We start from the raw sequence: 60948 nt of genomic DNA on the forward strand, positions 1-60948 counted from the left end.
TAGTTAAGCACTTACCTCTGCTCTTCCTCCAGCTCCTCTCTGGTCATCATCTTCTCCAGCGGACTGGTCCGCAGCGTTCCGGGGGCATATTTAAGGGATTGACTGCTTGGACCTACATCTTCCACATCTTCTTAGAAAGGGGAGAGGAAAAAAATCAAATAGTGGGAATTTACTTCCTCTTTGTGGAGACAAAGTGAAAATAAACCACATTTATTTTGTTGGTTCAGGTTTGGATCAATTGTCATGAGGAAATCAATTAACACACTATCAGCAATCTCCCTTGCCAATACTCCTGAAACTTGTCCAAGACAATAGCACCTTCTTCTGATTAATCTAAAAACAGCTGCTCTTCTCTTCTGGGCATAAAGATGGAAACGAATGTAACTTAACACTCACGTTTCAACCATAGACTAGATTTTCGAATTGATATTTCTTTCTGGGGTAGATTAAATGCTGTAAACAACACTTTGACAAAAAACACTGGTTCAAAATAGAAACAAGTGATAGTAAGAAATCCAATATTTGCAACTGAAAGGTGGTATGATGTTGAGGATCTCTCCCCTTCAGTTGATGGTCCAGAGCCTTATCAGTTATAGCTGTTGGCATCAGACTCAGCCAGTCTGTCGACTAAGACAGTGGTATCTGGGACTGCATTTTCTTCCAAGTGCAAACATTTAATACGTCCTAATGCCACCTCCACACAAACTCTGACCCATGCGTAAGCCTACGCACATTTTGGAGACAGTGGAAATTGGCGACGCAGATGACCGTTCTGTAGTCAGACTGCAGAAAGTAAATGTGGGAATAATGATTACTCGTAATTAGGGGTGGAACGGTACACTGAAGTCACGGTTCGGTTCATACTGCGGTTCAGACATCACGGTTCGGTACGAGTTCGGTACAACGGAGGGAAAAGCAAAACAAACCAGGTTCCTCTACGAGTGAATACGGGCGCAATGAAGATGACATGTAAATTCCGATTGCGTCAGTGATTTTTTTTGCCTTATTTGTATGTGTATCTAATGGCTGGTTAAGCACTGTAGGGAGGAGAAGTTGGACAGGTTTTTTTGTCTCGTTTCAGTGATTGGCACACCTGGGTGATGGCGTCCAATATTTTTTGTCATTTAGCACACGCCAGATGCGTTATATGCGTTAGCATGTTAGATGTATTTCCACTCACATACCCCACAACCAGTGACATGCGGTGATGTCAGTAAGAGCAGTGGCGGCTGGGAAGCCCCCGCAGCCCCCGCCCCCACGCCCTAAGGGCCCCGCCCTGCATATCAAAAAACAGACTAGGCCTATATAAAAAAAAAAATATAAAAAAAAAACAAGGAAAACACTTTGAGGGCGCTCATTTAGAGCCCCAAGTTTCAACTGCCAGGTAAAGGAATTCCGTAATGTAGGCAACGTAACAGATCTAAATAGGCTAAATAGTCTAAATCCATGAATCTGGCAACAATGGCTTTTGCGTATCTTACGTGCCTTTTGGGCCATTACGCCTATTGAACGCGCACATTTAAAAAATGCTAATCATTAGGCTACGTTCTGCTAGATGACGGTAGAGACATGAGTAAAAGAAAATATGCACGCGGTGCTCAAAGCGCAGCAATAAACTGTTGTCTGAATAAGCTCGAGCAAAACACCCGAAGATTACACACTTATTTAGACCAGCCAGAGAGGAATATTATCAACATCTCCAGACGAAACACTACCGCAGCCGCAGGTAGCTAGCAGCAGCACGTCTTCACCAGCAACCAACAATAAATATACTTGCTTAGCCTACTTATTGGCAAGAATAAATGTTTTCCTTTCCTCCATTGATTGTGTGTTATTTCGACGATGCTATCCTTGGTGCTGAACTATCAGAAGGCTAGTGCTGTCTTTGGTTTTGAACAATGACAAATGTGTGGCGGCCTGCGGAAACTCTTCACATCGTGAACATTTGGGTCTTTCTGGGTATTATACATATTTGGAAACTACAAACTATCCTGAATACAAATATGTTTAAATCACTCAGATATCTTTATCACAACTGAAGTTACATAATTTTAAAGTTGACCTGTGTCAATAAAGTGATAACCGAGAAAATTGCATTCCACTCCACTTTCATTCTAATTCTGTGGCGAATATGGAAAGTAAATCCTTTTGTTCGTAATCACGTTGTGAATGTAAATGTCAGTTTAAGTATAGGCTACATTAATAACTTCTCAGCAAGTTATTTTTAAGTTTAACAGCCTGACTTCATTGATCAGTTGTTTGAGGCTGCTGCAGCACTCAAAAGAGCAAGCAAACTGAGCATTTGATTTGAAATGGCTTGGAAATCTTGCTAGCTGACATGTCCAAAACACTTTGAAATTAACAGTTTTTCAGAAGCTATACTTTTTGTACATTACAATGAAGTTTAGGGTGTTAACTATAGAAAACATCAAAAATCTAAATTTTGACAAAAAACAATTTTCGATCTTTTATGGCTTATAGCCAGCAATGACCGCGCGGCCGCGACATCCGACGGTTTCCGCAGAATGCCACACAAATAGGCTGCTATTGTGCTTTTGTTTTTTTTTTACTCTTTTATTTCTCTCACATTGGTGAATATAGGCTATATTTAAAGGTAGACAGCAATGTATAAGATAGGATGGAGATACATTTTGAGTGGATTTAGGGGAGGGGCCTCGAGCTCCAACTTTGCGGGGGGGGCCTCTGCAAAGTCCCGGCCGCCACTGAGTAAGAGGCTAGGCACTGAGTTATGAAAGCCAGATTACCTAATTTATTGTTAGGCTAATATGTCAAAACAGTAAACGCAGTAAACAGTACAAGCAGTAGCCTAACGCTACATCCGCTGACTGTTAGCACAGCCACTTAGCCAATCTTTTCTTCCATACTGTACCAGTCTGTTTAAAATGATCGAAAACATGTTGTCCCTTTTGCTGCAGTAGTCCATCAAAGTCTGGCGTAGACCTATCTCTTGCTATTAACTTATTTTTTGAATAAAATCGAGCTTGGAGAAATTCCTCAATTCTGTGATATCGGCAGACACCGCTGCTGTCATTTTGACTTGAATTTTGCGGGGATTACACTTACAACGTAGCTGGTGTAATGACGTTAGCTGCACAAATGTCCAGTAATATCTAAATTTTAATTGGTCCATGTTTGATACGTAATGTAGGTGATTACTGGCGTAACATATTTGCATGCAAAGGCACAGCAGAGTTGTGCTTTTCAACTTACATGTTGAAGAATACAGGATCGAAGTGCGCAAGTGAGTTTTTCGCTTGTCATCCGAAGTGAACGGACAGTAAAAGCACTGCTTATTCTACTTTTTGTTGTTGTATTTGATTATGCGTAACTGCTACATTTGTCATCGTAACATCTAAACAATTGGAATAACACACATATTGCATATATAAAGTTTATTCAATAAAATGATTTAATAAACATTTTTACGTTTGAATTTTGGCCTACCCTGCCAGAGCATGTCAAGCCTACTTCCTTTTATAAGTGTACTTCTTGTTACGCGGGGGGTATCTGGAGCATTCTTTCAAATCGACACTCCACCAAGAGACCCGCCCTCCTCTGACTCTGATTGGCCATGAACCTGACACAAACCGATCAAACCAACAATGGCAGCGAGTATTACCCAATCAGGGGTAGAATAGGACGAGTCTTCACAGAATGCGGGTGGGATGATTTGCATGGGATGCTGCGTTGAAGAAAACTCTGAAAATACGGGACAAACCTCGTCCCGTATTGATTCAAAACGGGACGCGCCATTTTATTCTCAAATATGGGACAAATCCGTATTTTAAAAGGCAGCATGGAATTGATTAGCTGGTCTCTCAACACAATTGACACCATCTTCTCGAAGAGAAGCTCGGGTTTGGGGGAACCTAACTGTCCTGACGGGACGTTCGCAGCTGGGTACTCGATGGACGTGTGGGATAAGTGGCGTGTCGTGTGCCTAGCGGCGCTTTCCGTGAAGGACGTTGAAGACATCGTTCTATTCGGAACCATGATTACAGGCTTTCTACTGATTGGATTGGGCGCTGGCCTGGTATATCGGAAAATTAAAGAAACGGCTGCAGCTGTCAAAAGCCCCGTAAGGCTGCCCGACATGATTGACGCGGTGGGCAGAGCTGGTGGCACTCAGACTGTGACATTACAACGCGTTGAACGCAATTTAGATAACATCATGGAGAAGCTAGCGGCTCTGCAAAGGAAAGTGAACCGACTTGGAGGCCATAATGATGAGTAGACGTGGAATTGAAGGCGCCTAGTCGACCAAACAACTACCCCAATCTTATCTGCTTTCGGCCCCGTAACCAGCTCAGGCCTTGGACAAGGCCGTTGCTGGAACAACAACTCCCCTGGAGAGCGCTGCAGTGAGACTCTCTGTAGTCTCTTCCCTTCCCCCTCCCACAGACACCTGTGGATTGCGTCACTGTCTTGGGTCATGACCAAGGATGTCTCCATGGCAATACTATCTGCGAACTGAGAATATGACTGATTGTGGCCTAGGCGAAGGCGCCAACCGAGGCACACTCATACACTAACTTTCATCTACTACAGATATGCTATCACACCCCTTCCCCCATCCAACGCCTTCGCCTGCTTGTTCCCCCAGGGTGGCTGGCGGGTCTGTGACCAGCGCCTACTATGGCTGCAGGTCCAGATGCTGCTGTCCTTGTCTGTGCAAACTTTCATGGCGAATAAAAACCCATTCTGATTCTGATTAAGGGACGGGTGGCAACCCTATGTAACTGAATGGGAAACCAAAGTTTTCCCAAACTTGCAATCTTAAAGAGGCCGGCGGGTCCTCTATCTCTCATGGGTCACCAACACTCGCCATACTCGTCGTCCTTAGTGCTGCTAGCTATCTCTGACTCACGGCGGTGCCATAGAGTTATATTACTAGAGGCATCTACTTTTGTCTTCCAAGATAAGAGTCCCCATTAATTTCTATGAAAAGTAGTGATGTGTCGTTCATGACCAATTCGTTCATTTTGAACGAATCCTTACAAGGACTGGGGAGTAACGAGTCCTCTCAAAGAGAGATTTGTTCATTTTCTTGTGACCGCGCATCGGGAGAGGTAACTGTTTCCTCTACTAAACCAATGCAGGTCACGTGAAAAAGGATCCAAAGACTCGTACAAAGACCCAGTCGGGAAATGAACGAATCATTTCTGTTTCCTCTAGCTACCAGTATTGAGACTATGCAAGTCACGTGAAAAAGGATCCAAAGACTCGTACCCGGCAGAGGAACGAAACACTGATCCGAGGACTCGGTAGGCAGAGGAACGAAACATTGATCCGAGGACTCGGTCGGGAGGTGAACGATTCGTTCATCTGCCGGGTACGAGTCTTTGGATCCTTTTTCACGTGACCTGCATAGGCTCAGTACTGTAGCTAGATAAAAGAGAAATTATTCGTTCATTTTGACTGGGTCTTCGGATACGGATCTTTGGATCATTTTTCACGTGACCTGCATAGGCTCAGAAGAGAAACAGAAATTGATTTGTTTGCCTCGTTCACTTTCACGGGAAATGAACGAATAATTTCTGTTTCCTCTAGCTACCAGTACTGAGCCTATGCAAGTCACGTGAAAAAAAGATCCAAAGACGGATCCAAACACGTCTCACGTCTTAGTAAGACGTGAATGATATTTGTTCACAAGTAATAATTACAGGTTTCGTTATTTTAACTTTTTTGTACTTTACTTACAGTTCAGTGCAGCGTAATTGTTTGCCGTGATAATTGGTAAATGTTAGCGTGATAATAAATGACCATTTCAAATCATACAAACTGTCATGATACATAATTTTAATGCAGGAATTTATTTTTAAATAGTGTCTGCTGGTTTACATGCACTAACCTACATGAGAATATGATATACGTTAAATGTTGAGCACCCCCCCCCCCCCCCCTTTCCTAGCTCCGAGACTCGTGCACGCTTGCCGTTAGCTGTACACGTCATACTTTGCGACAACCAGTCGCAAGCTTGTGAGCTGGAGCTAAGGCATTGCAGAAAACTGTCAGAATGTGGTAGTCCGATCAAGAAGCACATGTGAACTTCACGAAAATCAATACTATTGGTACTGTAGTATTATACTTGCAGGGCCTATACGGAGTTCTTTTTGCTTCGTGTTTTTAGTTTGACTGCTTAATGGGTAACACTTTATAATAAGTCAACACTTTTTGGCATTTACAAAGTGTTAACTAATAGTCAGACGCGGCCTTACCTATGTTTCACCCGTTTCAATTGAAACGGGCCCCACCCTCCAAGGGGGCCCCCAACCAGCAAAAATCGAGCTACGAGGTTGTGAAACGAAGGTTTCTGCTCCTATAAAAGCCACAAGTCCGTATGAAATCAACCCTGTTATTTGCGATCTTCTGTTATACTACATTACCCACAATCCTAAGCAAAACAACACTGACTGACGTCTCTCTGATTGGTTGAACTCACGGTTACCATGGCGAAGTTTACTGCGACCGGCTTAAGCGATCTGAAGCCTTTAGACTATATATATTCATGATCTGAAGTAGCCGTAGGCTCGTTTATACCTTTGCGTTTTTTGCCGTTAGGTTAAAATGTTAGTTTGAGAGGAAATGAAACGTACATATGCCAGTGGTGCTGAAAAAAGAAAGATATTGGACAAAAAAAAGAAAGTTTTAGTCAGTCTACCAAAAGTGACCTCTTTCTTTGGTCCAGCATCAGTAGCTCTAACCCTACCAGCGACAGCAGCGGCTGAACCCCGTCGCAAGATGCTAGCCAAAGTACAGATACGTCTTCAACTCAAACTGCTGGCAATAATGATGACCAAATATTGTTACAAGAACATGACGATGAAGTTCCTACCACTGAGACAGATGAGGGAGATGCCAGGGAGAAAGCCCCATTTACAGAGACAGACCCGGGGTGCTGGCCAGAGCATATTGCCGATGACCAACGAATTGATGTTGTTAGGAGCGGTCCCGTTCAAATAGAGGAATTTAACTTCCCACAAAGCCAATCACACCGCCGTTTTACGAAGGACAGATATTTCATGAAGATGAAAAATGGAGAAAAGATACGCAGGTCATGGTTAGTGTACTCAAAATCATCCGATTCAGTCTTCTGTTTCTGCTGTACCTTATTTGGCAAGCGGACGAGTAGTCTCACTCACAAAGGTTTCAGAATGTGGGAACGACTCCCTCTCAAACTCCAAGATCATGAAAAATCTAATACACACCGTGCCAATATGGACAGCTGGCGCGAGCTGGAGAAGTGCGTAAAAACGCACAGTACCATTGATAATACCTACCAAGAAATGCAAATGTTGAAGAAAAGGCAGTGGAACAACGTTATGAAAAGGTTAATTGCCATAGTCTGTCACCTTGCAGAACGAAACCTTGCTTTCCGTGGCCACAATTCCAACCTACATGAAGCAAACAATGGAAACTTTCTAGGTGTGGTGGAGCTGCTTGCAGAGTTTTACCCAGTGATGAGCGAGCATGTCAGACGAGCGGAGACAAAAGAGATTGCTGACCATTATCTGGGGAAAACGATACAAAATGAGCTGATCACTCTTATTGGAGACAAGACAGTGGAAGCAATAATACAAAGAGTAAAACAATCCCATTACTACTCTGTGATAATGGACTGCACCCCGGACGCTGCACACATAGAGCAGCTCTCTGTGACACTGCGCTTTGTCAAGTGCCAAATCGGTGCCGGGGCTACTGTTGAAGAGCATTTTGTCGGTTTCCTACCAGTGCTTGACACATCAGGCGCAGGGCTAACAGGTGTCTTCTTGAAGCATTTGGAGAAGTTAGGCCTGGATGTCGAAAAATGCAGGGGACAGGCGTATGATAACGGTAGCAACATGAGGGGAAAAAATAGCGGTGTGCAGAAAAGGTTGCTTGACATCAACAAAAAAGCACTGTTCATGCCATGCGCCAGCCACAGTCTAAACCTCGTCATTGTAGATGCTGCGAAGTCAACAGTGGAGTCTGTGAGCTTCTTTGGGGTGTTGCAACGTCTGTACACCATTTTCAGCTCCTCCACACAGAGATGGGAGATTTTCAAAACATATGTACCACAGATGACCCTAAAGGCCATATCCAACACGCGATGGGAATGCCGCATGGAAAGTGTGAAAGTGCTGCGGTATCAGCTTCCTGCTGTCGGCGAAGCTCTTCTCTCACTAGTCGATCATGCAACAAAAAAAGGTATGTATACGAGTCAAGTGTGTTATTTTGCTTTGTGATAGACAGTGTATGATTGTTGTGTGTTAGGCTACTTATTATGGTGTTTTTAACCTTTTAAAAACAACATTATTGTTATTATCAGGTGACCTCGAGTGAGACCTCGTCTGCTGCCAGAGGCCTTGAACAGGAGATAACAAGCTGGAAATTCCTGCTGACTGTCATCATCTGGTACAACATTCTACATGAGGTTAATCGTGTCAGCAAGCTGCTCCAGAGCCCACAAGTTGGGATTGATGTGCTACAGTACGAGGTGGGATATGTTCTTAAATTCCTAAAGGAATACAGAGAGAACGGCCTTTCATCCGCCCAGACAGATGCTAGAGAATCCGCGGAAGAGATGGAGATGCCAATGGTCTTCCCCACTACATGAGGCCGAAAACCCAAACGCCAGTTTCCGTACGGGCCCCAAAATCCAGATCCTTCCTTGACAGTGACACCCGAGGAAAAGTTCAGGAGATGTTTTCCTCCCACTAGTGGACTCGTGAGCGCTTCAAGTTGATGGAGACATTTCATGGTCTGTTTGGGTTCATGTATAGAAGAGAGGAAATGAAAAGGGCCGTGGAAAGTCACACCCTCAAAGAAAGCTGCGCAAATGTAGAAAAAACCCTCGGCGATGTGGACGCTGAGGACCTTGTGCGCGAGGTGTCGGCTGCTGTCACTGCAGTGCCAGCAAAAAAAAACACTGGCCTGCAGATTCTGAGCTACATTTACAGAAACAACTTAGTTGAACTGTATCCAAACCTCAGCATTGCTCTCCGACTCATGATGACAGTGCCTGTGACTGTAGCGAGCGGAGAGAGGAGTTTCTCTCTCTTGAAGTTAATAAAAACACACCTGAGGTCAACAATACTCCAGGAGCGGCTGTCAGCTCTCGCTCAGATATCAATTGAGCACTAGGTGACAAAATCGTTGGACAAAGATGAACTTATTAGGGCATTGTCAGCAATCAAACACAGAAGGGTGGATTTCTAAAAAGGGCTCAGCTGAAATCTACGCCCGCCGCCCGGTGAGCTGCATCCATGATGGTGCTGAAGTAACGCGGAGCCTCGAGCATCGTTGTATATAGTTCGGTTCAGTCAGACACTTTTTTTGTGCTTTTGTTAAATACTTCAAGTTGAGGGGATGTTTGAGCAGGGTTTTTTTTTAAGTCAGCTGAGCCCAGACAGTTGAAAATATACTGCGCTAATACTGCTAAGTGCGTGAAAGGGCGAGGCTTATTCAAACGTAAAACGCTGTATAATTGTATATAACTTAGTTTTAATCAAATAAGGTTGGATTATTTATATGTTGAGCTGTCTGTTAGCTGAAAGTGCACGCAATAAAATAATATTGATGCAAACAACAGGAATCCTTACTTTTTCTGCTCTATTATGTTTATGTTTTATGTGGGTAGGGCCCCATATTAGTTATTGAAACAAGCCCCCAGATGCTTAAGGCCGCCCCTGCTAATAGTTAGTTAATCCTTTATAAAACATTTTGAAACATTAACAATACATTATTAAATAGTTAATAAGCTTATTATTAAACACTATGTTGACTGTTAATAAACACTTAAATATTATGGAATTTATTCATAATACAATTCATAGGGTGTTTGATAACTGCATTATCATACTTTATAGACAGCTTGTTAATATAGTTGCAAACCAGTAGTTTAAAAGGTGTTAGTGGTACATGAGCTGGTATAGAAAGCATTAGCAAATGGTGAACAAACCATTTACATTACCGTTACAAAGCATGAGTAAATAACTAACATATTTACTTATGTCTTTAATTAATGTACGCCAAGTCGAATACATTATGTACACTAATACTTAGATATCTTAACTATTTTATAAAGACTTACTAATGATGCAACTTCTGATTAGTAATGCAAGTTATAAAGCATTTACTAACTGTTAAGGCTTTTGCGTGACCTAATCTAAAGTGCCAACTATCTATGCCTTATTTAACATTTATAAGTTATTAAGGTATTCTTGTCCATTCTCGAACCTCACATTCACAAACGCTGAACATACGTTTCTCAAAAGGAAGCAGACACAACACAATGTGATACACAAAATTACTATTTTATTGAAGTAACGACAGGCATGTGTCTTACTAACTACTTAGCTCTACTAACCGAGTGTGACAGCGGTCGATACGTTAAAACCTCAGTTTGATATTTCCCGGCATGACCGAACGGTCGAGGTTAGTAAGTTGTTTATTATATGGCATTTTTAGCTCTTTTCATTTAAAACATGTCGTTTTGTTCAGCTCTACTCAAGTCTTCTCACGGTGTGTTTCAGGTGTTAGCACCTAGCAACAAATCTGAAATCTGAGCAACCAAACCTAGCAATAACCGTAACGGTTATTGCTGGTTACGGGGCCGAAAGCAGATAAGATTGGGGTAGTTGTTTGGTCGAGTAGGCGCCTTCAATTCGGTTCACTTTCCTTTGCAGAGCCGCTAGCTTCTCCATGATGTTATCCAAATTGCATTCAACGCGTTGTAATGTAATCATGGTTCCGAATAGAAAGATGTCTTCAACGTCCTCCACGGAAAGCGCCGCTAGGCACACGACACGCCACTTATCCCACGCGTCCATCGAGTAACCCAGCTGCGAACGTCCCGTCAGGACAGTTAGGTTCCCCCAAACCCGAGCTTCTCTTCGAGAAGATGGTGTCAATTGCGTTGAGAGACCAGCTAATCAATTCCATGCTTCTTGCTTCGGAGAGTGATGCGGAGAGAGTCTCTCGAGTATATACACAAGACAAGACAATACGATAGAAGCCAAGCAGGGAAGGTCAGGGGAGGGGAGCGAGAAAAAAAAGTGCGACGCCTTCGTCGAAATTATATTATTACATATTACAATCTGGTCTAAACTGAAAAGTATAACAAATGACCCATTTGTAAAGTGTGAATCATCAAATACATTATATTTCTCTAAGTATTTATCCTGTATCAGAACATTCGAGAAGTGTAATGTCTCCATGTAGAGTGCAAGGTGCAATTGCTATTTTAGCTATAATTTTGACCCAACGTTAAAATTACAACAAAGACAAAACAAGCTGAAAATCTAATTTGATGCATGAATTCCACAATAACTTAGTATTTACATGAACTACATATTCTAACAATCACCCAAAAAAAAAAATCATGGAATTTACTTGAATGTTGATATATCCAGACCAATTAAACAAGGAGATTCGCTTCCAGGAAAGTTGGCTGGTGGAATGAGTTCATGGCCTTATAGCCAGATGTATGTACACATTTAGTATCCAATGGCATTGCAAGGCAATACAATAAGACCCAATGTCTATGAAAATGTGGTCTTTAAAAAAAAAAAAAAAGTTTTTTGGACAACTAAAGGTGACGTTGTAATATTACAACAAGGGGTCTTACAGGGTTAAGTATTGTGTCGGATTAAAGAAACTGTAAACTTGAATATCTGGCTCCGTCGATGTTCTAGCTCGGCAAAGAAAGCTTAATTAAGCCTATAGGCTACCTATGTTACTATTATAATGATGATGAGTAATAGTAAGCAATGATGTTGCTTACTATTACTACGGGTACATTTACATTGAGTCATTTAGCAGACGCTCTTATCCAGAGCGACTTACAGTAAGTACAGACATTCTCCCCGAGGCAAGTAGGGTGAAGTGCCTTGCCCAAGGACACAATGTCATTTTTGCACGGCCGGGAATCGAACCAACAACCTTCTGATTAATAGCCCGACTCCCTAACCGCTCAGCCATCTGACTCACATGCCACGATATTATAACTAATTATATTGGGCTATAATTACGTTTGTCATGCCATGAGCATAATATGCGTTCATTACAAAATGGTTAAATCTGCTTTAAAATAATGGAAATAAACTCTACAAACAACCGTAATGTATGTGTGCAACCATTTGTAAAACTTGCTACAATAAAGGCAGGCAACTGTACATTATCAAGTCCTTTCTCATGTTCTCATTTAGCTCAGGTAAATCAGCGATTTGCTGATGTTCCCTTTTGTGCTCGTCCCCGAGCGGATACAACCAGGGTTCTAAATTAACTTTTTTGATCACCAGCCAATCAGAATTTCCACTAGCCAAATTCTTTCCTGTGAAAATAGGAACAATTATGAGTTTCACTGAATGCATTTGATCATTTTATTAACATTGTTGGCATGAAAAACACAGAAAATGAAGTAAAATGAAGCACAGAAGTATGATGCAAGGGTATGTGAAATCACCAACACTGACTAAGTAAGGACACGATTTATTGTAAATGGCTAAAACGTCCATTCGCTTTGTTTGTCCTAACCACCGCCGCATTAAGTTAACTTTTTACTTTACTTTACTACTCTAGCTAGCTCTTATTACCTCCTATGATCCGCTATGCTTCGTTTTACTTCCTTGTGTTTTCTGGTGGAAGCTCTGTTCGTTTCCACGGTTTCTCGCGCCGGTTTCACTTCAACTGCGCGCAGCCAATGGGCGTATAAAATGTTATCACATAGCATTACGGCACAGTGTTCATGGGAAACTTAGGAAGTACTGCCAGGGGGATAAATGACCAAGAACCATGCAGAGAACAGAGCCTTATGTATCATTCATCGAATGCCTCATGTATCACCGGCCAAACTGGCTAGTGAATTTTTATTAACACCCGCCAAAATGAATTTTAACCTGCATTTGGCGGGTTGGCGGGTGTTAATTTAGAACCCTGGATACAACATGCTTGTATCCGCGAGCAAGTTTCCACACAACTTCTTGACGTAAGCAAATAAATGGGGTGCTAGTTTACCCATTTCGGATTGGTTTCAAACTTAGCAAAAATCAGGAAAAATTATTCTATGAAAAAGCTAGTAGTATGAGCCAGGTTTGAGAATCGAACAAACATTATTGGGGGAGATAGTTTTGTAAATGTTGACTGGAGTTAATAGAATAAAAACGAACGGAAGAGCCGGGTGCCTAACCGTAAATGCAATACCACCATCCACCGGGGCCGTTGCTTCAAGCCGAGGGGCGAGGGGTGGGGGTCTGGGCAGTGCCAATCAGAGCTTCAGATTAGATGTCCCTAAAGAACACGAGTATCTAACAGTAGTTACTAGCAGGTAGGTAGTAGGTACTAGCTAGCCCATCTCAGGAGAGTACTTCAGACAGCACCCTCCCTAGGATATGTCAGAACGCCTTGAAAAGGCTCTTGTACATCAAATTTCTTTAAAGGCTTTTATCCTGCAGGGGCAAAAAGAACTAAGATTTACCACCAAATAAAAAATTACCCATTGGATCGGATGTTGGATCGGCGCCGTCAGTCCGATCTCCGACGAGTGAATTACGTTAGAATTGGCATCCGATACGATATTAGATCGGATTTGTCCCATTTCTAGACCAAAATTCTTCTTAACTTACCCCAGTCATCTAGGCTCTCTGTGGTTTTTGTTTGAGGGTAGCTGGGAGTGCCCAGCCGAGACACTGAGCTGGGGAACCCCATCATTCCATGTTCGCTTCCTGGACTTGAAGTCGGGTCATTCATCTCTTCAGTAACAGCTGTTCCCAAAACGTCCTTGCAAAATAAGACCAAATAATGACAATGTATACATACATTCTTAAAGATACCTAACAAATAGACGCCTATCATACTCTACATCAGTTGTTCTCAAAGTGTGGTCCGCGGACCACTGGTGGTCCGCCAGAGCCCCCTAGTGGTCCACGACGCCACAAGTAAATTATTGAGACATTTCTAACATACAACTCGGAACGAAGAGAACACAGTAAGTAGTAGCCTGATCTATTAAAGATTACTATACGGCTCTTCACAATGTTCCAAAAAGTTCTGTTGATTTGAATGGGCCACCCCAACGTTCACAGATCTGTAATTTCTTGATATTCACAGATGCGAAAATATATTGACCGCTGTCATTGACAACGGGTTTTGTGCTTCACTTTCATATAACTCTGCAAGTAGTCCGGTCATTTAACGTAACAGAATGTTGTGGTAATTTGTATCTAACTGTAACTGTCATTGATAACTGTAGCAATTTGGTAACACCTTGCGGGGGAAAAGATTATCAATAACATGGAAGATTTTACCGTAAATTTTAATGTTTATGGAGAGTACGAGACATTTGAGTGCTGGTGGCAGGCCCAGTTATCAGAAAATAAACGAAAACGTTCCAAAACGTTCCGTTGATTTGAAGTCATCAAGTAATGGGTTGCTACGCAACACCTGAAAATGTATGTATGAAAAGTTGTATGTATGAAAAGTTCTATGTGTGAAGAAAAAAAAAAATCTTGGCGGAAATCATAATTAGCGGAATACATTATGCCTTACGTAGCCTAATCTATTAACAAGGTAATGGATCGGTGGCTTAAGACAGGGACAATGAAGAGAAAATTAAATGACACAGACAAGGAGAAGGTGCCACGGCGAGATGGTTCAGCCGCAGTGGCGATCGTGGAGCCCTTGGATGCTAATAGTGCTAGTTTGCCTTGGCCTGAACATGAAAAATCAACTGTTAAGGTGAAACTAACACAGGGAGTACATACAATTTGGATTTTTTGGACTGGGGACGAAGAGGATCCTAAACCACATTGTGTTTTGTGCTATGAATCGTTAGCAAACGAATGTATGAAACCTGCTAAACCTTTGAGAGTAAGCACAAGGAGTAGGCTACATGGGGAAACCTATAGGATTGTTTGAGAGAAAACGTGATGAACTAAAGAAACGGATGACGAAGGAGCCCTCACAGTTTTTTTTAGCCGGGGAAAATGCGATGACTACAGAGACTTCATACGACGTATCCCTGATGATCACGAAACTAGGGAAATCTCATTCGATTGGTGAAAAATTAGTTAAACCAGCGGATTTGGCCAACTAGAATCTCGTCATATCTATAACTAGCCTACCGGTATGTAAAATAAGAGTTCCCACCCGTGAAAATCATGTGCCGCTAATAACTGTATGGCGCCAGGTCTGGGTAGGAGGCCTGTTTTTCCGGGGATATACTATTTAGTTACATGGTCCGCAAGTTTTTTTTTATTGGGTAAGTGGTCCTTGGTCTGAAAAAGTTTGAGAAACACTGCTCTACATGAAGCATACATGAAAAAAGTAATGCCTTTCAGCTACATAAAGATGATGTTAAACCAAGGTAAGATGCTGTAGCACAAGAAGTTCTCAACTACAGCACGTACAAGTGAAGCCTGCAGAGGAAGTAGATCTTCTGCTGAACCAGTAACCAGTCAGTAACCAGTCAAGCAAACACTGTCAATGGAATGAGTCCATGTTACTGTTGGTACGGCAGCAACAGCCAACCCACAGTGGACAGTTCTCATCCCTGTGGTGGTCAAGCTTGTTTGGCCTATTGTTTCTTTGATCAAAGCATTTCAGATAAATTAAGCAGATGATAAATGTTTGTGTCCAAGCTAACCCCCATTCTACATGAAATCAACAATATGTGGAAAATAATACAAAATGGCTATTGACATGGTACAGTGGCAGTCAAAAAAAAAAAAATCCCCTTTGCAGCGTTAAACATGCCTGCCATACTTGGAGCATTAGCACCTCTCTTAATAACCCCAAGCAACATGTAAAAGCCATGGGTATGATTGGGGAAATGTATGAATTATGACATTCTTATCCACCTTTCATGAATCAGCCCAAAATGTTTACGAAGGACATGCTAATCCTTATGTTGTCACAAAAAAACTTTTTAGCAAGTCTTTATCAACCGCCTGAGTTTATACTCCCTGATAGGGTATCAAGGCATATTCACTTTGCTCCAAGTGATGCCCCTCACATCATTAAGTTGTGGGTACCCCAGCCCCAGAGGAGTGAAGGGCTATAAAAGCTAGTTGAGGTAATTGCCACACGTCCGTATTAAAATAGTTTGGTTTCAAGTTCACTGAGTCCCATTTCTTGGCTGGTGTTACTCTGTCCCTACTTAGCTCACTGATAAATGTATATAACAGGCATGCAAACTCCTCACCTTTAGGTGAGACTCACCTTTTTGAAAAGATAAGAAAAATGTAACACGTTGAAGCATTTTTGTTGTTTTGCGATTTAAGATGGACCCGACAATTCACCGAGCTAAGAATAAGAAACAAACTTTAACCTCGGTGAACTAATCGCCTACTGTAATGCAGTATGTGGGCGCAGGGCTCCTACCGTAAAACCCGATGACACACTCTCTTCTTTTCTTTCAATTTCAACTCCGGTGGCGGTACGCTTTTTCTCCGAAACTGCACCAATATCCGCAGCAACATCACAACTCATCCTTTCAATGGATTCATGTTCCATGCATTTAGTTTGATCGGCATCTGGTAAGCCTTTGTTGGTCTTTACCAGTTTTTCCGTCACATTTAGCAACCGTCCCGATTCCTCTAATCCCGCTTTAACCTCTCCTTTTACCAACTGTGCTTTATCCGCTTTGGGTTCAGTCGATGAGCTGTTGTTACGAAATAACTTTGAAGCCAAAATAATAGCGAGAAGCGTGAACAGAATGGCTGGCAATAGAAAAGTTAGATCCATGATTGTGGATAGTGTTAACTCAATACTTCTAATTATGTTGTCCTCGACCTTCGTTTTTCTGTTGCAAGCTAAGAACGGGAATCATTTAATATAGCATAATTGAAGAAAAACTGCAGATAATAATAATCCACGTTCACAATTCCTGGTACGAGTTAAAACATGCATCGGTGCAACATTTACACTCTGATCCTGTGAAAAATCGCAAATCGTTTTCCTCGACGCTGACCATAAACTCAATCAACCTTAAGTCACGCCTCAAAACGGATGCGTCACTTCCTACTCTAAACTCTCTGTTAACTCTTGCGTTTTGTCAGAGAGGCAGGTGGCTAAAGGGTAAATCAATGCCAAAAGTAGCGTGTATTTGCATAAGCAATACAGTACACATCTTGTTGGCTGGATGTTTGCAGTTAGGCCTAATATTTTGAGTAAAGCGACTGCCAAAGCAGTAATGTACTTGATCAGTGTCAGGCAAGTGTTGCTAGTAAGGCAATGGTAATCAACCCCTCATTACACGGGTTACATCAACTATGATTTTTTTAAAAATGATTTTTAATTGTATGAAATACAGGAGCAAGAAATGTATTGTTTCTGCTGCACTGTCATTTTAACCTCAATTTAACACAAATCAGGATTCAATTTAAATCTTTAATCTTTCTCTAGTTACCAACCAAATTCGATTTACTTGAATCATGTTACTCTTACATTTAATAAAAATGTAATCTTCAATTTGGTTCATATGCAGTGGTTTAAGTTAGTAAGCGTGGCAACATTTTTGGGGTGGCATGGATGCACTGATGTGTGCTTCTAGATGAGGTGATGGTATCTAGGGGGATAGCAAGCCTGAAGATGTTGATGTATTTAATAGATTCCCAACAATAAGGGAAACCTCAGCTGGTTTCTAAAGGAAGCAGCATTTTCTGAATTTTCTGAATTTTTAGCAACTCACTGCACACACATTTACATTCAGAACCCTGTGTATATAATGAAAAACAATGTTGCATGGTATTTTTCTATCCCATTTTCTTGCTAACTGTGCAAGTTGTATGCGATGACAAGAAACATATCCCAAATATATTGCCGGGATGGCCAGAATCTATACATGACTGCAACAAGTTGACAACGGCCAGCTAGGAGCTTCGTCTGAGGGAAGCACAGAAGGCCACCTGCTGGGAGAGGACACACATCCCTGTCATGCCTTCTGAAAAACCCACTCTTCAAAGCAAAGAGCTGATGCTTTTCTAAAGGACTACAAATGCACCCTTCTAGTGGTGCCAAGGAGTAGTGCATACTAATTTAACTAATCTAATTATGATCTTAACAATATTGCATATAATAAATTGATTATGTAATGCCGCAACAACAGCATCATATTTCCGGGATTTTCACACCATTGTCACACAGAGAGACAAGTCCTCCCGGGTGCTTTCAGCACCAAGGACAGCGGCCCCAGCCGCCTCATGGCCAGGCTCTGGACGCCTCTTCCTGCTCCCACTCAGCACGGCAGCACACAAAAGCAGGACTGACAGGGTTTAAAGGAGAGGCAACACCTCATGCTACAGAATGGGTGTGGGACGATTTCCAGCACCAGTACTGTGAGCATGGGCGGCGCTAAGGAGGGGCTAACAGGTGCTTCAGCACCCCCAAGAAAGACCAAAGCAACCTGATAGCACCCAAAATAATAATTTCTGGAAAAACCGATTGGAGAATCGGATGTTAATTGTACGGAGTCTGACACGGAGCAGTCCGCTGATGCGTTTGCCGCGGATGCAGAGACGGCAGCTAGCACAACTGCAGTTCCATTCAAATTAGCATCACGAGTGGACAAGTTTGGATCATTTATTAATAGTAGTTATATATATAATTGTGCATCTCCCCCTGTCAATGATCTAGCACCCCCCTCAGCACCTGCATTAAAAATTATCTGGCACCGTCCCTGACTGTGAGGTGGGTGTGACGATCTCCAGCACCAGTACTGTGAGGCGGGTGTGTGACGATCTCCAGCACCAGTACTGTGAGGTGGGTGTGACGATCTCCAGCACCAGTACTGTGAGGCGGGTGTGACGATCTCCAGCACCAGTACTGTGAGGTGGGTGTGACGATCTCCAGCACCAGTACTGTGAGGCGGGTGTGTGACGATCTCCAGCACCAGTACTGTGAGGTGGGTGTGACGATCTCCAGCACCAGTACTGTGAGGTGGGTGTGACGATCTCCAGCACCAGTACTGTGAGGCGGGTGTGTGACGATCTCCAGCACCAGTACTGTGAGGTGGGTGTGACGATCTCCAGCACCAGTACTGTGAGGTGGGTGTGACGATCTCCAGCACCAGTACTGTGAGGCGGGTGTGTGACGATCTCCAGCACCAGTACTGTGAGGTGGGTGTGACGATCTCCAGCACCAGTACTGTGAAGTGGATGTGACGATCTCCAGCACCAGTACTGTGAGGTGGATGTGACGATCTCCAGCACCAGTACTGTGAGGCGGGTGTGTGACAATCTCCAGTACTGTGAGGCAGGTGTGTGATGATCTCCAGCACCAGTACTGTGAGGTGGGTGTGATGTCCTCCAGCACCAGTACTGTGAGGTGGATGTGACGATCTCCAGCACCAGTACTGTGAGGCGGGTGTGTGACGATCTCCAGTACTGTGAGGTAGGTGTGACGATCTCCAGCACCAGTACTGTGAGGTGGGTGTGTAAGGAATGTAAGGAAAACAGGGAAAATCTGTTTCGTTATTTCGAAGCAAATTTGCGTTTACAAACGATATTCAGCTGGCTAGCTAACTGAACAACAATATAAAGTGGATATACTTTCAGTATGAATGTAGGCTACCACAGAATTGTTAATTTGACTAGAAAAGATGTGGAGGTTGAACAAGTGCTCTGGTGAGGGTGGTAAATTACCTCCTAAGGTCGTCAGACTCTGGCTCCCCCAGTCTACTGGATCTAAGTGCCGCTTTTGATACAGTGGATCATGGTATCCTGTATCGGCGCCTCCAGGAGGTGGAAATTACAGGCACTGCCCTGGAATTCTTTTATTCCTATTTCACAGGAAGACAGGAATATGTCGCCCTTGGCAATCTCACCTCCAGCACTAGATGCGTTACCTCTGGTGTTCCCCAGGGGTCAGTCCTGGGGCCCCTGCTCTTCTTAAATTACATGCTGCCCCTGAGAAAAATACTTTGGAGTTATAACATCCAATTGAACCTCACCTGACAAACACCTGGCACTATCGCAGACTACCAAATGCCTGGATGACATCCAGCACTGGATGAGCAACAACTCCCTACAGCTAAATGGCAGCAAGTCAGAAACCATTCTTATTGGCACCCCCCATCAAACAAAAAAGGTTGGTATCACCAACATCCCCATAAATGGTCACCCCACCCCTCTCTCCTCACTCGTCACAAACCTGGGTGTCAAGCTGGACTCATCATTGTCCTTTGATGCACACATTAAATCCATCTGCCAAACTTCTTTTCACCACCTGAGAAACATCTCAAGGCTGAGACCCTCTCTCTAACGCTCTCAACGAAGGCAGTCGCATTTTCTTTCCCTCTCCTCCCCCTGACCTTCCCTGCTTGCTTCCCTGCTTGGCTTCTATCGTATTGTCTAGTTATTCACGGAGAAATGCTCTGAAAGTTTCAATCATTTGGATAGTTTTTGAAGATATTACTCAAAATCAAATACTACAAAAAGGAACAACCTGAGAGGACTGAAGCCCAAGGAGAACAGAAGTATTTTGGGCTGCCCTCCAAGACTGACCACAGGCAAGCAAGCTAAATCTTGTTCCCTGTAGAACTATGGCTTGTAATGACTGCAAACAACTTACTCAGAGGATAGTCGAACTGGAGCTAAGAGTCAGAACCCTCTTAGATATCAGAGAGACCGAAGATTCCATGCTACCTAGCCCGGAGGCTAAGCTACCTGCCAATGAGCCACCCTTGGAACCAGCTTTCTCTCCACCGGCCGTTGGACCGGATGAGTCATGGCCTGCTCTCGGCGCTAAACCAAAGAGGCCTAGTGCCGCTTCTACCTTCATCGGAGATGGGACTGTCACCAAGGATAAACAGCAAAAAAAGCGAGGCAGAAACTCTTCCCGCATCACCTCTCCTCCTGTCACACTCAGAAACAGTTTTGAACCACTGGGAACTTTCTCTCCCTTGTGTGTGGAATCCAAGGCGAAGAGGCACAGGAGTGCTAGCCACGCAGCTAACAAACATGAAGGGCCCAGATCGCCGACACACCATGATGGTAGCTACTACACACATGCAAATCCAACAAATCATCGTCTGCTGGGTGACTCCCGGTCTGCGACCGGGAGTCACCCATTTCACTCCAAGCCCCTCTCGGACCACTCGGGGCGCTGTTCGACCCCCTATCAAGCCTAATCAGACAACAATATCACAGGATTATCAAGATCCAAGGTATGCTAAGACTACCCACAGCCCATCAACACTTAGAGGAGCTAACACTGCTAGCACTATAGAATCTACTGCTAGCACTAACGCAGTGGCTAACCTTGGTCTAGCACAAGGTCCTATCATTGCTAACCCAAATAAGATAAGAACTGGCCCCGCAGCTACTGATAAGGCAAATGTTAGAAATGCAAACACAACACCACATATGGCCACTATCTTGATTGGAGATGCCATGACAGCACATGTTAAACTGGCAAAGACAGAAAATATTTGTCTTAGCAACACATCTGTCGAGGAACTGTCGTCAGAGGTACAAACAATCCTCAACAATAAACCAAACAACCCTAAGATTATCATCCACACTGGCTCGTTTGATATCCTACACAAGAAAACTGGCACTGAGATACTTAAAAAACATTTCACCCAGCTACTGAACACACTCAACAGATATCAAGATGTATTCATCAGTGGACCGATTGCATGCTTTCGCAGAGGAAAAGAAGCCTTCAGTCGACTACTATCTTTCAACACATGGTTGGCATCTGTCTGTCTGACACACAAACTGAGATTTATCGATAATTTCAATGTGTTCTGGAACTGTGAAGACTGTTTTCAAGCTGACGGACTCCACCCAAACCGTAGAGGATCTCGACTACTAACAGCAAACATCAGTCACGTGCTCCTGACCAGAAATCAAGCTTCTCTCCCTATCCCTGTTGTGTCTAAGCTGACTGACGCACCCCAAACAAACTCCCATGGAACAGAACAGAACATTCAAACAGCCTCCTGCAAGGACATGGGCCCTGCACAGATCTGCACCCCCCGGATGAATTCCCTTGTGATGGAACAGCTCAGTGACATAGACCTTCCCAAAGAAAAGCTACGCTAGGACAGCCACCATGCTATTTCATTAGACATACCAGTCATCATCACAAACAGAAAATGGCATGGTAAAATGCATGGTTACAAACCTGAAACTAGTGTTAGAAGTCACAGAACTATCCATATTCTTCCAACAGATTTATCTACCCCTGTTTTATCTGTTAATAGCCCACAGATGAAACTGGCCCTTCTAAATGTTAGATCACTAAATAACAAAACATTTCTAGTTAATGATCTAGTCAAAGAAAACAACTTAGACTGCATCTGTCTAACAGAAACCTGGCTAAACAATGACACGGCAACAGCAACTTTGATAGAAGCGTGTCCGCCCGATTACAGCAAGTTTCTAGGAAATCAAAAAAAGGTGGAGGAGTTGCAGCTATTTTCTGCTCTAAACTGTTGTTCAAAATCACTGAGCTAGGTGAATTCACATCATATGAATATCTTGCTATAGAGCTCAAAACCGAATCAATACTTTTTGTTATTATATATCGGCCACCCAAGCACTCGCCAATATTCATACAAGAATTCTCTGAACTATTATCACTATGTGTCACTAGATATGACAAAGTAGTTTTAAACAGAGATTTAAACATCCAAGTAAATAAAAAAGCAGACCCAAGAACTATTGAGCTCTTAAATCTCCTCGACAGTTTCAATCTAACTCAACACATAACAGACCCAACACACCGGCACGGAAACACACTAGATCTAGTGATAACAACTGGACTAAATATCAATAATATTTCAATAACTGATCTACCCCTCTCAGACCATCATTATATATTTTTTTATGTGGAAATTATCCTAACAAAAAACAAAAAAGAATTCTTAGTCCATAGAAGATATTTAGACGATACAGCTGTGATGACATTTCCTGAACAATTTGCTCTATATGAGCCGACTAATCATGATTGCTCTCTGAATGAAATGGTAGAGAACTTCAATGATCAGAATCAGAATCAGAAAGGGATTTATTCGCCATGAAAGTTTGCACAGACAAGGAATTTGCTTTGGCAGGTAGGTGCATACAATAAACATATACCTAAAATGTAAATATGTGGACTAACTATACTAAGTGTACATAAACTAGCAGTACTAAGTGGGATTAGAATATAATTAAATATACAATAAAATATAAGTTGCCGTAAATTACAATATAAATATACAAAAATACAAATATTACAAAAAATACAAATGTACAAGATACCATGTTGTGGTGCAGTGCAAAAGCAGAGTGTTTTAAGCAATAAGTCATTTGAGTCAGTGTGGTCCCTTGGCCTTGTTGAAGAGGCCAACAGCGGAAGGGAAGAAACTGTTTTTGTGGCGTGAGGTATTGGTCCTGATAGACCGCAGCCTTCTGCCGGAGGGGAGTGACTGAAACAGGGAGTGTCCAGGGTGGGAGGAGTCGGCCACAATCTTCCTCGCTCGCCTCAGGGTCCTCGAGGTGTGCAGGTCCTCGAGGGTAGGCAGATTGCAGCCAATCACCTTCTCAGCAGTACGGATGATACGCTGCAGTCTGCTCTTGTCCTTGGCAGTGGCAGCAGCGTACCAGACGGTGATGGAGGAGGTGAGGATGGACTCAATGATGGCTGAGTAGAAGTGCACCATCATTGTCTTTGGCAGGTTGAACTTCTTCAGCTGCCGAAGGAAGTACATCCTCTGTTGTGCTTTCTTGATGAGGGAGCTGATGTTCAGTTCCCACTTGAGGTCCTGGGAGAGGATAGTGCCCAGGAAGCGGAAGGACTCCACAGTGTTGACTGGGGAGTCACACAGGGTGATGGGGGTGAGTGGGGCTGTGTTCCTCCTGAAGTCCACAACCATCTCCACTGTCTTAAGAGCATTGAGCTCTAAGTTGTTCTGGCTGCACCAGGTCACCAGGTTGGCCGCTTCCCACCTATAATCAGACTCGTCTCCACCAGAGATGAGCCCAATAAGGGTGGTGTCGTCCGCAAACTTCAGGAGTTTGACGGACGGATGACTGGAGGTGCAACTGTTGGTGTACAGGGAGAAGAGCAGAGGAGAAAGGACGCAGCCCTGAGGTGATCCGGTGCTGATGGACCGGGAGTCAGAGACTTGTGTTCCCAGCTTAACGCACTGCTTCCTGTCAGACAGGAAGTCTGTGATCCACCTGCAGGTGGAATCAGGCACGTTCAGCTGGGAGAGCTTGTCCTGAAGCAGGGCGGGGATGATGGTATTGAAGGCAGAGCTGAAGTCCACAAACAGGATCCTGGCATAGGATGCTGGGGAGTCCAGGTGCTGTAGGGTGAAGTGGAGGGCCATGTTAACTGCATCGTCCACAGACCTGTTGGCTCTGTAGGCAAACTGCAGGGGGTCCAGTAGAGAGTCAGTGATGGATTTAAGGTGTGCCAGCACCAGGCGCTCGAAAGACTTCATTACCACAGAGGTCAGGGCGACGGGTCTGTAGTCATTATGTCCTGTTGGCCTTGGCTTTTTGGGCACAGGGATGCACTATTATCTGTGTAAAGGCCGCAATATGCTTCTGCGTCTCCGTTTACGGATGGGCGGGCGCACGGATACGCACGGATAGACTGCGTTTATGGTTCTCCGTAGGCTGTGGGTGCTGAAAACAATTCACCGCCAGAAGAGTAGGTGGTGCAACGGTTTTTTGTAAATCGTCGTGGAGTGTTTATTTACCTAGGTTATCGAGAAGTCTGAGAAAATTTACAAATTAGCCGTTTCATCAATAAAATACGCACATTTTCAGCAACTAAATTGCCCATTTATCGTCACATTTTAATTCAGATGCTGATTTACATGTACTGTTTAGCTGAAATATGAATTGTGAATTGTGAAAACTTACAGCAATGGCGGTCAAAGGATTTTGTTCGTCCTGTTTATCCTGGCAACCCCGCCCCCGCCCCTGATGCAAGCGATTCTTAATACTGACCAATCACAGCCAAGGGGGTCTCCGTAGCTCTCCGTCGCTCACGACGGATAGTTAGAAAATTCAGGAGGTGCACGTCGAGCTCTCCGGGGCTCTCCGAGGGCTGATGGAGAGCTCGTAGAGGGCGTTCCTCGGAGAAGAGGGCGTTCCCATGTGTCCGTTTTTCGAAAAACGCAGAAGCATATATAAGCCTTTAGACTCTGTTGCGCCACTGAAAACCAAAAAGAAGTACACAAGCAGAACCTCCCCATGGCTGAGAAATCAAAATGTTAGTGAAACGAAAAGAAAATGCAGTGCAGCAGAGAGAGAGAAAATGAAGGAAAACAAAGATCACTATCCACTACAATATCTACAAAGATACACTAACCACCTATAACAAAACCATCCGTCTAGCAAGGAGAGAATATTTCTCCAACATTATTACAGAAAATGCCAGAAATTCCAGAGTTCTTTTCTCCACCATTGACCAGATGCTAAACACTGTCCCTGCCCCACCTCCATCCTCAGCAGTTAAATGTGAAGAGCTTCCTTTGTTCTTCAAGAACAAAATAACTTTGATCAGAGCTAGTATTATTAATAGTGGGGTTGAAACTGACATCAGTAGATTCTGCAACATAACCATGAGCACATTTACCTGTATCACACTTAGTGAACTTTCCAAAATTGTCAACGAATCTAACTCCACAACCTCAGATATTTATCCTATACCCACAACATTCTTTAAGCGAGTGTTTGATAGTGTCTCAGGTCCGATGCTAGAGATTATAAACACATCCCTTAGAACTGGTGTCTTCCCAGATGCCTTCCAAACAGCTGTTGTAAAGCCCCTATTAAAGAAACCCAAATTGGATACCAGTCTACTTGCAAATTACAGACCAATATCAAACCTTCCATTTATTAGTAAAGTACTGGAAAAGATAGTTTTAGTCCAATTAAAAAAAATTCTTGAAGAAAATAACATCCTGGAAGTCTCGCAGTCAGGTTTCAGGAAATATCACAGTACTGAAACTGCTCTCACCAAAATAATTAGCAACCTCAGACTAAACTGATGCAAATAAAGTCTCTATCCTTATCCTGTTAGATCTCAGTGCAGCATTTGATACAATTGATCACGACATCCTAATCAATAGACTGGAAAAGCTTATTGGGTTCACGGATAGTGTATTGAACTGGATGAAATCATATATCACAGGAAGGAAGTTTTATGTTAGTTTAGGTGACCATAGGTCCAAGAAACATGAGAACTGCTATGGGGTTGCTCAAGGAAGCTGCTTAGGTCCATTACTTTTTTCTCTTTATATGTTACCACTCGGCGACATAATCAGAGAACATAACATAGATTTCCATAGCTATGCGGATGACACACAACTATATATATCCACTGAACCCAACGATGCAACGGCCATCAATTCCATTACCAACTGCCTGTTGGCAATAAACAAATGGATGAATGATAACTTTATTAAATTAAATGAAGACAAAACCGAAGTCCTACTATGTGGCCCCAAATACAAAAGAGAGATGCGTATTAAGAATCTTGGAGGCTTAACCCCCTGTCTTAAACCAGAGGTGACGAGTCTCGGTGTAATCCTGGACTCAGATTTGAATTTCAACTCTCACTTTAATAAAGTGACCAAAACAGCTTTCTTTCACCTGAGGAATATAGCAAAGGTACGACCATTCATAAACCAAAATGATGCAGAGAAGTTAATTCATGCTTTTATATCCAGCCGGCTGGACTACTGTAACGCACTTTTCACTGGTCTTCCCAAGAAAACCACTGAAAGACTACAGCTCATTCAAAATTCTGCAGCTAGATTATTAACCAAAACTAAAAGGAGAGAACACATTAGTCCTGTCCTAGCTACTTTACACTGGCTCCCTGTTACCTTCATAATTGACTTTAAGGTCCTTTTCCTCACATACAAAGCTCTACACGGACAAGGACCTAGCTACATTGCTAACTCCTTTATAAACTACACACCAGCTAGAACACTGCGATCATCAAATGCAGGCCTATTAGAGGTCACCAGAAGCAGTCATAAGAAGATTGGTGATTCGGCCTTTGTCAATTATGCCCCAAAACTATGGAACAAATTATCCATAAAATATTAGGGAAGCAAACACTCTAGACATTTTTAAAAGACAGCTTAAAACCTAACTTTTTACCGAAGCATTTAAGTAATTTTATCTCAAAAGGGTTTTCCTACTTTTATTAGTTATATTATTGTAGAATCTTGGTTTAGTAAATTTGGGTCATTATTTGACTTGCTATTTTTACTTTGTCTAGGTCAGAGTTGGCTAACTCTGATAGCGTACAAGAACTCTGGTCGCGTGAAGTATTTAAACAAATATGTAAAACAATCTGTATTCTTGATCTGAGGCAAAGGATCCGTAAACAGAGAATATGGCCCATACTCTTGACCTGGGGAAAGGATCTGTTAACAGTGTATGGTTTTATATATAGAGACCAGGGGTGAACCAAATGTATGTGTGTTACTTGTAATCCTACTTCTATTAGTTATATTATTGTAGAATCTTGGTTTAGTAAATTTGGGTCATTATTTGACTTGCTATTTTTACCTTGTCTAGGTCAGAGTTGGCGAACTCTGATAGCGTACAAGAACTCTGGTCGCGTGAAATATTTAAACAAATATGTAAAACAATCTGTATTCTTGATCTGAGGCAAAGGATCTGTTAACAGAGAATACGGCCCATACTCTTGACCTGGGGAAAGGATCTTTTAACAGAGTGTATGGTTTTATATATACAAACCAGGGGTGAACCAAATGTATATGTTACTTTTAAGATGCATGTTTAAAGTTGTTTTCTCCCTTGAACAGAGATCTTATTGGGATTTTTATTTTTGTTTGAATTGTTTATCACTTGTATTATTGTTTTTATTGATTTTATGCAAAGCACCTTGAGCTACAATTCTTGTATGAAATGTGCTATATAAATAAAGTCTTACTTACTTACTTACTCTACCAAAACAAGCTGCAGAAAAGCTGGTGCACGCAATTTTCAGCTCCCGTCTTGACAACTGCAACTTGACGACTGCAACTCGAAAACCATTCAGAGGCCTTCACCTAAAGTGTTGTTTCTTTTCTGTGTTGTTTTTTAGAATCCATTGTTTTAAATAGCTCTGTCCGAAATTAAATACATAATATGTATTTACTGTTTTTAAATACATATTATTCAATGTCATTATAAGCTTATTAATTATTTACAATTTATTATCTTTTTGTATTTGATATTATCCTATTTTCTACATTTTATAAACAATTTTATTACTTTGTACTATTGTTGTTGTGATTATCTATATCTTGTTAAAGCACCTTGAGACCTCTTTGTATTTTAAAGTGTGCTATACAAATAAAATTCATTATTATTATTATTATTAAGTACTTCAGAGATGACAGAGAATGTCAATTGTGATCTGAGAAATATAGGTACCAAAACCACTGAGAAGAGCTGTCATCACCAGCTGCATCATAGGCACTGCATATCTATAATTCCAGAAATCTGTGTGTGACACAAACGTCATGGCAGGCACTGTGTCCTATCTATAGTTCAAGGAATTGGTATTTGTGTGTTTCACTTACATCTTAATCACTGACTGCATCATGGGCACTGTGCAGTAGTGTAACTACATAGCAATTACATTTACATTTAGTCATTTAGCAGATGGTCTTATCCAGAGCGACTTACAGTAAGTACAGGGACATTCTCCAGAGGCAAGTAGGGTGAAGTGCCTTGCCCAAGGACACAACATCATATAGCACGGTCAGAATCGAACCGGCAACCTTCTGATTAATAGGCCGATTCCCTAACCGCTCAGCCATCTGACCCTCTACAGCAGTACTTCTAGTATGCTAAAATTGAAGGTACATAGGCTCTGGTGTGTGATGCCTATTTCAAACTAATTTATTCATTCACGAGTTCAGTAATCACACCATAGATTGAATAGATAGCTTTTATTGAAGCAGGGATGGTAGCAAAGCCAAGCCTAAGGCATTGTGGTACAGGCTGGTAGCAGAGCCAAGCCTGAGGCTGGTAGCAGAGCCGAGCCTTGAGTGGTTGGTGTAGGCTGGTAGCAGAGCCGAGCCTGGTGCTGATGGAGGCCGGTAGCAGAGCCGGGCCTGGGTTCCTGGGAGGATGAGAGTGTGATTAGGGGATGCAGAGATGGTGGAGGTGATGTAGATGGTGCATGTATAGTTACCGGGGAGGTGATGTGGATGGTGCATGAATACTTACCGGGTATGGACTCGGGGTGTGGCTGAATGTGTGTGTTTTAATTATTCGCTATTGTACAGCACGTTGGCTAACAGCTGTTATTTTAAAAATGTGCTTTATAAATAAATATGACCTACTGACTAATGAAATGGTATTAAGTGTTAGCTGTGTAGGTTTTGCAAAAGTGTAATGGCCAAGTATGGGCGAGGGGTGTAAGAGGAGAGTGGATGTTGAAAAAGGCAGTTGAAGGCTGTATTACCAAAACAAGATCAATGTTAACATCTACTTAACCCTGAAAAACCCACCTCTCCCATACCAAGTATCACTTGTGTAATAACTTGTTGCTCTGGGCCTTAATGAAGTGAAACTACATAGCAGTTATTTTGTAACTAATAATTTTGTTACTATGCTGTAAAGTCAGGTGGCTGAGCGGTGAGGGAGTCGGGCTAGTAATCAGAAGGTTGCCAGTTCGATTCCCAGCCGTGACAATTGATGTTGTGTACTTGGGCAAGGCACTTCACCCTACTTGCTTCGGGGGAATGTCCCTGTACTTACTGTAAGTCGCTCTGGATAAGAGCGTCTGCTAAATGTAAACGTAAAGTATTGCTAGGTATGATGTGTTCATTTAGCAGTTAATCTAACTTCATACCAAAACTATTGATATGTTTGACTGCAAATAATTATGTAATATTAATAATTGAGTGCAATTGCTTGAGGGGCTGACAAAAATGGCTGAGTTATAATGTTGATATTTGTCATAAACTGGAAATGTGTGGACGTCTGGCGGTTGTCTCAGACGTTGCCAGTTTCTCCACCACTTAAAGACGAGGAGTGTAGACGACAGTTGCAGGAGTGTACAACTAAATTTGTGAAGCTTTAACAAACAATCTGACATGATTTATAGTGTGGAGAGATGTGAGAAATTAAGACTAAACATCGACAACACTGGAATGTCCCTTTTAGTGTGTAGAAGTGCATGTGTGAATGTGCGTATGGATAAAAAATTTACATCATTTATTATTAATTTAACAAAAATCCACATGAACAACACAGAGAAGTATCTACGTGTGAACTAAGCACTAAAATAATACAAAATAAAGGTTTCACATAGGATGTGGGTTGCCTTGTCTTTTAGACAGCAGATGTGCATTTAAAAAAAAAAAGTCTTGTAGACAGGAGTGCTGTTCTTTACAAGTGCAGTTCAACAACTGTAGATGTTTTTTTTGTAAGTAGCCAATAAACAGTGAATGGATGCAACATGGGTTTGTTGTGTGGCGTCTCAGTCCAGCTATAATAATACTGATGTAATAGGACTGATATTGGAGGATAGTGGGTGGATAAGGTCAAGGGTTCAAATGTCATGGGTGTATGTTTGGACTACAACCGATTAACACATTGTTGTATTCCCCCCTTTGGACTCAAAGGCATACTTAAAGGCATACCCTCCATGATCATTGTTACATTAGGAGAGACTTGGCTCCCTGTCCCCATTTCAGTTAAGTATCACTAATAGTTACGGAACAGGTCAGCCATTTCATGGTATCTTCCAAGTCTAGTTTATTACGATAGCCAAAGTCAGATACAAAGCAGGTTTTAACAGGACAAATCGCTGCTGAGAACAAAGTGGATGAAGTGGAAACCTTAAGAGGACTGCATGCTAAACCAGGACCAGACTCACCGGGTCCATAGAGATGTCTGGTATAGTCTCATCCAGTGAATGTAGCCTAACATGGGTCACTTGTTTTCAGTGTTCAAACAGGTATTAAACACAGAACAGAAAATACCCTAATATAAACTAGATTACAGCTCACAGTAGTCCCTGATTGGCTGCTTGTTCTTGGTAGCGAAGAAGGAGAGAGCAGCTTGCGAAAAGTTATAATGTTAGGTAGTTGGACAGAGTCGTGTGATGTTATTCCCAAGAAAACAAAAGCACAAAGAGATGCTGGAATAATATGGTGGTGAGCAGGTAAATATATCAAACAAGGAATTAAAAAAGGGTCAAATAACCATTGGGAAGTGGTGTGGTTTGGGTGCACTTCTAATAGATCCTACCAGTTGGGGCTGAGTATGGATGGGCAAGTGGAGGGTGTGTTACATAATGAGTGGTCCACAAAGGACACAATTCTTGGGATTGAGGCTGAGCACCCATCAGCCAGACACTCCAGCTCACTGTGTGTGCGCTAGTGTGTGTTACACAATGAGTGGTCCGTGACAGGATGCTTTTTTGGGGGGACTATGGCTGTTCCTCGCCTCTGCCTCCTGTTCCTCAAGGTTGATATTACTGGTTGAAGCATGGTGGGGGAGGGGCTCCAAAACAGGCCTGTAACCCCTGAGATACATCCGACCTGAGAGAGAGACAACGAGAGACAGGGAGGTGGTATTAAATCATAACATATCGTGTCTTCTACATCCACACTGGTGTGAGCACTAATCCATCCATTATATAGAAGATGAAGGAGGGAAAAATAACACTTAAATTGTAGTCCAGGGTACTTAGGTATTCATCAGGTCACCTTCATTAGAATCTCACCTTTATCAGTCACCAGAGTTGGGTTTAATGATCTAGCAACACTTTACATTAAGGTTACACTAACTACCATGTGTTGGTGGTGTAGGTGTAGATCAAGAGGTTGCAGGTTCAAATCCCCACACTTTAAGTTCCTTTGAATCATAGTGTGTCCTAAATATGTACTGTACATTACACATAGCAATCCCTCAAGTTTATTTCTTCACAACTTCAAACCCCAGTCCAGGGACCAGACCTGTTTCTCAGACCCTCATAGGCCAGATGTGGTCCCCTCTACTGCAGTGTCACACAGGAGCAGCACCCTCTGGGCATGTGGAAGGAGCGCTTGGTGGTGTTTACATAAGAGTGCACACTTCCCAAAAACACTGTGCCCCCTTTGCCCATAACCACATTCCACAGTTATGGAAATCAGTGCAAGCATGCACACCCGCATGTTCATCTGTGGTAATAGCATGACCAAGCACAATGAAACCACTGATGCTTTTAAATGAAGACTAATGTAGTCTTATTTTCTGATGAATTAACAATTATTGCTATCATTCCACACTTGTCATTATGTATGTAAATTATAGGCAGTGGATGCCATAATACATAGTAGATGGTACAATTATCTACATTTGGCTGAACTATGCTGTGAAGTTTGAGCGGTTCTATGGCGTTATTGTGAAGAAAATCCCAACAGATCAGAAACCCTCTCCAGAATGTAGGTGTGTATCTCTGCCTACAGGCAGTAAATCAGAGGGAACACAAATAACAGATAGGCAAAGTTAGAGGATGTTTACAAATTACATCTGAGAGCCAGGAGAGTATTGCAACAATGGATAAAGATAAACAAAAGACAACGATTGACAAATAACAGGGAAATCAATAGAAAAAGGTTTGAGGAAAAAAGGAAATCTCCACGAGCATGCTACCTTATGTGACACACGGTGGAGGTGCAGTCAAGCAGTCTTACTTCTGCTGTTTCTCAATCATTAGTTTTTATTGATGATGCGACTGCTGACATATTAGGAAAACTGTGACTCATGTCATCTGTACAAGACTACCCCACTCCTGAAACACCATGTGTATTTTGTGTATTTCACAATAATTGTCTGGTATTTATTTGATGAAACAAAATGTTCCTAGTTTCAGGGAAATTAATGGACACTTTGTTACACTAATTTCCTAAATCAAGAGTGTTAATTTGGCCTAATAGAAACTAGTAAACTCTAGTAGCCTCTTGAGCTACATCTTGGCATTGTAAGATACCGTATGGCATTTATCAAATTAAAAGTATGTTTCTGTATCATTCCATGAGTTACAAATAAAACATTTTGATAACACATATGTGGTAGTGTTATTATTAAATAAACTTTTTTACAATGATTAAAGAGTCTCTTAGCTGCCTGACTTAATATTCCAGACCAAGGCTGCCATTCGGTCACATTTCACAGGCATGTGCTGCATTAGTATGACTACCTACCTACCTACCTACCTACTCTGCCATGACCATTCAGTACTATATCTGCTCTCCAGTACCAGTCAACTTGAGTCATACCTATTTCTCAATGTGCACAGGGCACGAATCCTCCTCTGTCCATCCAAAAGAGAGCAGAGGAAGCAAGAAAAAGAATAGAGAAGGAAGGAGAACATTCAGAGGAAACAGACAATGATACAAAATGGTGGGAAAAGGAGATAGACACAGAAAAAGAGCAGAACACAATTACGGCACACACCAATATAATCCTTTAGAACATCCACAGTGATGGTTGGGATTAAAGGAGAGACAGTTAGTCTTGGAAAGAGAGTTAGTCTTGGTTGGTGCTTCTGGGAGTTCTGTCACTTTTTTCTCTAAGTAAGCACTAATAATGTTATATTCTATTATTTATGTTGTTGAATGCAACAATAGTGGAATTGATTAGCTAACAGATAAGAAGCCAACCAAGTTTGATAAGTAAAGCCTATATTCTCATCCCAGTAACCCAACCGACCTTGCAGATGAACACATCTTTCACGCGGGAGAAGAGGAAAAGCTGAAATGTAATGAGAGTAAGAGGGGTGTAGTCGCAGATGTGAGGCAAAGCAGCCTGCAGCTGGCAGACACTGAACATGAACCCTGAACAGACACACTCAGACCCACCGCACATACAGTGGCATGCCAAGACATACTCATCAAATCATATTCACATACTCTAACATACAGATATGGAGGAAGAGTCCACAGCTAGCCACCCCTGACAAAACAGACACGAAAAAGGGGTAGAGATTAAAAGAAAGATGTCTGATCTGTTGTACTACAACCTGGGAGATGTGTAAGAGTGGAGGTGATACTAGTCTTCTCAAACTAACCAGCAACCATGCTGTCCCACTAGTCCACCAATATCTTCCTATTAACCTTACCTTTACTATAAATAAAAACGGTGTTCTGCCCCTCCTTCTCCTCTCTCCCTCCTATCCCCCTTCACCCAACCCTGCCCCCCCCTCCTTTGGCCCATGCCCAGTTCTCAGCTCTCATTGGTCCATGTTCGGTAGGTTGCCACTCACCGGCGAAATGGCTGTCGGGAGCGTGCTCATTATCCAGCCCCAAAGAGGCCGTGTCACAGAGGGCGACGCCCTGATTGTTATTGGTGAACTCTGGACACCTGCTCCGCCCACCTGTAAGCGAGGGCAAAAGTCAAACAAGAGCAGCCAGGCCCAGCATGGTTGAAGTCAGCAGTCACTGACTGGCAATGCTAGAATGGAGTACTATATCACAGGACCCATTCATTACCACATTAAGGGTAAGGTTAGGTTATGGAAAGGGCTTTAAATGGGTTTATTTGTTTAAATTGCTTAAGTCATAAGAAGTTTCCACAATTGTGCCATTTCTAGCATGTCCAGGTTATGACCAGAAGTGCATGCATTGTTGTGTGTACGTATATGTATGGTGATCTAAAATGAATCAATGAGAGCAGCTCAGCAGGTATACACAGTGCATGTGGAAGCTGGCAAGCCGACCTGAAGCAGACACACGCCTGCGCATACAAGCTTAGAGTGTATCGTACATAAACACTGTATGGCACATCACTTTACAACAAGCTTTACATTTCGTCATCAATTGTTGCAGTAGGTTTACTGACATTTATTCATAATTTCAGTTTGCTTGAAAGGATCTGTGTACAACTACAGCGATTCTCATACACGTGCACACACAATTCCCATACTATCGTACATATGTAACACAACTCTTGTGGACATAGACAACTCTTATGGAGAGGCATCATGTCAGCATCCACACCAGTCTATCTGACCTTGAAAAAAGGAGAGCAGGAGAGAAAAGAGATGAAGAAAAGAGATGTGACACACACTCCCCTTAACCACAGACTTACGGAAGCACTTCATCCAGAGTGTAATGTGTGGATGGTGTACATATTCTATTATCAGGCTGCAGTAGGCAATTAAGCATCCCATACAGAGCATTGCAAGCAAAAACACAGCATGAGAAAAACGCAATTCATTCACAGGCATCCAGAAACACACTCATACTAAGAGACACATACAGGATCAAAAGAGCCAAGCAATCAGGCACACTCAGATGACAAGGTAAAGTAAGGAAAGAGATATATGAATACAATTATAGTAAATTGCACTGGCGGTATTGTTTTCAGCTAGCCTTTCAGTAGCTATAGAATGTGGTCCATTCTCTGGAGGGCCTTGTCTCATATGCCTTCACTAATACCACAGGACTGGTTTGTTAGGGGGGTCACTGACTGGCCGTATTGAAAAGCACAGAAGTGATCCAGTGATATTTTTGTGCATAGTTACCATGCTCATGAGGCGGGGAAGGGCAATCTTCCTCTGTCACATCATTTCCCTGAGAGACAGAAAGATACATTGCAATTTGTTCAATGTGTGGAAATGAATTCACAAATCTGGGGATTTAAACTAAACCTATTATGTATATTACCACTGCATTTATGACCCTACTCCCACAGAGGCTTGTTGAAACCATCCTCTACCTGCCCTGTGCTTTCAGCGTAAGCAGGACCGTTAGAGCGTTAGGGTCGAATGGTAAAATTTGGTTGTGTTCACACTTGGCAGGTTTGGTTCAATTTAACTAACTCTGGCTTGACTGCTCTGTTAGTGATTAATTCCTGTGTTAATTTGAACAAGTGTGAAACCTTGGTGCGCACCAAACAAGTGGGCCAAGACCGCTTGAAAAGCTCCCAATAAGGTGACCTTATCCTGATGCCTTTTGTTTGGTCCTAAAATGCCAGTGTGAACGCTAAACAAACCTGGACTCAATGTAACATTTTCTGTTCTGGTCCGGACCAAGAGAACAGAACTAAGTGTGAACACAACCTTAATTTAAATTAATAAAAAAATGGAGTCAGGTGGCTGAGCGGTGAGGGAATCGGGCTGGTAATCCGAAGGTTGCCAGTTCGATTCCCGGTCATGCCAACTGACGTTGTGTCCTTGGGCAAGGCACTTCACCCTACTTGCCTCGGGGGGAATGTCCCTGTACTTACTGTAAGTCGCTCTGGATAAGAGCGTCTGCTAAATGTAAAAATAAAACAACATGTAATCTTTTCTGTCGTGCAGCCACACAGTGCAATTACTTTCTGTGATAGATTTACAAATATATTCAAGGATAGGCAACCCATTCTTAAATCAGATTTTTTTTATGTATGTAATGGAAATGGTCCAATACTTTGTTGGCTTCTCAATGGTTTCATGGTTTATGGTTGTAAATTAAAACTGACAGGACTAAACTATTTTCAGTAAAATCTTAATTTTGGGAATGACACTGCTTCACCAAAGCATTTATTTACACCAATTAGATAAGAAACCCCAATTTCTTTTGTGCATTTTATACCCATAAAAACAACAATGTCAACAATTAAGAAAAATAGACTTTCTTTGCCTAAAACATTTGCCTTTCGCCAACGTGAAATCGTGTTAGTAAATTCCACTGGCAGATACTGGCTGGCCTATTGGAACATGTGTATAGTAACCTCAGAGTCTCTCTCTTCCGACACAGCCACCACGAGGTTCTGTTCCTTTGGTTCATTAGGAATCTCCTGAGATGAAGGGAGATACAAAGAGAGATGACTGCAAATTACCTGGATGTCTGACATTAAATATAAACATTTTAATAGTTAATTATTCTACTGGTATTTACTGGTTACTTGGTATACAAAGGGCGGTATCAGTAAATGACGGCTGCTTTGCTACAGGTCTTTCCAAAATTCAACTCAGAGCTTTAGGGTGCATTCACCCATACACTTTTTATTATAATTTTCCCACATTTATATTCTACAATTGATTAAAAAAAGACAATCAATCTACACACTGATCACACATTTAAGACATTCTACCATAAGTGCCTGATAGATGGAGCACTGGGAAAAAGGGCTCCATATCCTATATTGTGTTGAAATATATGTGTACTATATGATGTATTGTTTGATTTTGTTGTTCCAAACTTTTCAATGCAGGTTAGGGTTAAACTCAAGGTGCAATCTCGGTCAAAGATGTTCAACTAGATACCCCTCCTTTCTTGTGCACTCACCCCGTCCTGCTGTGAGGGTCCCCGGCTCTCCATGGGGGCATCCTGGTTCTCCTCCCCCTCTGCCTCTCCTCCCTCTGGCCCCTCCTGCTCCCCCTCCACCCCGGCCAGGTAGGATCCAGACATGGAGGACATGGTGTCGGTGCTGATGTGGGAGTGCTGGGAGTGAGAGGAGGCCATGGACATGACTGACTGGGCCAAGCTGCTGCTCGCTGGCTCTGGGAGAGAGGGCAACAGAGACAGCAGCAGGTACTAAGGGTGAGGCTTGGAAGTATTCAGTTGCCTTATTTGGTACAGGATCTCTTCAGAGTTCAGACAGGTTTAGCTAGTGTGTACCTTCAGGGGATGTGATGGTGGAGGAGAGGGGGGTACCAGTACAGGACGACTGATCAATGGCTCCAGACGAGGACAGAGTCAAGTTCTCACTCTCTGGAGTAACACCATACTGAAACACAGAAGAAGAGTGACACATACACACACTGTACACACACATTCTGTACACACACACATACTGCACACACACACACACACCTCCTGCTGTTCCACAGCTAGTTTTCGGCGGCTGGCTCTGGCTTGAACCTCTGATTCACTACATGATTTCTCATCTTCTTCCTCTGGGAGCACGGAGGAGTTCTGAGAGAGTGACCTGGTGGAACACAATGCTGCGCTGTGAGAGACCACATCTTCTCTACAAATACTCCAAGAATAGAATGCTCATGTGCTCCTGTATGCATGGCTTCATGTTTGTAAAGTGTGGATCAAGAGTTTGTGTGCCAATATGCACACAACTCCACCTCCAACTTACTTAGAGCCACTTTTCTTGAGTTTAAGTTGGCTGGAGTTGTAGTGGTCTGGCGGAGAGAGAGAACGTGCTGGGGGTAGGTGAGCCTCACTGCTGTAGGGGGGCAGGGGCCCAGACACATGAGCCCCAGATAGGGTCTGCAGTGGGGGCACCGAGGGAGATGTGCTCAGGGGACCATTCAGAGCCTCCAGGAGAGACACTGCTTCATACCCCGGGGGGATGTGCTCCGACGCCTGAGGGAGACAGATAAGAAGGAGATGTAGGAGAAATACACACTGTATTACATCACCCATAGGCAGAAATCCCGGAGGGGACAGGGGGGACATGACCCCCCCCATCCTGGGAAAAATTGGATTTGTCCCCCCCAATAAATCACTGTAAACATAAGGACATTTTAATAATATACATTTAACATAATACAATGTAGGCTATGTTTTACAGCAGTAGTGGTGTCCCCTTCAGGAATTGCTCTTGAGAAAATGTCATATAATTGTCCCACTGATTTTCGCCACTGACATCACCGCATGATGATTCACTCTGACATCCCAAACACAAAGACATGTTCTTGGTGTGCACCCTTATGCAGTAGACTTAGAAAACTGTAATGTCCTCTGAGAGGCAATATGTTGGACAGCACAGAACAGTAGGTAACTGTGTATGTAGATGTGTTGTTTGTGAGGTCTTACCGAGTGCTCCTCTGAGTCTGAGGTCTGAGAAGTGATGACAGAGTTCATCCCGGCCGGAGACAGACTCAGACGCTTCCTCATGGCCCGGATCTGCAGAAGAGCTCTGAAGGCTGGAGAACAGCATGGACAGTGGAGGAAAAGTCACTTAACAACAATAATCAATGTGTAAGACGACTTCAGCATGCTTCTGCACATACAAGCGGTTGTGACTCACGCAGTCTGCAGATAGGGCAACAGTTGGCCTGGTAGCGGAGTGTGTCAGCACAGGCATTGCAGAGACAGAGGTGTCGACAAGGCAGGATGAGAGTGTCCCTCACATCAGACAAACATACTACACATTCTGCACTGTTGTCGCTAATTTCATCATCTGCCACCTGCGAAACACCCAATGTATGTTTGGATCAGGCACATCTCATATGCATTCAGATGGAGTATTAACAGTTTGTTCCTGTCAACCATAGTTGTGACTTCCTGTGAAGTGTAGATTTAGCAGTAGAACCACTGGATCACCTTGGACTCTTGGCTGTTGTATTTGTTCTCGATGCCATAGATCTCCTGCAGGAGATAGCTCACTCCATCAACCTGAGGAAAGAAATGGCTCAGAGAATGAAAAAAGATTTTCTTCTGGCCTGCAGAACAAGAGGACAGGAGGTAGAATAGTATCACCTGTAAGCCAGGTAGATACATCGGTAGGTAGGTACTCACAACTTGTTTCTGCTTTAGAGGTTTGATACAGAAGCTCCCATCCATGTGCTGTAACAATGAACTATTTTAAACCCAGTTCACATAACCAAGATTTACTGAACATCCATTACTGGAATAATGCAATTTAATAATGCAAAAAGACACACAGAACAAAACAGATTTAATGTCTGGAAATAAAGTTAAAAATAAATACTTTTATTTACCTTCTCAAAAGTAGCTAAGAGTACATGTGAGTGGCCAGAGTGATCTACAAAGGGGATTATGAATTAATTAATGTTTTTTTTTTTAAGGTCAGACTTTGGTCAGACTATAGGTAACATATGTTTGTATGACTCACCTTCCCCTTCATCTACTACTGCCTGCACCACCATAGGAAAGATCTCCCTGTCCATGTCGAACAGCAGCTACAGAGGAGGCAGGTAAGGGAAAGGGAGGTTAGTCGTGGGTCAACTGACACAGAAACAGCTGCAGACACACACTCCACTGTACCTCCTCCTCAGCCCACTCTGACAGGTTGACGGAGTGTGACGGCAGACAGAACTGCTGGCTCACGCCCCTCTTAAAGTGCACCGTCTCTGACTGCAGAGCGCTGTCCTGGGGGAGGTAACTAGACGGACCGGGAGAATTACATTAGAATACACACACACACAAGACCACACTGAATCACAGAGCACCTCTAAAACTATGGCAGGGCTTCCCTCAGTCATTTATTCCCCAGAACTGGGGCTTATGATTGTGTTCTAGAACATGCATATGTCAGTCCCAGACATACACTGGCACTCCGCTGTGGAACTCCTCTATGGCCTGGTAGAAGATGGTGATGGCCACCTGTGTGTCTGCATCAAACGTGAACTCAATGTTGTAGCAGGCTCTGTTCTTTTCCACCATCTCCTCACCAGGTAGCTTTACATCCTCATTGCACCTGTGTATGTGTATGTGTGTGTGAGGGACAGAGAGACAGACTTTAGTTGAACATATAAAGCCTGATAATTATATATTATGCTGCAATGCGTCTCCTCTTTTGTAATGCAGCTACATTAGCAAAGTAGTGTAAATATTACATTTTATCGGCATTAATATATTTCTATGAAGCAAGATACTAACCTTACAAGTCGCAGTGTGTCTTTGCGGATGTTTATGAGACTTCGTAGCGTCTTCACTGGTTCTTGAGGGGGTGGAGCAGCATAGGGGAACTGCAAAAGTAAGAGTTGGTACTGTAAGTTTACTGTTGCTCAAGCGGTGGCACAAGTACCCTAGTGTTGTGCAGAACATTTTTCAAATTTACATAGGGCCTTTTCTTTTCCCTTAGTTTTAGGCCTGGTTGGTTGTTGAATGTGTGTGAGCAGATGCAGGGTGAATCGACAGGGGAGGGTGTGGTTCCCCCATACCTCCACAGTACTAGCTCTCATCTGGACCTGGACAGGGAATATAGCATAAGTGTGTGTGTGTATACATGTGTTTTAGAGAATGGAGCAGTATTCCAACATCTGGGCCTTTTACTGTAAACCACACACACTCACAAGAAGATGCTTAAGAGCGGCTTCCAGTAGGTACAATGTCTCATATCTTATAAGACAATGCAGCAAACATGATTAGCTGATCTGTTGAGTCCAATGCCAACCCTTTGTTATATATTTAATCATTATTTTAGCTAGAGTATAATTTCACAAAATCAGTTCTGGGTTCATGAGAAGGCAATATTTAATACTATTTAATCTTTCGTTCTTTGAGTTTGTCTACAGTGAAAAAAACACCAGGCAAAAAGCACGTCTGAATATTAGAAAATAACAATAATATATGTCAACTGAAATAAAACAATGTTGTTTCTCCACAACAAAATACAATGTACGCAAAGACGCACAATTAAGCCAGTAGGACGCGGTGTCTGCCCAAATATATGGAAAACCAGAAATTGTGTAGAGTGATATGGTAAATGTTATATATATATATTAAATTATACATATTTTGTTATGACAACATTGACAAATGACAACATTTATCAAGCATGTAATGAAAGTACACACAGTGCACACATGGGCTAATCTCTTTAGGGAAGCTGTCAGAGAGAAAGCGAGATTTGTGGTTGGTCTGTAACTTGGCACTACCATCTGCTTAGAGTCTGACATGAATGACATAATGCTGGGGGATAATAATACAGCCTCACAGACACACATCAGAGCTTTCTGGGTACCGTGGAAGGTTACAAAAAACTTCACATTCAGCCCACTTCATCTCAGTGTCAACAGCAATAAGAGACAGGATTTAAAAGTGATTGTTTATTGTCCTCAGCATTATTCTGCTTCAGCACAAAAGCTGACTACGCTACTACAAACCATTAACAGCAGTTACCTACCCTCCCTCAATGAATTTAAACATACCGTAACTACACTCATGTGAAAAACATTTTCAGTTGTATCATTAGAGGTACTTAAAAAATAAGAATACAATGAAATGCAAGTACTCTACAAACAAGCTTCAATTCAGTTATATTCAATGTAAAATTCTCATAAAATTATTATCATTTCATATCCCTGAAGTCAGTAGTAGACAATAAAAAGCAAATATATACTGGTGAACCAAAGCAAACTTGGTTCTAACTAGATTATCTAGTTAACAAGCTAGGTAGTAGTGCATGCTAGCTGGCTGGTTGACTGGCCCACACTTCTGATTTGTGATTATTCTGCAAACACACACGAAGACCTGTCCAATCATCTTTAATCATTATCAGTCTTATCTGGTCATAATTGACCAGATCAAACACCTAGAAAACTTGCAAGTTAATTAATTACACCCTGAGGACTGAGGGTTATGGGTTAGGGAAGGTATGTGTATTGTTTCACTCAAAGCCTGTTGTAGCTGTTCTATTCCAGACTGAGAATACCTACTGCCACTGGTCGAGTCCCCAGGAAGTTGAGGTCTGTATTCTCCCCGAAGAGGTAGCCCTCAGGGTGAGTGGAGTCAAACTTCTCTCCGCCCATGATGAAATGACTAGCAAAGTAACTTCCTGTGGAGATAAGAACAGAAACTGTTTATCAGGACATTCCAACAGTACTAATCACAAACTCAGATCCACTGGCTCGAGACTAGCTCATGATGCTTGTTGACCTGGGTAAGGGTCTAAACAAAGACCCACATCCAAGCCAATTTTAATAAATCTACAACTGCAACTGAGGACAAGCAAAAATATTCTCTATTAGGCTGATTTGGATGCTGCCTATACTTATTTTACTCTCATTGTATGACTTTTTAAACATCCTAAGATTTTGATACAGATGGAAATTCTGTACAATTATTAAATTAATCTAATACATATAATTTATGAGCCTAATATGAAAACTGATAAATTAGCACAGTTACAAAGACCACATATATAAAGGTGCTGAGTAACGCTGTGGAAAGTGTCAAACGAGTGGCTGGCTCGTCATCAGCCCACTATGACACTAGATCCCCTAGGCCTGAGACCTCTGACTGCTTCAGAGGCCATGGTAAACAAACTAGTTTTACTTCATTCACTCTCTGATATGGCCATGAGTTAACAAGAGCTGTAATTATTGGCAGCTGCAAGCACATACAGTTAACACAGATAAAACAAATGTCAGCTTTTACATTACATTTAGTAGACGCTCTTATCCAGAGCAACTTACAGTAAGTACAGGGACATTTTCCCCAAGGCAAGTAGGGTGAAGTGCCTTGCCCGGGGACACAATGTAATTTTGCACGGCCGGAATTGAACCAACAACCTTCTGATTAATAGCCCGACTCCATAACCACTCAGCCATCTGACCCCCTTTTGCGCAATCATCTAAACCAAGCAAGCACACTGAAGACTTTACACACCACAGATAAACAAGGAGTATTGAGGATCGTCAAATTAACCCTTGTGCTGCCTTCGGGTCACATGACCCAAAGGTTCATAACAACCATCATTGTGTTTACCCAATTTTACCCAATACATAAACAAATAAAAAATAATTTTTAACTTTTAACCTTTGCAATGTGGGGGGTCTGAGACAGCCCAACAGTTAAAAGAAAATGCTTCACTTTGTTTTTGTATGCGGTAAAGTTGTCGCAATACGACGGTGGGTCAAAATGACTGATGGATCAGAATGACCCAAAGATAACACAATGGTTAAATCCTTCAATTCAAACTTTCTGTGATGACAAAATGCAACACAATTGTATGATGCTACAGTCTGAACATTCAGTACCACAATGGGTTTCTATCCAGGGTCCTCTTACTCAAGCAAGCAACAGCCCCCTTTCATTGACACCACTTGAGCCAGCTTGAACTGCCGCAAAGTTAGCAAGCTGATGGCATGCGGTGGGTCTGATGAGTGAAGTTTTGCAATTCAACTCAATTATACGTTTCGTATGAATAGGTCTGACACTAGTTGACTAGCTGTAAATATACTGGCTGATAATCCCAAAATTCCTTTTTGTGACCATTGTGAAAACTGAAATCAATCTAATATTTGTAATATCTGTAAATGAGGTGATATTTCGACAGAATAGTATCTAACCCCCAATATATTCCTTGGCAACACGGTCAAACATTGACACCACCTATAAAGAGAGACTCCAAGGGAGACAGAGTGGCCTCTGCCATCCCTAAAGCCTGCTACCTTCTTTTGGTAGTCCACTAGTCAACAATGCATGGATACGGCCATGACAATGGTAATGGCAACATTCCTATTGAATATCACATTAGAGGAGACTGAGCCTCTGAATCACTGTGATTGATTGATACCCTGTATCCTAATGATGTGTTCCTGCATTTACTTCAGGTCCAAAAATATAACTGGGTTATTAATAGTCATCCCTTTCAAACTGTATATTGAATTACTGTTCCTTGTCTAGCTCGTTGAACAACTGTTCATTTGCAAATCACACCTTTACACACAGGCTATAGTGCGTAATCACATCCCAAAAATAAATAAATAAGTTCAATTTTCTGTGGCCATCTGGTGTGGGTAGAAATCTAACAGTATTAAACTTTTGTCAAAGTGATTTTTATCTAAACATACTGAAATGCATTCAATATTTAAATGGCACCCATTAGAACTGTTTATGTGATTTTCATATGCATAGATTTTCAATTTGAGGAAGAAACCTCCCAACAGGTCTAGCTCTGTTTTTTATTTCACCTAGGCCACACCACACTCCACTGATCTACGAAAATGTATTCCCTTAATTAGATGTTGCATAGACCTAGCTTCCAGTAACACTACTACAACGAAATGCACCACTGATTTAGAAAGTAAACATTTGTGTAGGCCCCACTGGTGCCACTGGCCTGGTACAATAAATAGCCTACCTCTAAAGCCAGAACTGAACCGTCTGATCGAGTCAATAGTTTGTAGTCTTTCCACAGCCTGTTCAAGACAGCGCTTATTTTTTCAATAGGTTTGCATGTCCATTTACGTTGCGTTTCGGCGTTTGCGTATTTAGTCCTTTTCACAAATCTATAGATTTTTACTAACAATATGGTTATAGATTGCACGAGTAGAATTTTTGTCCTGGTGCCAGATGTAGCCTAATGATTTACTGATAGGATACAGTTACCAGCACTTACCAGTTTTCGGTGGATAACGGTATACCGAATTAGACGGAATATCCACCTCCTCCACGCCTGCATTTTGTCTACTTGTCAATGCTCCCATTTCCAGTCAAATAAATAATCATATACATAACACTACACATTCGCAATGATAAACGCTCTATTCCCTAACAGTTCGTCCTGTTGTTTCCATTATTTGTGTCTTAATCCTTAGTTCTGCTTGTGTCGATCGTGTGTTGTGCACGTCCCAGGGATTAGTTGTTGTTCTTGTTGCTTATCCAAAGCCCTGTTGGACTGACTTCGATTGCTTATTTAGAAGCATAAAAGAAAAGTCGCGTTAAAAACAAAGATTTCTCATTTTAGCGACGCAGCCATCGCTCCAATTATGTGCGTTTCGGTGGCTTTAAGAAGAACATTTTATAAGAGTCTTCCTGAGAGGATGACGTGTCGGTGATATCTTTCGCTACTTCTCCAATTCGACAACCGCACAGTGGATGCTGAGAGCTATCGGTTTTCCCTCTAACTCTGTGCCCTGTCAAAGAACGATTCTAATGGCGACCCATGACGTCAGGCACAAATCCGGACTACAGGTTTTGCGCAGTAGAAGCTACTATCCATAGACTCTCTACAGCAGCTCGTGGCTCGCTACAACGTGACCTTCCCCTAGTGTGGGGACAGTTCACTGCATTGCAGTGCAGCATCAACCAGATAATGGTTTACCGAATAATAATGCTTATTGGAAATACCCAGATGTCTCGAATCAGAACACATTCTTTGCCCATAATCTAACAGTGACACCATTCTGGAATTCGAATGTAGATTGAGCCAAAAGCACTTCATAATAAACATTTTACTTACTGGCATACACCAATGCATGACGATATAAAGTAGCCTATTGCTTTAGCCTAGAATAGCCTACTCATACAGCTACAAATCAAATGCTAGACTTACAGACTACAGACAGAACCTGTATAAAATGCAGTTTTGTTTTAGTTATTATCTTGCCTTTATGATGATTGGGACAGTGTTCAGGCAATAATCATGGCATTTGCACCGTTAATAACTAAATGATACTAAAGTGTAGTAGGTAAACAGACTCGGAACAGCAAAATGGAGTTTGTATCTTTATTACACCTTCCACATAATATCCACTTGTCATTATCTCTCCATCTCCTCTTATATCCACCTGTTTAGTAACCCTTATAGGCTACTGCCTTCTACTGACAGCATACAATGCAATATACTTTTTACAAGGTAAATACTAAAACTACAACAGCAGAAACGGTTGAAAAAGAAAGCAAAAGGAGTTGACACAGCCCGGCCCCACAAGTAATGCTGGTTCTTCTAGAGTTATTCACCTCCGGTAATGCTGGTTCTACAAATGGAGTAGAAATAACCTAATGTAATTCTGGTTCTACTAGAGTTTAAATAACCTTCTACTGAGGAGTAGACAGAACCTTAGGCAATGTTGGTTCTACTAGAGAAGTAGAAAGCCAGGAGGCCCTCTGGTCAGCGAGTCTAAGAACTCACAATATCTCACTTTGCCTGTCAACAATGCCAGATTGTGCCAAGATTGTTTTCCGAAGTTGGGAATAGCACAATTGGGTGCAAAAATGTCTGTTGTATATGACCATCTGCGTCAGGTGGATTTCACCAGCCATATAGATTAACGGTTAGTCAGATATGAATGATTAAAGCAATAAACCTTGAGAGGATGAGGTATATCGTCAAATAACCCATGGGTGCAGTCATTCGCACGAGGTGCAGCACACAACAGCTGTCAACCAATCCGATTTTGAGGTAGAAATTACCCGGTTTAGTAGTGTATTTGTTATATCTATGAATGAAAGAATACTTTTGTAAGTTCATGCCTAGAAACTGCGTGCCTTAATGCCTGCACTTGCACTTTTGAGGTTCATGCTGTTTAATTTGTAATTTGGTTTAACTACATGCTTTTGTGTTTCTTTCCATTGGCACTTATTTGCTTATCACAATGTATGCTCATGTTTTGGCTACCGGCAATGTTTTTGGGGCAATCTCGTTGTTTATGATCATTGACCTATGCACTGTTTGTAAAGCTCTCTCTTGGAAGTTGCTTTGTATAAAAGCATCTGCTAAAAGAATAAATGTAAATGTAATGTAACTACACCCAGTGATTACAGCTACCCAGACGTATGTGTTCCAAAACGCCTGTTTCTGCTGTAAATAGTGCCTTTTGTTTACTTATTGCACTTAAATATGGTAGTGTCAGTGGTGCTGGGTAGCATTTATGTTTGTTGTCAGTGATCGTTTACTCAAACCCTCAACCTGCACGTAAATCTACTCTTCCAGGCACATCCAGAATGAGCTGCAAGAAACTCTGATCTGATGAGTTTCATCCCTATCCCTTCATTCAAGCACTTGATTTATTTGTATTTTCTTTCTTCCATTTGAATTTTGAATAGACCTTGGATTTAGAACCTAAAACAGGGGTCCCCAAACTACGAATATGGCCCGCCCACGCATTTGGACCGGCCCTCAGAACAATGCCAGAGACATTTTTTGTCTTTTTTCAAAAATATATATACAGTATATATATAAAAAAGAAAACCATTCACACTGATTAATATGCATAAGTAAGTAAATGTCTTGATTTCAATAGCAATGAATATGAAAAAAGGTAATTATGATAGTAAAAATGCTCTTTTAATAGGTTATTTATCCCATGATGTGTACGGATGTACGGTGCATAACACAATAATACGCTAATCTAGCATAAAATACATTTAAAATCATAATAAAACCTCCACAATAATACTGGTAGTCACTCCGGCCCATGTAATTGTCTGTTACAGACTGACCCGGCCCCACATTAAAGAAAGGAAAAATGATCTGGCCCTCGCAGAAAAAGGTTTGGGGACCCCTGACCTAAAACATTGTAATTGTGGATGATACGTATGTTTTTGGTCGAGGAACCTTTGTCTTGACCCTGCTGGGTGTCAGCCAATCAGATCTGGTCCTGCATGTTTTTGTGTTGGAGCAGGAGTCTAGCTTTCGTCCGTGGAACATGGTTTAAAAGACTCCGTAGTGATCTTGAAATATGCATTTAGGTGTAGTGGTCAGTGGTTTATGTTCAGGCACCACCAGTACAGGTGAGGGGTGGCGTTGTGCAGGAGAAGCTCTTATTCTTTACTCTGTGGTATCAGCCAATCAGATCTCATTCTTTTAGAGATTTAGGGCCTCGTACTAACGCTTTTGCACCCACTTCAGGCGTATTTGTTTCGCAATTTGCGTGTAAAAGCATGGCGAGATATGTACAAACATACTGCACTGAGGTAAAAGCGCAGACTGCCTGTCGCGGGAACTGAAAATGGCAAATTGCGGTTTTCCATGTCATGCATATGCATTTACAGATGGGAGGAGAGTCGTAAAGTGCGCCTCATTATGTATTCCACGGTATGTACAAAAAAACGCCTGTAAAAGTCCACCTCTATTTTGCGGTGAAAATTCTCCGCCTGCTAAAGATCCTGTAAAGTGGACCTGGAAACGAGTTTTAAGTTAGCCACACCACAGAATAATATGTTATTAACTACCCATCCAAATTCGAATTAAAAAATAACACCGACAAGTATGTTGAATTAGGCTTTGAAATCGTGAAAAAATCAGCAGTCTTCTCTGCTTGAGGCTGGGGGGGCGTGTCGCCTGAAGGAGCTGAAGCTCCGCCCCTCGCTGCCTAGTGCCTACCTCCGACCCAGATAATGGACGCTACGTCAAGCCGAACAAAACAGTATAGAATTAGAATGTATTTGTTCAATGAGTGAAACATACAGATGCACATAAATGAAATATTCCCCTGAGCTGTAACACAGGAGTAAACATTTACAGCAGAGACAGCAGACAGTGAGCTCTCCAACTACTACTAGCACATTAGCTACCATTTCACCAAAATACCATCATTCTACACAGAGTAGCCTAATATCAAGTTAGCGGTTTGCACTAATTATAGCAGAGATACCTCTGGAAAAGTTATCTAGTATAATTATAACAAGCACACAGTAGAGACTAATGATGATGTTTGCTCCGATGGCGAGAATGTCACCGCTCTCCCTTTAACGTTGGTCTTTTCTGCCATAGTACCGTTAGAAAATCACGGTTTTGGTGATCGACGTGCACGTGCAATTTCCCTGATAAGTTTAGCCTGATTGAAATTAACCACGGATTAACCATGGATGCGGATCAGCCGTTGACGAACCGATATTTGCTGTTCTCACTCATCTCGCTAATGTTAACGGGCTAAAGGGACAATTGATTAACTTAGCTTCAACCCTTACGACGAACGGGGCCCTGTGCAGTTCGACCCTCGACACATTTGCGCGAACCATTTCACCAAGGATGGTTTTGAAAACCTGGGACAATGTAAAGCAGGATTTGCTATGAAGCTGTAAAAGAGGTGCGTTCCGACCTTACGTTCATCACAACCGCAAGCTGTAGTATGGATTTTGTAGGTAACAGTTATTAGCAATACTAACGTATTCTGTATCTAGCACCTGCCTTTCTCCAGTTCTTTCAAATAGATCATCCAGACAGGCGTTAGCAATAGGCCTCAATCAATGACCCCAACCCTGTAAGACCCCTTGTTGTAATATTACAACTTCACCTTTAGTTGTCCAAAAAACACATTTTCCCCAAAATGTTTTTTGGAAAGACCACATTATCATAGCCATTGGGTCTTATTGTATTGCCTTGCAATGCCATTGGATACTAAATGTGTATATAGATTTGGCTATAAGGCCATGAACTCATTCCACCAGCCAACTTTCCTGGAAGCGAATCTCCTTGTTTCATTGGACTGGATATATCAACTGATTGTTACAATATGCAGTTTATGTAAATACTAAGTTATTGTGGAATTCATGCATCACATTTGATTTTCAGCTTGTTTTGCTTGCACTCTACATGGAGACATTACACTTCTCGAATGTTCAGATACAGGATAAATACTTACAGAAATATAATGTATTCGATGATTCACACTTTACAAATGGGTTATTTGTTATAATTTTCAGTTTAGAGCAGATTTGAAGATTTCTAAATCAATGTTATTTCTATGTTAGAAGTGAAATATAGTCAACAGTTTTGTAAAATCTGGACTTTGCTTGTTTGCCCAAATATCTGCTTGTTGCACAAGACAGATACTGTTTGTGGTATGCTTTGGAGGATGGTTGTTCAGGGACAAGTGTAAATGTTTTGGAATGTGGGGGTTGCATGTATTGGATTCAGGAGGAGCAATGTGGTTTTCGTCCTGGCCGTGGAACTGTGGACCAGCTCTATACCCTCGGCAGGGTTCTGGAGGGTGCATTGGAGTTCGCCCAACCAGGCTACACATGTTTTGTGGATTTGGAAAAGGCGTTCGACCGTGTCCCTCAGGGGCTCATGTGGGGGGTGCTCCGGGAGTACGGGGTACCGGACTCCCTGATCGGGGCTGTTCGGTCCCTGTACGACAGGTGCCAGAGTTTGGTCCGCATTGCCGGTAGTAAGTCGAACTTGTTCCCGGTGAGGGTTGGACTCCGCCAGGGCTGCCCTTTGTCACCGATTCTGTTCATAACTTATATGGACAGAATTTCAAGGCGCAGCCAGGGCGTTGAGGGGGTCCGGTTTGGGGACCTCAGGATCAGGTCGCTGCTTTTTGCAGATGATGTGGTCCTGTTGGCTTCATCGGGCCGTGACCTCCAGCTCTCACTGGAGCGGTTCGCAACCGAATGCGAAGCGGCTGGGATGGGAATCAGCACCTCCAAATCTGAGGCCATGGTTATCGACCGGAAAAAGGTGGAGTGCAATCTCCGGGTCGGGGAGGAGATCTTGTCCCAAGCGGAGGAGTTCAAGTATCTCGGGGTCTTGTTCACGAGTGAGGGAAGGCTGGAGCGCGAGATCGACAGGCGGATCAGTGCGGCGTCCGCAGTGATGCGGGCTCTGCATCGGTCCGTTGTGGTGAAGAAGGAGCTGAGTCGAAAGGCGAAGCTCTCTATTTACCAGTCGATCTACGTTCCTACCCTCACCTATGGTCACGAACTGTGGGTAGTGACCGAAAGAACGAGATCGCGAATACAAGCGGCCGAAATGAGTTTTCTCCGCAGGGTATCCGGGCTCTCCCTTAGAGATAGGGTGAGAAGCTCGGTCATCCGGGAGGGGCTCAGAGTAGAACCGCTGCTCCTCCGCGTCGAGAGGGGCCAGTTGAGGTGGCTCGGGCATCTGATAAGGATGCCTCCTGGACGCCTCCCTGGTGAGGTGTTCTGGGCACGTCCCATTGGGAAGAGGCCCCGGGGAAGACCCAGGACACGCTGGAGGGACTATGTCTCTCGGCTGGCCTGGGAACGCCTCGGAGACCCCCAGGAAGAGCTGGTGGAAGTGGCCGGGGAGAGGAAAGTCTGGGCCTCCCTGCTTAGGTTGCTGCCCCCGCGACCCGACCCCCGGACAAGCGGAAGATGATGGATGGATGGGTTGCATGTATGGTGCATTGTTCAGGGACAGGTGTGAATGTTCTGCAATATGGGGATGTAAGAGGTCTGGGGGGTTGTATCTTCCTTTTAGAATGTTAAGTAGAGAGCACATTAGGCTAGCCAGACAGTATTGTGTGCCTTCAGTGGAATGTATTGCATGAATAAGATTCATTTGCATTGGAATTAGGTATACTTGAACATACTCTATTATTTCCATTTCAGAATGACACCAGCAAGGAGTTTACTTCAGTATGCATGATGTCATTGATGCTATCCAAAATGGAGAAAATGATGTTGACATGGAATCAGACACCAGTGATTCGAGTGATGAGCAGGTGGTTGAAAATGTTGAGGAAGTGGAAAAAGAGAATCAGAGACCCACTGATAAGGACATCGAGCAAACCAACACAAGCCAACCAAACCACAACATATGCGCTGTCAAGTGATATGACAACAGGGCAGTCACACTTGTGTCATCCTTTGCCGGCATTGATACTGTGCAAAAGATTCAACGCTGGAACAAAGCCACCAAATCTTACATTGAAGTTGAGACCTCATATTGTGGGTGCATACAACAAATACATGGGCAGTGTGGATTTGGTGGACTCATTTGGAGCCAAATCCAAGTTCCTCATGAAATTGCACCGCTGATAGATACATCTTCTGGCACACTATTATCATTGCTGTGATCAATGCCTGTCTCCTCTACAAACGGGACTAAAAAGGCTCTCAATATTCCCAAGAAAAAGATGTTGAACAGGAGATTGTCAACACACCAAGGAGAGCCAGTGGGAGCCTTTTGACATTGATAACTGTGACACCTCAGAGACCTGTGACTGCTCAGAAGAGACCATCCTCTGGTAATGGGGTTCACCAAATGGGGTCCCAGCCAAGAGGGCATGTGAACCACCAATGGATGTGCGCAGGGACATGGTCGCACATTTCCGGTGAAGACAACGAGAGGACGCTGAAGACACTGCATAAAAGAATATTCTAATAAGCTCTGCAGAAAGTGCAATCTCCGTCTCTGCTTTTCAGAGGAAAGGAACTGCTTTTGGGACTACCATTGCACGTGAACAATGGACCCCGTGGTCTTTGAAGTTTTCATTCTGTTTTTCTTCTTTTTTTTTTATAAATTCTGATTCATCAAAATATGACTGTTGGGTGATTATTAGTAATGAAATGTACTGTTATAGTGCTATGTAAGCAATCCACACTCCAAATTAACCATTAGTTGTTTTGTGTATTTGTTCTGACAGTTTGAGAGCAAATGCTGAAATTCTGCTCCCAACTAGGCCCAACATTGCATTATTACAACGTTTCCCTTAAAACCTTTTTTTAAATTAATACTTCTTTCTCTTCATCAGAAGATTACAACATCAACATCATCTGACTAAAAAAGAAAAAAAATGTAGACATTATTTTTATGTTTGGGTCTTACAGGGTTAAGAACGCACAATGTCAGCAGCATGGATTTGTCTCTACAGTGACAATTTGTGAAGAATTTCAAAAAATTAAAATCTTACTGAAATCTAAATCAGACATGATCCAATTGTCTTGAAATGTTGTGTACATGTTGAAATACATGTCTGTGTCATGTCAATTTTGTAATGGTGAAATTTGACACACTCATTAAGGACCTTCTTTATTTACACTAAGTTTCAGGTCTCCTATTGGAGTACTCTAGCGCCACCAAATGGTCAAAGTTGGACTTGTGTTTACAAACGTAACTTTCAAACCGTATGAACGATTTTCAAAAATTAGGTACCGTTGGATTCCCTTGGTCAAGACGAGTTCAACTCACCCTATGATGTATGGTGTCATGTGATCACTGGGCGTGGCCGCAGGAAGCAAAAATGTGTTTGCCTTTATTAAGTGATTCCTTTGTCTCATGATATCTTGGGACATCCCGTGTGTGACACATAATAATGTGTGTTATTACACGGCTGTTCTTAATGGTGTAGAATGCCCCATTCACTTGAATGGGTCTTCCCAACGTTCTGCGGTCAATTATTTTTTTATAACTGACCGTTGCTATGTATAATTGACGGCTGTCAAGGGAAGTGGCCTTTTTGCCTCGGATTCACGTCTTTCGTAGCACTCCGCAAGTAGTCCGGTAACTTTTCAACCCCAGCGTACTCCGTTGATTAGCGACATCAGCTGATTTGAAGCCTAAAGAATGTTCAACGTCTATGAAGTTCAACGTCTTTGGCGAACTATTTCTCTGCTGATCAACACTACGAATGGTAACAAATAAATTGTAAAAAGACACACTGTGTAAAGTATTTTTTTTGGCAAGTAGCCGTGTAATAACGGGATAATGTATAGAACGCCGTTGTATAGAACGCCTTTATACCATTTTGAACATAATTTACTTAAAAATGTATCTTCATGTGTATCCCATAGGCAAAAAGTCTGGAGTGGGGAAGCGGCTCACAGATGTGTACCCGGCCGGGCTTGATTACGGTGCCACAGGCTCAACCTCGCCGTGTCTGACTGCATCAGTCAGACCAAAGGGGTGCCCTACCTGACAAAATATGCAAAGACCTTAGGAACCATCTTCTGGTTTTATCAATGGCTGTAATGTAGGTGACAGCGCTGAAGGCGTCCCTGGTCCTACTTAAGGATAAGAACTTTGTTAGGGACAGGTGGTGTGCATACATGACCTCCGACACCGGGCTGAAGGCACTCCACGAAGAAATCCCAGCCTACTTCAAGGCTGATGTCCTTCCTAAAGCTAAACGGCAATAAAACTGAGGCCCTACTCATCGGCTCCAAATCCATCATCACCAAATCCCAACACACCCCAGCTCCACCCATCATCGTTGACAGATTCCCTGTACCCTTCTCCCCCCAACTCAAGAGCCTTGGCGTCATTCTGGACAGCACCCTTTCATTGCTTTTTGCACCCCATATTCAAAACATCACCCGGACTGCATTCTTCCACCTCCGCAACATTTCCAGACTGCGCCCATCACTGACCCAGTCCAGCACCGAAATCCTGGTCCACTCATTTGTCACATCCCACATCGACTACTGCAATGCCCTCCTCACCGGACTCCCCACCAAACTCATCAACAGACTGCAAATCATTCAGAACTCAGACTCCATCATATCATTCAAGTCTCAACTCAAAACTCACCTGTTCAAACTGGCTTACTCTCTATAACTGGACCCTGTGCACTTCACTTGTTGGTGGCCAAGCCGCGAAGTGGCGCAGCCACCTCAAGTGTTTCTACCTTTTCTTATTATTGGGTGTGCTCACGCCTTCGGCGAGCACAACCATTGTTCTCTCACATATGTATTTATTATTGGGTGTGCTTTGCCTTCGGCAAGGGCACAACCTTTGTTCTCTCACATATATATTATTATTATTTTTATTATTCTTTTTGCCCCCCTAAAACTCAGTCAATATTTGGCCTACATAGACAAAGTAGGTGTCAAAAGTTTCGTCTTGGTAGCGATTGAGTTGCTTCTATTGGAATTTACGTTCCGTTGCATGGTTTAGGCTGAAGTTAAGTTTTTGTGGCGAAAAGTGAAGCTAACGGTGGCTAATTTGCTAGCCACAGTCACTGACGTTACTAACGTCACTACGTCACTAACGTCACGAAAACACGCGTGACTACCTTTGGCAGAACATTCGTTTCGCATCTGTTAACTTGGGGGATAGCTAGGCTAACTATAGCTTTACTGCAAGGCAGCTGCAGAAACGCCACAAGAAAAGAGGCCAGGGTGATAACTATTTACTCATTTTACTTTGTGATATGACACACAATTGTGATGTGTAATGTACAATATAAGCTGATATTATTAAGGAAGTACATCTACTTTCGGAAACAGTAGTCTACTATTTCACTGAAGTATTAGCATCATGACATTAGCCTGTGTTGCCCGGGCAACACATACTACAGTGGTCTATGATGTAGCGTTATCTGTTTTCAATCGTTAAAATAAACATTCCTCACGTATACATTTTCGTTGTAGGATTTATTCTGACATTAGTAAAGGATTTGTTGGTGAAATTACCATTACCTGTCGTTTCAAACCAGTGTAGCTCACTGCAACGCTGTAGCTTACGCGAGACACACTACAAAAACATCTACACTACACAGCTGTTTAGGAAGTCAAACAGCGACAGAACATGTTCGGCACTCTCCTTACTTAAATCAAAAGTCTATCTAACTACTAACCTGAACTTCATTGCCACAGCCTAAACGTTGTCAATCTGTTCATGAAAATAATTAATTTCAGCCTAAACCGTACAACGGAACGTTAAATCCAATTCAACCAACGCAATCGCTACCAAGACGAACACAGCAGTAGTCTACTACTGTACCGTAGTAGTACAATTTACCGGGGCAGCTTCTCCACACAGGGCTATATCGCATTTTGCGTTGTTACTGACAATGATCGCTACCAGTGAGCTTTTTATGAATGAGCGATTTTCCACTAAATAAATGTCAATCTTATTTACGTTTTGGGGGGCATATTTTCAGTTAGCAGATGGGACTGTCTGAATCGCGATTCCATCTTCTACTGCCGGTAACGTCGTAGAATAATCTTCAAAGGGGGTTCTTTATTCATGAATGAATGCAATATGAGTAGGCTAAATGCCTTAAAATATCACGAGAAGGGAAAAACTTTAAAGGACGTTTAATTCATAGAGATTAGGTCAATTTTTACACCGGTCTGCCAAATTTATTCATTTTGATTCAACGATGAGGCTGCCTCTTGCAGGGGAAATGAGAAGATATCTATTTCATTCTACACTTCACTCGTATTTTCTGTTGTAAATGAGCAGCAAAAAAATGCTTTTAAATCTATGTAATCTTTATGAATAATAAGTATGCATTTTTATATAAAATATAAAAGAGAAATATCAGTTGTAAAAATGTCATCCAAAAACGGACCCCTATGCAACCGAAGCAAGCAAGCACACCCTACAATTTCCCCAGAAATTGTACCCTCTCTAGTTTATTATACTCTGCATTTAATGAGGCTGAGAGAGAGCATTCGCCTGCAGTCACCTTGTTATATTCTGCCCATGCTAACATAGCATTACAATGTGATTCAGATTTTGCATGGCCAACAAAACCCCCATCTTTGTAAGTTGCTTTTTTCAAATTTTTGAACCCCTCTTCAGATGTGAACACTGAATTACCTGAGGAAGGGAGACTAAAGTGCCGGCAAGCATAGCAGTATGCAGAGTCTTTACTTTGCGAGTATTCTATCCATTTCTGCTTACTGTACCACTCTTTCATGAAGCTTCTATTTCCCTGGAGGGTCCGAGGGAAAAGCTTCAGTTGTGGCTGTTTAGGCCCTTCATCTCTTGACTGGGATATATCTACGATGAAACAAGACGGAAAGTCAGTCACTTTAATTTAAAAATAACAACATTAATAAGAGTTGCTACTCCCTCTTTAAAGTAATTACCGATTACATTCGTAATATCAACAAGTAAACAATTATACTAAGACTATTCAAACTCAACTACCAATAAACATGAATCAGAAGGCTTTATGTAATAATGTTATGCTCCCAAGCAATTAATATGTTGAGGGGCTCTGTCACGTTCATAGCTTTACCTGTTGGTCCAGGAATGGATAGAACAGCTTTAGCTGAGTCCTGCCTCGCTTGGTTGTCAACCTCTTTTTCTGCTACCTGTTCCACACTATCCTGCAAAACTGCTGACTCTGATGCTGCCAGTGTCTGGGCGTCGCTGTCATGTTCTGCCTCTGTTTTGTCCTGCTCCCTCTCTGACTCTACCTGTGATGCTTGCTCACTGACGCCAATGGTATCCTCACTTTCGACAACAACATCGGGTTCGGAGCTAACGCTCTGCTGCGTCTCCCCGGAACCACTTTTCTTTAAAAAAAAAAAAGAAGCAATATCCGACGTGGACTTTCTTTTCATTGTCTGCAAATTGACATACAGTTACTGATCGTAGCTAGCTTAGCTAACGCTATACAGTACCATCCCACAACGCCAGCTATCCAGATACTCTAACAGTCCCAAGTTCAACTTCAGTTACGGGCCGAAACCACTAACACTCAAGAGTGTATTTAGAAAAGCGTCTGCCTCAAAAACGACAAAAAGCGCATATGGAATTTAGAATCAGAATCAGAATGGGTTTTTATTCGCCATGAAAGTTTGCACAGACAAGGAATTTACTTTGGCAGGAGAGCCTACCTAGGCAGCCATTTTCGGCGCCAACTAGAAAGTTACAGCATGAGGAGAGAGGAGAGAAAAAGGCAACACCCAGACAATGCTCCTAGAGGAGTACAGTGTGGGAACAGACAAAAACCTCAGCACATAAGCACAACAACATTTACAAAAACACGTGACTTGCAACGGGGAGTGGGGGGGGGGGGGGGGGTAGACAAGCAGCATCTGGACCTGCAGTCATGGTAGGCGCTGGACACAGACCCGCCAGCCACCCTGGGGAAACAAGCAGGTGAAGGCGTTGGATGGGGGTGGGGGGGTGGTGATATCTGTAGTAGGTGAAAGTTAATGTGTGAGTAGGTCTGGGTTGGCGCCCTCGACCTAGGCCACAATCAGTCCGATTCTCCCTGTGCAGGGGGGGGGGGGGGGGGGGGGGGGGGAGGGGGGGGGAGGAGCAAGATAGTCTCGCTTCAGCGCTCTCCAGGGGAGTTGTTTTCCAGCGACGACTTTGGCCAGGGCCTGTGCTGGTTACAGGGCCGAAAGTGGATAAGATTGGGGTAGTTGTTTTGACAAGTAGCCGCAACTACATTTTCACGTCCACCCTTCAGGAAGGTCTCCATGTCCTCCATCTTCCTTTGCAGAGCCGCAAACTTATCCCTGTTGTAATCAATGCTGCGTTGTAAGTTCACAGTCTGAGCTCCAACAACTCTGCCCACCGCATCAATCATATCGGGCAGCCTAACGGGGCTTTTGATGGCTGCAGCCGTTTCCTTGATTTTCCGATATACAAAGCCAGCGCCTATTCCAAACAGCAGAAAGCCTGTAATCATGGTTCCGAATATGAAGATGTCTTCAACGTCCTCCATGGAAAGCGCCGCTAGCCCTTTGAGGAGTACGTTCTAAATTTCTCGACTGTCCCCCCAGAGTGAGTTTTTTTTGCGCGTGAGTCTCAACGTTCCAGAAATTGATTATGACGCATTAAAATCGAATTTCTATACAATTTCACCATTTCTCGATTCGCATTTGAAAGTGACCTAGTTTGCACCCCGTATTAGTGACGACTACATTGGTTATTTTGTTTATCCGACCTTCTCGTTACGTATTTCTTCCGCTTTAGGGGATTGGCGAGACCTTCAAAGTTTTGGCTATGATTCTGATGCCAGAAGTACTTGTATAATTCTAATTATACCACCCATATATTTTGCACGATACTGAGATGAAAGCAACTGTTGTATTTCACAAGGTGATGTGTTTGCCAAACTAGCTAGCTCGTAGTGTAGTAAAGTGTCAATCAACAAGTTAGCTGTTGCTAATTTCCAGGCTATGTTACGTTGTTTGTGTGGTCGGAATATAACGAATACAACATAATTCAGATACACCCAGTCAGTCTAACTTGATTGCTATACATCGTTGTGTTCTCTCTTCCATCTCGTAAACCTACGGAGTTGGCAACCAGACCGTGTTCTCAAAATAAGTTACTGGAAACCAGCAAAACAAAAATTAAATGATGCATTACAATCATAGCACATTAGTCTGACTGGATGCACCTGCATTATTTTGTACTCATTATAATCCAACCACACAAACAACGTAACATAGCCTAGTAAATTAGCAACAACTGCTGATTGTCAACCATGTGAGCCATAGGCGAGACTGGAGAATGACTCCCAGACCCCTTGACGAAAGGCGATCAAGCAAGCTCATGCAGCTTGGATACCTTCAAACCTTTTTGGTTGGCTTCTACTTTTCTGGGAAAACCTTTCTGGTGAGTAGATTATTTATAACCACAAATTACATACACATACCTGTGGCATGATATTGAGATGAAAGCATGACTTGTTGTTTTCCACGATCTGATGTTTTTGCTAGCTAGCTCGTAACTTGCTATGTTTAGTCTAATTAGAGCAAACACAATAATGCAGACATCCATTCTAAATTGATGGCTAGGTTTTGTGATCTATTGCTACCATCTACTGCCATTCATTTCCGTGTTGTTGGAACATTTATTATTCCTCATTTATTGTCAGGCCACAGTTCAACGCAAAAATGAGGCAAGTGTAATTTGTAATTTGTTTGGAAAGTCTAGGCTAGAGCTACTTGATGGAAGACAGAATAAACCAGACTTTATGCTTATTCAAAATAACAACTTATTGAAATGACAAGACAGTAATGTATGACTGTAATGTTTCATAGGGTTATGAACACACCTCTTGTCATACCACTTGACTGCCTGCTGTTGACCGTTTTCTATATATTGAACATCTCCCTTTCTAATTTTACAGGTGAATGTGAATGTTGGCCCACACAGGCCCCGTTCCAAGAGACAGAAAATGTTGAAAGAGGGTTGCACTGCTGTACAAATTGTCCATGTATAGTACTACATTGCCATCTCTCAGGTGTGCAGCGCAAGTAAGGTACAAGGCAAAAAGCAACCCATCCCTGCTGAACATTAACTAAACCGTTGAGCACCTAATTCCTTGGTGTACCAGCAGTGGCTAAAAGCCCATCTCCCATCTTCACCACATTGCATAGAGGGACTATAGAGAGCATCCCGAGGAGCTGCATCATGGCCTGGTTTGGGAACTGCACCGCTTCGAACCGCAATTCTGCAGAGAATAGTCAGGACAGCCAAGAAGATAGTCGGGGTCTCTCTTCCCTCCCTCACAAACATACCTAACGGTGCATCCGCAAAGCCACACGCATTGTGGACAAACCCATGCACCCCACATGCACCTGTACATCATCAATATTTTTGCATATGGATGCTACCTCAATAACTAATGTTCACATATGGTATTAGTATATTATGTTTACATTCACATATTGTATATTATCTGTATATTTAGGAGGTTCCCTATATTTTAGCTTATCATAGATGTACTCTATGTTCTGTGTACTTATATGTTATGCCAGGTTGTCTTGCGTTGTCTTGTCTTCAGTGCCCAATTTCAGTGCCCAGTCTGACCTTGTGGTGTTCTGTGCACCTGACAATAAAACACTTGAACTTGAAGTATCCCATCCTCTTTGTGTCTTGGGGAATTTGTCACAAATTTAATCTCGTCTTGTTGGACCAATTTTATTTACCTAATTCTACTTAGTTGTTGTAGTTGTTTAGGTTATGTCTATGTCCTGGAAGAATGTTGTTTCGTTTCATTGTGTAATGTAAGTGTATGAATAAATGCCAGTTGACATGTCAAGACAACAGACCCAGATATGCCAAGCCCATCATGATCCTGGATGTCCATAGTGGATCCTGTGTAAAGGTCCTAAATATAGCCAGTACATCACACAACTCAAACATGCTGTACATGTTTGAGTTG

General features: G+C 42.5%; 2 protein-coding genes and 1 long non-coding RNA gene across 6 annotated transcripts in view; 1 reads left to right on the plus strand and 2 right to left on the minus strand.

The window, feature by feature from the left end:
• The window catches only part of LOC136950540 (uncharacterized), a 21288-nt gene extending 4325 nt beyond the window's left edge, over nucleotides 1-16963 (minus strand). The window contains exons 1-3 of the mRNA XM_067244941.1: nucleotides 16381-16963; nucleotides 13626-13779; nucleotides 16-127 (exon numbers count right to left, since the gene is read on the minus strand). Of these exons, the coding sequence (XP_067101042.1) occupies nucleotides 16-127; nucleotides 13626-13779; nucleotides 16381-16743 (629 nt within the window). The 5' untranslated portion in view covers nucleotides 16744-16963. The remainder of the gene's footprint in view (nucleotides 1-15; nucleotides 128-13625; nucleotides 13780-16380) is intronic.
• Nucleotides 16964-30174: 13211 nt separating this feature from the next.
• Nucleotides 30175-45515, minus strand: rnf157 (ring finger protein 157). Of its 4 annotated transcripts, XM_067244554.1 has the most exons (19): nucleotides 45006-45515; nucleotides 42319-42437; nucleotides 40538-40626; nucleotides 40206-40355; nucleotides 39923-40040; nucleotides 39771-39837; nucleotides 39637-39680; nucleotides 39434-39481; nucleotides 39239-39310; nucleotides 38943-39102; nucleotides 38729-38838; nucleotides 38046-38275; nucleotides 37772-37886; nucleotides 37577-37685; nucleotides 37244-37458; nucleotides 36687-36752; nucleotides 35497-35545; nucleotides 34237-34347; nucleotides 30175-31528 (listed from the first exon to the last, which is right to left on the minus strand). In XM_067244554.1, exons 1-19 carry the CDS (start codon nucleotides 45091-45093, stop codon nucleotides 31374-31376), a joined length of 2115 nt encoding a protein of 704 aa, XP_067100655.1. In that variant the 5' UTR covers nucleotides 45094-45515; the 3' UTR covers nucleotides 30175-31373. The 4 variants fall into 4 exon arrangements, with proteins under 4 accessions (XP_067100655.1, XP_067100656.1, XP_067100659.1 ...); XM_067244555.1 differs by lacking the exon at nucleotides 34237-34347; XM_067244558.1 differs by lacking the exons at nucleotides 30175-31528; nucleotides 34237-34347 and adding an exon at nucleotides 34384-34977.
• Nucleotides 45516-58715: 13200 nt separating this feature from the next.
• On the plus strand, nucleotides 58716-60638 carry LOC136950915 (uncharacterized). Its single transcript, XR_010877520.1, has 3 exons — nucleotides 58716-58871; nucleotides 59276-59393; nucleotides 59911-60638. It is a non-coding gene; the product is annotated as an uncharacterized lncRNA (long non-coding RNA).
• Nucleotides 60639-60948: the final 310 nt, after the last annotated feature.

Source organism: Osmerus mordax, chromosome 10 (assembly GCF_038355195.1).
Source record: "Osmerus mordax isolate fOsmMor3 chromosome 10, fOsmMor3.pri, whole genome shotgun sequence".
Lineage (NCBI taxonomy): Eukaryota > Metazoa > Chordata > Actinopteri > Osmeriformes > Osmeridae > Osmerus > Osmerus mordax.

Bases quoted from the DNA above. Each gene is read 5' to 3' on its own strand.
- rnf157 (XM_067244554.1), bottom strand. From the start codon at position 45,093: ATGGGAGCATTGACAAGTAGACAAAATGCAGGCGTGGAGGAGGTGGAT. The intron at 42,438-45,005 runs GTAAGTGCTGGT...TTATCTCCACAG, and splicing joins CCGTTATCCACCGAAAACTG to GAAGTTACTTTGCTAGTCAT. The intron at 37,887-38,045 runs GTAAGTTGGAGG...GTGTTCCACCAG, and splicing joins CTCAAGAAAAGTGGCTCTAA to GTCACTCTCTCAGAACTCCT.